Consider the following 72089-nt stretch of genomic DNA (forward strand, 5'->3'; position numbering starts at 1 on the left):
CGGACCATGGCCACCATGGGCTCCCATGCTCACCCCATAGTTGCCAGACTTCTTAACTACAGGGAGCGGAACTTCGTCCTTTGCTCGGCCTGGGAGAGCTGCTCAATTCAATACCAGGGCAATTAAATTTCATTCTACTAGGAATTTACACTAACAGTTCAAGCTGGCGGGCGGGAGTTCTTACTGGCCATGAGACTCCTCCAGATGGCTGAAATGCAATATGCACTCCTCTACCCCCACTAAAGTGCTTACCCCCCCACTAGAGGTAACCTCACTATTTCACAGACAGCAAAGATGCCCTCAAATTTGCCAAACACATCACTGCCGGGAAAGCATCACCTCAAGTGTCCCACCTGCCCCAGCAGGAGACCCAACTCAGGGGGCTCAAGGTGGTGTCAGAGGGATCCAAAAAATTAGCATACACTTCCTCGTGCCACACGGGGGTGCCCTTGTGCTCCAAAGTGACAGGTCTATGAACTGGTGGCCTCGCACACCCTTATGGCTACCTTAGTCACTGACTCGTACAAACTTCACCGGGAGCCCCTGGAAACCACTATGGGTGCCCAATGCCCCATCGGCCACCACCAAATGTCTAACCTGAAACATCAGAGGGCTCAATGATCACAGAAAGACCCGGTTGGCTCATGCTTACGTCAACAGGCACCACATAGACATTTGCCACCTCCAGGAACTTCACTTAACACAGTCTTCAGTGCCGAGACTGCCTGCAGGCTAGTGCGAGGATGCCTATACATCCCTATACTCTAGTTACGCCAGGGGAGTAGCGATATTGCTGCGCAAAGGCTTACAATGGCAATTACGGCGTATTTGATGATAAAGACAATATGTTCTCCTTGCTAGTACACCACACAGTCACCCTGTTATATTAGCCGCCATCTACAGTCCCAACACTGACAGCCCTAATTTTTTCTTTGATGTCTGGAGGTTGATTGGCAGTCTGGGCCTTGGAGCCATCTTCTCGGGAGGAGACCTTAACGTGACACTAGACAACAGACTGGACTGATCGTGCACCTCCAGACACCCCAATTCCAACGCTGTAACACAACTCAACATGCTCATACAGGAGAACTACCTTAACTACATTTGGCAGCTCACATATGCGACTAGCACGGAGGGTGTAACCGCCTTCTGTAATGCGTGGTCACGAATTGACTACTGATTACTATCTTGAGATACCCGAACCTGGGCAACCTCAGTGGAACACCTGCCCCGCATCCCATCAGACCATGATCCTGTCTTAATGGAACTCGCTTTGCCACTCATGTCCTTTAGCTGGCATTTGCCCCCCCAGTGCGCTCCGAGAAGCGGTGTTTCAACAAAGGACCAGTGACTTCCCGTACGACCCAATGGGAGGCCTTCAATGTAATCATTCAGAGTACATATATCGCGGACCAATCGGGCATCCTGAGGGCAATACGCAGCCAACTCACTAGGCTGGAACAGGATCTACGATCCCTAGAGCTAGACTACTACACCTTAAAACGCACTGCCACAATGGCTGCTATTCAGGCAAAACTAACCAAATTTGATGAGGCATGTGCGACAAAATTTCTTAGCCGTGAGGCAACAGCGCATTAGTATGGGGAGGGAGACCACCCGGCACGATGCTAGCTGGCATGCTCTGTAAACCCCGGGCCTCCCCCTATGTGGTGGAGCTCCTGGATGAAAGGCAGGAGAGCCAGTCCACTACGGGGTCCTTGCAAATGATGATCTCCTTCTACTCAAAGCTTTATGAAGCAGCGCCAGTGCATGCTGCGGAGGTGCAGGCTGCGTACCTAGACTCAATACAGTTGCTGTGGCTGGACCAAGCCCACTGGTCATATCTGGACTCTCCATTCACGGTGAAGGAGATTGTGCAAGTCATTCAGAGCCTCCCAAGCAAATAAAGCACCGGGACTGGATAAACTGACCACCTACTTCTATTAAGAATTTGCTCCCATACTATCCCCTAGCTTACTAGAGACGTACGAGGAATCTCTGGAGATTGGGGTACTATCACCATCCCTGTGAGAAGCTGTCATAGTGTCACATCTCAAGCCTTATAAGCCTGGGGACCGATGAGACACCTAACACCGCTTTCCATGATCAACATAGACAATAAAATATTTGTCATACTGCTAGCGAACCACCTCCTCCCCTAAATGCCCACTATAGTGCGAACAGATCAATCTGGATTTATCCCGGGCCAGTCCACCTCGCATAACTTCCACATAATATTCACCCTCATGCACGCTATGGACCCTGAACTTGCTGCCACACGACTGGATGCCACAAAGGCCTTTGTTTCCTTCGAATGGACGTCTTTTTTTCGACTACTTGTGCAACTCTTCCTTAGTCCTTGATCTATCCACCAGATCTAGTTCATCTATTCTTCTTCCGCTTCCAGCCTCTGGCTCGAAGGAATGTTGTCTGAACCTTTTCTGATCCCTCACGGGACACGCTGGCTGCTCACTATTTCTGATCCTATTTGTCATGGCAATGAAGCCCCTTGCAGTCTAGCTACAACAACACCACGCCCATCGCCTTGTTTCATGGCCAGAGGCCTGTTGGTGTCAATGTACGTGAGAGACATGACCTTATACATTCGCAAGCTGCAGGAGAACCTAGCCCCTAGCTATCCACAAGGTCATATGCTTCGGAGAATACTCCAATATCCAAGTAGACTGGGTTAGGTCCACACTTCCCCCCCCCCAGAGACCACACAATTGTTCCCCTCTGATTGCTCGCTGCAATTGGCTTCTGACCTATATTGCTACCTGGCAATATGGCTCAGCCAAGATCCAGAAGAACTTTGGACTGCCAATTGCAGCCATGACGTGGTGTGGCTAGAAGACAGGATCTTGCCTGCCATCATCCATGATGGGGTGGATAGCAATTGCAAAAATAATTATGCTACCTAAGTTCCTATACCTCTTTCTAAACATACCACTCTCACTCACTGCTCAGTTCGTGCAGAAGCTGCAATCGAACTGTGTTGCACTGATATGGGACGGCAGGCAACCCTGGATTCTCTAGGAAATACTCACCCTACCTCTTGATCAGGGGGGACTGGGTGCACCTGATATGGCCCTTTATGCACTTAGCGCCCAGGCTCAATACATTCTCTTCTGGCTCTACCCCACCCAATTTCAACCCACACTATCGAGACAGACCACCCAGCACCCTGCCATTTGGCAACTGTGCTCTATGTTCCCTACAAGCTACAGCAAACTGAGATAGACATGGTGGAGTGCGTGCCCTGGGCGTGGGATGGTATGAGACAGTGCACCTGGCATCCCTGCCTATACGCACCTACTGGACCTATCTGGTGCAAACTGCCTCCAGCTGCCCCTACAACACAAGGGTGGCAGTTCGAGGGAGCATAGGGGCGGTCTCCTAACCCTTGCTGATCTATACACACAGGACCACTTCATAGCCTTGTTTGAGGCCACTGACACGATGCATCCTACAGTGCATGAGAACCTTCTTTACCACCAACTTCAAGCTACCTGCCACGCGATACACAACACGTTCCCTGCCCCTCTTTCTACTTTACAAGCTCTAGAACACAGGACCACTTCATAGCCTTGTTTGAGGCCACTGACACGACGCATCCTACTGTGCATGAGAACCTTCTTTACCACCAACTTCAAGCTACCTGCCACGCGATACACAACACGTTCCCTGCCCCTCTTTCTACTTTACAAGCTCTAGAACACATACTCACGAACCCCTCACCATGCAAACTAATCATTCATCTCCATCCATCACAGATGCTCAATGGTCCTACTACTGCGGCCAGACAGCGACCTTCTCCCCCAACTAAATGAATTCCTTCATGTTTATACTGCATCCCAGTGGAATGCCACCGCATGGACTTTGCGGGGGAAGTGCATTGTATTCGCTGTGCTGTCCCTCAGGCCGCCTCCTTACACCTTGCCAGGGAGTGTCTGTGAGTGGCAGACTTCTGTGTTGGGGTGTTCTCCACCATACATACCATCACTGACCATTCCCCACCACCGACTGCCCTGTTTGGCTTTCCTGGGATATGTCATGGATATTAACCCTGGGCGAAGGACTTCACTACGCCCTTTGCAAAGTAGGCGTAGCAGGCAACACTACGCCCACTCCTTGGGCGTAGCGAAGTTGCCCGCCACCCGCTTCCCTCCCGCCCTCGCGAGAAATGCGCATGCACGGGCGGCCGTGCATGCGCATTGGTTATCAAGACGGCGGCGTGAACGAGCAGAGGGAGCCCCGGGACGCAGCGGACAAGGTAAGTGCCTTTTATTTATTTTTATTTGACCATTTACTGAAATTAGGTAAGTAGGGGAGGGGGGCATGCGGCGCGTAGTGGGGCTACGCGAAGTGCGTAGTTTCTCGCCCACTTTGCGTAGCTTCGCGTAGCCCCACTACGCATACTACGCCCAGGGTTAATGGATATCCCCCATGGAGCAAAAAGAACAATTGATGGACAGAATGCAGAACAATTTCATACATTCACCCCAGCATAGAGATCTGGGCCTAAATCCATCATTTGTTTGCTCCCCTTGCCATTTCAGTTTGAACACAGCCATATGCAAATCCGTCTTGACCCTGCGCCCAATTGGAACAGTCCAGCCTGAGCTGCCAGGCCAGGTCCTCCTTAGCCCCTTGGACTGGAAACAAGCATCCTAGGACCAGTTTTGGGGTTTCACCCCTCATCAGCCAAAATAGCTTGACTCTAGTGGCATGGAGAGCAGTGGACCCAGGTCTGGGCTTACCCGTCCCTCTCGGGGTAACAAAAGCAAAAAAGAACAATTAATGGACAGAATGCAGAAGAATGTCATACATTCACCCCAGTACAAAGCTCTGGGCCTAAATCCATCTTTTTTGCTCCCCATGCCATTCCAGTTTCAACCCAGCCATATGCAAATCAATATTGCCCTGCACCCAATGGGAACAGTCCAGCCGGAACTGCCATGCCAGGTCCTCCCTAGACTGGAAACAAGCATCCTAGGACCAGTTTTAGGGTTTCACCCTCATCAGCCAGGATAGCTTGACTCCAGTGGCATGGAGAGCACGGGACCCACGTCTGGGCATACCCGTCCTACTCGGGGTGACAAAAGCAAAAAAGAACAATTGATGGACAGAATGCTGAACAATGTCATACATTCACCCCAGTACAGAGATCTGGGCCTAAAACCATAGTTTTTTTTCACCCCATGCATTCCAGTTTCAACCCAGCCATATGCAAATCAGTAGTGACCCTGTGCCCAATAGGAACAGTCCAGCCTGAAGTGCCAGGCCAGTACAGGTCCTCCCTGGACTGGAAACAAGCATCCCAGGACCGGTTTTGGGGTTTTGCCCCTCAGCAGCCAGGATAGCTTGACTCCAGTGGCATGCAGAGCACGAGACTCACGTCACTCGGGGTGACAAAAGCAAAAAGAACAAGAACATATCGCCCAGGGAGACCATCAACTCTCTGCCATGCTTCTTCTCCTGGCCAAACAGCAAGTTGCCATGAACTGGGGAAGATGGCCTGCCCCCACCTTAGAGGCAAGGTTGGAGGGCGTGACTTATTGTCAGGAGCAGCTATCAAGCGTTTGAGAGCTCAATTCCACCAAGGTCCCGCCCCAAGGACATCTTGGAACCTCTACTGACCTTCTTACGCCAAAGAGACGTATCCCTTCCACCTGAGGCCGGGAGTCCCTCTCCAGGAGGATACCTCACTTCTTCCCAGGCCCAGGACATGTGGCTAATGGGCCGTGCTTGAACCCGCCCTTTTGCATCCTGTTGTGTGAGTCACAGAGGCTGGGAGACTAGTTGTCATTAAGGGTGGGCAGCGAAGGTTTCCCATCCTGCACTGGTTGTATGTCGTTACAACGGAATGTTTTTTTTCGCATAACCTTTCCCACGAATATTCCTTTACCACGCATAGATTAACAACGATTTTCGCTGTTAATTTATGCATGGTAAGGGCATACTCTTTCTGAAAGGTTTGTGTTGTATATTTATATTTACTTCAATAAGACTACTTGGTGTCTGTAGTCCTTTCTTAGTGTTTCTATCTTCTCAACCTCCCATTGTACCTAAGAGTGTTCTATCTGGTATGTGAAGATTCCAGCCTTGGCAGTTGATGGTCTGGTCAGCTGTGAGGTTTACTGCTCTGCTGTCTTATCTTATACTATCTTAATAAATATATCTTAATAACCTGAAGACGTTTCCTTACAACAGTTATACCCGTCCCCTGTAGCCTTACGTGTCCCCAGCCCCCAAACCTTCGTCTATTTACCCCTGCCCTTAACCCTCAATCTTTTTATTTTTTATTTTTAATTCCCCTTACCTCTTCACGTCGTCGTCTCTTCTCATTCATCTTCATTGATGACGTCCTATGTCGTAAAGACGAAGCTGAAGTTTCTTTCTGTTTCCTCTCTATCGACACCGATTGCCAATTTTCTCCACTTTGCTTCGTCATTTCATTTTCTTTTGGGGGGGGGGAGACCCCCCATTTTATTCTCACTTTTTTTGATTTTGAGGGGGGAGGCCCCCGATGCCCCCCCTTTTTTCCTTTACCACACATGCCTTTACTACTCATCTCATAGTAAAGGTATGCGTGGTAAAGGCTTTCATGGTAACCACGCAGCGTTCTAATGCATGCGTGGTAAAGCCTTTCGTGGAAACGGTTGCGTTGTATTGGCCGTTTCCCCTCCGCACTACGCTTGGAGTGCAGAGTTCAGTAAACAACTCTGTCACGGCAACATAGCGCAGTTTACTGTTACTGGCACTTCTTTGTACTCTATGCAGTGGGCAGGCTTTACTGACTTGGATAATGGATTCCTATCCATCCACATCACTGCTTCACCATAATAAGAACTATGATGTTCAACAGATGGATGTAGATTAGGTTTACCATGTACTCTTTGTTGTCTTTTAATTCCCAAATGTCCAGCCTTATATATAGAGGCCTCATCCCCTGATGTAAGACCCGCCGGGGATTGATGTTGTATGTAGTTCTTGACCATTAGGTGAGTTTGGTTCCCAAGTTTTTGGGAACAACCAGAATGCTGCTAAATTGTTTTTAAATACCTTTATATGCACTTATATCTTCACTGCGCGCTCTGAATACAAGCGTTGGACCGCACAAGAGCATGCCACACGGTCCACCCATTAGTCTCACGCATGCTAGTGCAAACCCACAATCTAGCATGTCACTGTGTGTACACCTGGTCACTATCATTGAGGATAATATCCCACAGCTGTTCATAACCAGCCTCTTTTGCTCCCCACTTCAGGCAAGGAACAGTGCAACAGAGGTACAATGTTCCCACAACTGGTAATGAGCGCAGAATCCTGACATAGGTTTTTTGTTTTTTTGTACCACAGAGGTCCTGATGAATCGCTTGTCAATGTACTAATGCGAGAAACATGTTGACCGATTTTTAAACTCTTTCTAGTCTAGTCTAGAGCAAGGAAAGATTAATTTCCAGTAAGCCCAGGCTAGCTCCGTTTTTAATTGAAGCAAGGGAACGCCAAAATAAAGTAGTCTCAGGTACCCTTTGCTCCATTTTAATTCACAGTTCTGTCTACAACTACCTGGCTCCACACCCGCACTTCACCCATAGGCAGTTGGATAAAAAGATCTCCGCTAAAGAGCCCCTCTTTGAGGTGTGCCCGTTGGGTATTGCACCGCCTACCCAACGAGGAGCACTGCCTATGATGAAGCATGACACCTGCAAAGGTGTGTGAGGCAACCATATCCAACATAATGGATACCCAGTGGTAGGCGTACACACGCTAACCACCACACTTCCTCTTTCTTGTGACCAGCACACTACCTCTTTCCAGGAACAGCCTTGTCCATCTTCTTTGATCAATATTAGTGATAATTAGCAATGACATTTAGCGCCCCCTGGTGAGCAGCTCACAGTTGAGGTTCCGTGAAAATCGTTATGGTGTTTTGGGCATTGCCGAATATGGACGAATGTGGTGTCTATGAACCGTAAATGGCGAGCTCGGTAAGTGTACGCGTTTTCACTACACTACCTGGCTTGGTTCGCCTTATTTACGTGTTTCTACATCTGAACCCGTGGGTTCCATTTTAGATACGGCATCCATTTTGTTCCTTGCCCTCACGTAGTCAGTGAACAGGCAAGTGTCCGCACCATGAACTTTTAGTTCCCAAGACATACGGAAGACGCATATTCCTTTCATGCTCCTTTATGACCGGAGGAATGACACTGCAGAGGCAAATGGCTCAGCTTGAGGGTAATCACGCCGTACCGGCCTATTGTTTCAGCCGTGCATGCGCTAGGATCAAGCTCTTTGATCCTATGATCATGTTTTCAATATTACCCCCACACTCTTTTCTTTAGGTGTGCCTGACTTCCTAGCAGCTGTTCTTGTCCCTTTACTCTTGCTCATTTACAACTCAAGTGGAATGTGCCTAACGATGGGAAGATGTGCTTTTACAGTTGGGGACTGGTAATGTACTGTGATTATGTTCCGGAGTTCTGAAAGCATGAGAGCGACCCTTTTTGAAGTTTATTGTGGGAACTGGGTTGTAACCTTTTGTTCACATGTTGTGCAATGGCAAAATCCTGTATAAAAGAGAGCGACTCACATATGCAAGTTGAAGCAGACTCGTAGAACCTACTCGCTGTTGTACTTCTAGTGACTTTTGCCTCCCTGCAGTAATAAACTCTGATCTTTGACGCCGAAGGAAGCCTCCCGTGTCTCTGTCACTTGTGCGCCGAAACAGGTATCCCACGAAGGTTATAGGTGTTGTTCCCTGGCACCGCTGGGTCTTAATAGCTCAGTCCTTCAGTTGGCGCCCAACGTTGGGCGACATCGGCGGTACCGGTCCAAAGCCTGACGATTGTGAGGAACTTCGTGTGAAATCTCTGAGGAAAAGGTGCACCCCGCTTCATCGATCCTGTTGTCGAAATAAGTGGTCCGAAGATGTTTTCCCGCGAAGATTCCCGCCTCCTGACGGCTGCGACGGACCGATGCCCTGACTGTCGACCTGTTTTTAACGCCCGGCGTAGACCTTCCGTACAAGCGAGACGATAGACGGGCCTTCCTGGTGACGCCATTGAAGTTCTCAGTTAAGTATTTGTGGGTCGCTCCCAGTCCTTAGTTGTTGTCGAGCTTTTTAAGCTTTGTTGTATGCATGGTTCCATTGCATTTGTGGTTCTTAGTTGTTGGTCCTTAGTTGTTATTTGACAATTGCAATTGCCAAAAACCGAGGGTTTTGTTTTTCACGAAGAATTAGTGTTTCGGTAACCCTTGAAGTTTGATACTAGGTTAGTGTGCACGATGCCTAGCCATAGTGGATTTCTTGGTTTTCTTAAATGTTGCAACAAGGATTCCCGGTTGGAGGACTCGTGTCCGATACCTCCAGTTGGAACTCCGATATATGAGCTCTATAGTCGACATGGTGTGGGTCCTATTATTTATAATAAATATTGGGTCCGTTACACGAGAAAAGATGGTGTCCTTAGTTGGCCACCGCATGGAAGTTTTGAACTTGCGATTTTAGATAATCTTGAAGCTAAATTATTTAAAAAGAAAGCTAGGCCAGCTATGTTTGATTCTTTTCGGTTATGGCGTAAAGAGGCCAAGCAGAAAGAAATCAAACAGCTTAAAAAGGATCGAAGAGAAGGTTTCGTTCCGATCATGCAAGTTGTACAACAATGTCAGCGAGATAAAGAAGAGAAAGAAATAGAAGTTTCCACTAGACTACATCACATGAGGATAGACAAATGTTATCCGGTCTTACCAGCTAGTCTTGATAAGAAAGAAGAGGATTCAAAGGAGGATCCCCTGTTAGCGTATTTGATGAAATCGCCACCTCCTTATGCACAGGGTGCTACAGCTCCTGTAGTTCCCCCAGTAGTTCCTCCTGTCGTTCCTCCTGTTGCCCCTCCTGTTGTTACGGCGGCTGCTGGTCAGCCCGTTGTTAATCCTACGTTTGTCCCACCACCTGTTCCTATTCCTACTGCACCTTTGCCTGTACCCCCTCAGCCGCTAGTTTCTGCTGCTTCGACTGTTTCGTCTGTCTCTACTGTTCCTACGTTCACTTCTAATATTGTCGCTCCTGTTCTTTTTCCTACTTCACCTTCTGTTCGTACCCGTATCCCTAATACTGTTGCTACGCTCTATTCACCACTATCTGGATCGATACTGCCGCCCAGCGTTTCTGAAACTTCTCAGAGACGAAGTCAAATCCCTGGTGGAAGGGAGAGAGAGACGTTAGTGACAATGGCACATAGGTGGATAAGACATCCTGTTAATTACCCTCCACGAGTGGTCTTCGACACGTTTTCTCAGTTTAATGAGCCTACACAGAGATTCGTGTTCGAAGAAATGTGTAACTTTTTGAGGGAGAAATGGTATAATGATGATTTAGATACCGTACCGCCCGATATGATTGAACTTCAGAGTCAATTTTCGAATGGTATGATTGTAGGTGGAGATGTACGACGTGCCTTAGAGCGATTGTTAGCCCATAGGTCAACAGTGCCTTCTCGAGTGTCGTTTGATGACGACTATGAGAATTGGAAAGCGGCTCCTGGTCAGTATCCTATGAGAGAAGTTCCGCCAGTATGGATGCCAGGTGATCCTGGTGCTGCCCCTCCGATCCCTCCACATTTCCAAAGAATTTGGATACATCTCCCATGGAAGCGATCAGAAGTCTTACAAGTCAAACAGTCCTTGCCTGATCCACGCAAGAATCCGGCGGGTTACTACAAGGAGTTGTCTCAATTGGTAGATGCGACCATTATGAACCTTGCCGACATCGACATGCTGTTCGGTAATGTTGTACCACAGCCAGTTTGGGCAAAAATTCGTCAGGAAAATCATGCGAATGAGTTAGGCGGTGATTGGGCTACAATAATGGCGGCTGATGGTCGACAAGTTGGTGAGGCTAAGCCTGAGCAGGTAATTTCAGACCTGCCCCAGAGAATAATTACGCTCATGAAAACGCTTATGCCGGCGATGAGAGTAAACTGGGATAAATTATCAGCTTGTAAGCAAAAGAAAGACGAGAGTGTCTCCGATTTCTTCACTAGGTTCGAAGAGGCATTTGTCGATCATAGCGGTCAGGATATGGGCACTGAGGGAGGCCAACGTTTATTTGTCGATAAATTCGTATTAAATTTGTTGCCAGAACTATGCAACAAATTGAAAAATTCAGAAAGTGCATGGGCTGTCTCAACCACTGCACAAATATTAGCAACGGCTCATATTATGAGAATAGGGAGAAAGAAGAAAGTGATCGCGTAGATAAGAATACGAAAGAGCTCAAAACGAAGGTTTTGTTGCAACAAGCGTATCCTCCACGTTCGAATCAAAATGAGTCGCAACAACAATATAGACCACAATCACAGTCCTCCAGAACACAGCCACGTTCTGACTCCTTCGACTATAGACCTACACTTGGGTATAATCAGTGTGCGTATTGTAGAAGGGAGGGTCACATAAAATACGACTGTCCCGCTTTGCGTGACCGTCTTAATGGTGTATCGCCACGAGGAAGCCGTGGTGGTCCTCAGCAGGCATCTCGAGGTAGAGGCCGCGGTACTATTCACAACCAGAATGATCACCCCCAGAATTCACCAGATACGAATAATTGTTTTGACCAGCGAAATGCGGGGTCAGTTAGATCTACACAATATCATGTGGACGATTACTACGTTGAACATGAGACTGTTGCAAACGATCATTACTAGGACAGCCACCGACGAAGAGAGGGAGTAGTATCAGTTCCAGTTGATCAGAGTGGGCCTTACGTCGCAGTAGCTACTTCTGGCGTAGTTGAGCCTTTTCTGTTAGACAATGGTGCGACGAAAAGTTCCATCATGCATTCGAAACTCCCTGGCGCACCTTTGTCTGGCTTAACAAATGTTTCCGTTGGATTCTCTGGCGCCCCTGTTAGCAATCCTGTTTCCAGCCCTTTGCCACTTACGATTGGCCCTCGTGAGCTGGAGGCTCCATTGATTCTATCTACTGGTTGTGGTGAGAATCTTTTGGGCTTGGATTTGTTAAAACGGTTATATGCGACTTTGTATTGCTCCCCTGAAGGACTGGAGCTTACATTAGGTCGGAAAGTAATCTCTCCTATGTACTTGTCGATCGATAAACTCCCACCGGAATTGAGCTCCCTTCCTGCGTCTCTATGGGCCACAGGTCCCAATGACGTGGGTCTCTTGGACATCCCACCTTATATGATCAAGCTGAAACCAAATGTGCGACTGCCACGTATACCACAGTATCGTATCTCCATTGAGGGAGAACGAGCGCTATTAGCGATTGTACACGATCTGATCAAAAAGGATGTCGTTGAAGAAACTCGAGGAAATCTGTGTAATAGTCCTGTACTACCAATTTTAAAACGCACTGATCCATCTAAACCTCCTGTGTACCGTTTCATAATCGATTTGAGAGAGGTGAATAAAATCGTGATTTCACAATTCCCCGTGGTCCCTGATATCACGGCTTTGCTGACCCTGATTCCAGCTTCTGCCTCCCGGTTCACGGTGATCGACCTAAAGAATGCTTTCTTTAGTATCCCGATCGCTGAGGAAAGCAGAGACCTATTCGGATTCTCATTAGGTGGTCGCAGTTTCAGACTAAAACGCGCACCACAAGGCTATTGTGAAAGTCCGTCGATCTATAGCCAGGCACTCAAAAGCCAACTGGATGCATTTGTGTTACCGATGGGTGCGGCTTTGATTCAATACGTTGACGACCTATTAGTGGCAGCTGATACGGAGGCTATTTGCAAAACGGCTACAGTATCACTATTGCGCTACCTACATGACTTACATCACAAGGTGTCACCTTCCAAGCTGCAATATTGTTGCCAAGAAGTAACCTACTTAGGTCACTTATTATCAAAAGAAGGGAGAAGGTTGACCCCAGAGAGAATTGCAGCGATTTCTCGAATGACTGTGCCTAAAACTCAGAGAGATGTACGTGCCTTTCTAGGTATTACGTCATACTGCAGACAATGGATCCCAAATTTTTCACTATTGGCAAAACCATTGTTAGCCCTCACGTGCAAGGATGTTCCGACTCCTTTGCCATGGACTGAAGAGTGTCAGAAAAGTTTCTCTGAATTACGTGATGCGTTGTGTTCGGCTCCTGTGTTAGGTACTCCTGATTACAGTAAGCCGTTTACACTGTACGTTCACGAGAGGGATGGTTGTGCGTTGAGTGTTCTGGCGCAACGATTTGGTGACAAACAGCGCCCATGCGCATATTTTTCTTCGACCTTAGACCCAGTAGCCAGAGCTTTGCCGAGTTGCTTAAGAGCAACAGCGGCAGCCGCGGCGTCCATTCGACAGTCCGCAGGTCTGGTCATGGATAATATGCTTACGGTGATGGTTCCGCATGCAGTTGACACTCTCTTGAACCGAACGAAAACTCAACATTTGACGAGCGCAAGGTTGTCTGGGTATGAGTTGACGTTACTGGCTAGTCACATACGCATCAAACGATGTAGTGTGTTGAACCCAGCAACATTGTTGCCGATCAACATGGAGTCAAGTGGTGAAGCACCACATGACTGTTATCTGAGAACTGAGGAGGAAACAAAGGGTCGTATTGACCTGAAAGATACTCCATTGGTAGATCCCGATGGTACTTTGTATGTGGATGGTTCCTGTTTTAAGTTGCCGAATGGTGATGTGACGACTGCGTATGCTGTAGTGACATTGAGTACGGTTGTAGAAACTGCAAGATTGAGTCAGAATTCGGCTCAGGCTACTGAGCTGATCGCCTTGACAAGAGCGTGTGTGTTGTCCAGAGGAAAACGGGTGAATGTGTTTATCGACAGCCAGTATGCTTTTGGTGTGGCGCACAGTTTTGGGCGATTGTGGAGAGAAAGAGGATTCTTAACGTCGCATGGCACGAAGATTCAGCATGGTCAGCTTGTGAACGACCTTCTAGATGCACTTACATTGCCTAAACAGGTGGCAATAATCAAATGTAGTGCGCATCGGAAAGTGACGGATGATGTTGGTCGTGGTAATGCGTTTGCAGACGAGATTGCTAAGGAGACAGCTAAAGATCTGACAAATCGAATGTATGTTACGAGTTCAGTGAGATGGCCAACGGAGACTAGTATGTGTGAAGACACAGTTGAAAGTGTGAAGGGAATACAGAATGAGGCCACTGAGACGGAAAAGACTAAATGGAAAGAGAGCACGGGGAAGTTGGATGAAAATGGATGTTGGGTTGATTTGTCAGAAAAGCAGAGATGGATGTTACCGGATGCATATGTGCTCGCTGTTGTTACAATGGCTCATGGTCCAGCACACATAAGCGCAAAGGGCATATGCAAGTTGTTGTCTCCTGTATGGAAGAATGATGGTATCACTAAATGTGCAGAGAGAGTGGTTAAGAATTGTATGGTGTGTTTGATGTATAATCCCGGTAAGGGCACTCCCACTCCACCTGGTCATTTTGCCCCTCCTACATGCCCTTTCGAAGTTATCCAGTTGGACTTCATCCATATGGAGAGATGCAACAATTTGAAATATGTTTTGGTTGTAGTATGTGCCTTCTCCAGATGGATTGAGGCTTACCCCCTTAAGGATAATACTGCCCTATCCACAGCAAAAATTCTGCTCAAAGAGTATTTCCCCAGATACGGCATGCCTCGGATTGTATGGTCGGACAACGGAAGTGAGTTTGTGGGAAGTGTGATGAAGAGTGTGTGTCGTGGCTTAGGTATAGTGCAGAAATTTCATAGTGCTAATCATCCTCAGTCAGAGGGTTTGGTGGAAGGATACAATGGCACCCTGAAACTGAAACTTGCTAAAATTCAGGCAACAACTGGTTTATCATGGCCAGATGCTTTGCCTCTAGCTCTTTTATCGACCAGGGCAACTGTGCACTCTCGAGTAGGGCTTAGCCCATATGAGATTGTGTTCGGCCGTCCTGCTAATATTTGGGGAGTCCCGAGACCTAAAGAATTTGATAGAATTGAATATCCCATGCTGATTGATTATCTCCATGATCTGACTGCTAAATTGAGTATGATTCATCAACAGGTCTTTGAGGCTCTGCCGTCACAGACAGAGGGTCCTGGTCATCGGCTGTAACCAGGGGACTGGGTCCTCACCCGTAACTTCGGACGAAAACGAAACCTTGACCCGAGGTTTGTGGGACCCTTCCAGGTGCTACTGGCAACGAGGACGGCGGTTCGGCTGGAGGGACGGAAGCATTGGGTGCATGCCACCCACACCAAGAAAGTCCCGTTTCCTTTGCCGGCGGATACTTGGATAATACAGGGTTTTTCCTCGTCCAAGACCGACGCCCCACAACGCTTTGTCCCGTTCAGCGAAGCTCAGCCCATATCTGACACCCTTGTTGATTCCCCTCAAACAATTTCCTTTCCCTCTACCTTGAAAACTTCAAGTGCTGAACAATTGTCTGAACAATCGAACACTCATTTGCCATCCAATTCACTGTTTGAAGATCAGACACGCCCTGGGAGCAGCCGATACTTTTTTCGCCCACGCACAAAAGACTAATAAAATAATTTTTATTTTTGGATCCCGCAGTAACTCTGAACATTGTGGACATTTCATATGGTGTACCTTTTTCCTTTTTCGTGCAGCCGAGAACCTTATAATAAATTGAATGTTCAATTTATCTAGAACCTATCATCCGGGTTGGCCGTAGGGCCGTGCGGGTACTTTCTTCTGGTTAGCAGTTATCGACACTAGGTCGGTTTCTTTTGTCAATTTCTGGGAACTCCTGGGAATTGATGATCGCTACACAGAACGAAGTGCGTCAAGAACGTCGCGGACGGTCGTTAGAGGATGGAATTTTCTAAGCTGTCGAAAAGAGAGAAAATGCCGGCGCAAGGATCTGCATTAGATAAGGTATTGCGTACAAAATGTTTCTTGCTACAGGTTTTCATGTTGTTCCTAACTGTTTCTATGCTGCTGGTGAGTGGAGTATATTATGGTTTTCAAACATTACTGCCTTCTGCTTTGCCTACCTCTCCTTCTAATGATCTAAAATTCGTCTCTACTGTTTCTCCACATTCTTTCCACATACTGCCCCAACATGAGCAAGTCAGACGTGCGGAATTTCGAAACAATTCTTTTGTACAACTTCTGCACCAGCATCAGATGGTGATAAATACTACAAATTGTTGGGTGTGTGGACTAATGCCACACACCATGGACAGGGGTATCCCGTATTTTGTGCTTCCGTACAGTCCCCAAGGGTCAGCTCGGGCATTCCAAATCATGTTCCATAGTGCACTAGATTCCTACCCCCACCGAGAGCCACGCTCAGCAAGCTCTGGTCCTGGTCCATACCATAAGTCTCTGGCGACGGCGATTGCTGATCTAGATAGAGACATTTTCGATACCTCACTTATCCCAGAGGAGGAAGTGCAGGCCTATAAGTACCTTAGTGAGGCTGAGTATAGTATATCAGTGGGTGATAGGCAGCTTAAAAGCTCATCTCCAATCTGGATTGTACCTCACCTAGGCCACTTGTGTCTGCAAGGTCGTGGCCGAAATCCAAGAGCCCAGCTTGGGAAGAGCGCTTGTGTGGATACTTACGTTCTACCGATGCTCTCTTCCCCTGTCTTCTTAACTGCCAAGGGTACCTATTTTGTATGTTATGATCGAGCATATACGTGGTTACCTCATGATTTCTCGGGTATCTGCTATATTGAAAATCTCTTGCCTCTGACCTTCACTGTTGCCTCAGATTATCACAGAGCCAGAGTTGAGAGAGGTGTTATTAGCAAAGAAGATACTGCCGGTCAAGAAGCAGGAGACTTCTTTAAGGGTTTCCTACCGTTCTGGGGCCCTATGGTTAATAGCAGAAATCTGAGACAGTTAACCCGTGTAGTAGAGTCAACTGCTAACATAACCGCAAGTGCCCTTGGTAATTTGACAGCAGAGCTTCAAGCGGATAGGCTTATGACGTTACAGAACCGTATGGTTCTCGACATTGTTCTAGCAGATAGAGGAGGTGTGTGTAAGGTCATCCATTCGAGCTGCTGCATATTCATACCTGATAACGCTCCAACGGTTTATCAAGCCATCTCCAAGTTGCACAAAATCTCGGAGTCCATACACGTGGACGAGGGAGATTGGACGCTTCTAGGATGGTTTTGGGGCCTGATGTCGACCTGGGGTTGGAAGATTCTGATGATTATAGGGGTTGTTGTGACGTTCCTGTTCACGTGTTGTCTTTGTGTACAGTGTGGTCCTGCCTTATGTGGCCTTTGTGCTACAACGTGTATAAGAAGGCCGACTGTTTCCAGAGAGGCATTGATGGATAGAATAATGTTCCAGCAACACCTGAACGATCTGATGAATATCGAGATCGATCCTGATTTCGACTAGTGCTTGCCTACATGAGGGCAAAAGGAGCGTCTGAGGTTCCGTGAAAATCGTTATGGTGTTTTGGGCATTGCCGAATATGGACGAATGTGGTGTCTATGAACCGTAAATGGCGAGCTCGGTAAGTGTACGCGTTTTCACTACACTACCTGGCTTGGTTCGCCTTATTTACGTGTTTCTACATCTGAACCCGTGGGTTCCATTTTAGATACGGCATCCATTTTGTTCCTTGCCCTCACGTAGTCAGTGAACAGGCAAGTGTCCGCACCATGAACTTTTAGTTCCCAAGACATACGGAAGACGCATATTCCTTTCATGCTCCTTTATGACCGGAGGAATGACACTGCAGAGGCAAATGGCTCAGCTTGAGGGTAATCACGCCGTACCGGCCTATTGTTTCAGCCGTGCATGCGCTGGGATCAAGCTCTTTGATCCTATGATCATGTTTTCAATATTACCCCCACACTCTTTTCTTTAGGTGTGCCTGACTTCCTAGCAGCTGTTCTTGTCCCTTTACTCTTGCTCATTTACAACTCAAGTGGAATGTGCCTAACGATGGGAAGATGTGCTTTTACAGTTGGGGACTGGTAATGTACTGTGATTATGTTCCGGAGTTCTGAAAGCATGAGAGCGACCCTTTTTGAAGTTTATTGTGGGAACTGGGTTGTAACCTTTTGTTCACATGTTGTGCAATGGCAAAATCCTGTATAAAAGAGAGCGACTCACATATGCAAGTTGAAGCAGACTCGTAGAACCTACACGCTGTTGTACTTCTAGTGACTTTTGCCTCCCTGCAGTAATAAACTCTGATCTTTGACGCCGAAGGAAGCCTCCCGTGTCTCTGTCACTTGTGCGCCGAAACAGGTATCCCACGAAGGTTATAGGTGTTGTTCCCTGGCACCGCTGGGTCTTAAATAGCTCAGTCCTTCACAGTACATGTGCTATGTTATTAGGGGCAGGAATTACTCGTAACATTCTTTTTGTGCATGTGTCTGCTCGCTTCAGCCTTGTTTTTACTGTACCCAAGTGCCGGTGCTTGGTGGGGCTTATCTGTTGTGTTGTTTCTTAACTTTGACGTTATTAACAGAAACTCTCGGAATATTCTTCAAAGCACATAACATCACATCACGATGATGAAAATACTTGGCTGTCACCTTCCCCTGCTGTGTTTAGGCGGCTCCCTGCAGTCTGGTTTCCATCAGGCCCCTCTGTCAGTGAGGAGTCTATGCCGCCCTCCACGGCTAGCAGGGGTGTTACTGCTGGATCTGACCTGAAGGACACCCACACACAGGAGCAGTGATTCGGGAAGAGTAAGGGTGCAGGGGCCAAGGCTGGGGACATGGAGCGGTGCCAAAGGCAGCATGCTCGCCACATCGAAGACTGAGAAGAGTCTGACAGGTGAGGTGTCGGACTCCAGAGGAGGGCGCGGGGAGCAGACAGCGGAGAGGTCGGGGTTGCGAAGATGGGAAGCTCACTGAACCCGGGCACCATGAACTCGCCCTTACCTCTGCCCCAGCCCCTGCACGCTCCACGAGCCTAGTGCCCACTCGCACCATGCATTTGGTGGTGGTGAGCCATTTTGGAAGGGAAACATCATTTACAACGCTACTTTTACCACGCAATGCTTTTACATCGCAACTTTTACAACGCAAACCATTACAACGCATTGCGCTGGGGGGCGCTCTAGGATAGGGAATAGATTTAATTTACTATCCAACACCTTCCCTACTATCCACGGGGACTGGAGTTGGAATAGTAAATTAAACTATTCACTATCCAGCACCCCAAAGCGCTATGCGTTGTAAAGGCATGCGTTGTAAAACTTGCGATATAAAAGCATGCGTGGTAAAAGCATGCGTTGTAATGTCATACATCCATTTTGGAAGGCGGTGTCCTGTTCTTGTGCACAAGATAGAAGTGGGGTTGTTTTCTCAGACAATGGAGGTGCACTGCTAGCATTTCTGAAGCTGGTGGCAGGAGACCTAGACACTCAAGAGGGAAAAGAGGAAACGGGTTTCCCTTTAAAAAAGTCAATTAGGTCATTGTGCAGCAGGAGCTCTTCTTGAGCGCTGCCATTTGACAGATGGTTAGGGTGTGACTGCAGTCTCTTTTGCTCAGAGTGTGAGTGGTCCTTTTGGGGAGACCAGCCTTTTCGCTCTCTCTCTTCCAGATCACAGTTAAATGTGGGTGGTGATAGCCAAGAGCAGAATGCTCACACCTCTTTGTGTCTCTGTTGAGGATGTTTCAACCTAGAGATGACCCTTCTCTGAGGAGCATTACACTACACAAACAGCTGAGTATGGAAGACAAACTAGAATGAATACATGAAAGTAGAACCAACTCAACACGGTTTTGAAAGTGCAGACAGTGAATACACATCCCGGGGCATATTTACAAGCCCCTTGCGCCTCTTTTGTGCCGCAGTTGCGTCACTTTTGTGACGCAGAGGCGGTGCAAAAGATGCGCCATGCTGCAGGGTATTTACAACATGACGCATTGGGGGTTGCATCACGTTGTAAAGCCCTGCGCCAGAAGGAGGCGTTCCTGCGTAGGGTGGGGGATCGTTCCGGGGCAGGAACGCTTACTAAAAGTGGCTGAGTGAAATCTACAAGATTTCACTCAGTCACTTTTGAGCCCATGCTGCGTCAAAACCTTGCGCCTGCTTGAAGCAGGCGTAAGGATTGACGCAGCATTGTGAAGATAGGGCCCCCCAGAGCATTGCTGGAGCTGCGTCACGCTTGCGACGCGACTCCAGCAATGCGCCACCTTTACGGCACCGATACCATCATGCATCTGTGCCGTTTTTGCCCCATGGTGCTCCGCATTGTACATGCGGCGCATCCATGGTGGTGGAGCCGTGGCGCACAATAACTGGTGCATCCCTTCTGATATGCAGGGATGCTCCAGTTATTGTCAATCTGCCCCCCCCCACCCCCGTCTGCTTTAGCTGTATAAAAGCAGTAACTGCTGACCCACTTGTTGTTTCAGGTCCAAGTTCTCTTTGACCAAGGAGTGGGTGTTCAGCAGAGTACCAGGGTGACAGCTGTGCAACCAGAGATGCTGTCTGCCCGAGAGCCACCGTTGAAGACATGACGGGACATCACCTGAAGTGTGACCTGGAAGGTAGCGCTGTCTCCCTGCCCTGAAGGGCCTGGAAGCTGACCTGCCTGAGAAGAAGGAAGGCATGAGCCAGTCCTGCAGGAGGTGCTGACTAACAGGCAAGCATGAGGCAGCTGACCCTGAAGCTGTGGATCTGTCCGCCCAGAAGAGACTCACAAAAGAGATGTATATGACATTAATTATATCTATACTGATGAATGCTTATTTATCTATTTATTTATTGTGTAACTTTCTTTTTGGTTGTATTCCTTGTTATGGTATTTTAGTTATTTATATTTCTTCTCTCAAACTAATAAAGATATTAGAACAAAAAAAGAGAGAAACTGTCATGGTGATCCGGAGTATCTCCTCTCCAGCCTGCACGGACCTACACCTTTGCATTTTCCTGAACTGTGCTAGAAGCAGGCTGTACTGCTGTGATTTTGAAGTGGCAGGATTGTGCCCAGAAGAGGTCCTGTGAACATTGAGGGCCGTTAGTGACACCAGAGACTGAAGAGAGCTAGTCCCCAGGTAGCAACACTGCAGCTGCCCCATTCAAGACCGAAACTGGAGATCCGCCGCCCTCACAGCCAGCTTGAGGAAGGACAGGCCAAACGCATTCTGTGGTCTGACTGCAGCCAGCAGAAGACTAAAGGCTCCCATTGTGAGCTTGATATTGAGAATAGAAAACATAGAACCTAAACTTTAAAAGTCAGAGGGGTTGTACTGCACCTGTGCTGCCCCTCGTTGTGCTCTAGCTGTACAAAGAATTAAGTGGAAGGAGAAAATAGAAAGGGGGGCTTAAATCCTGAATACTGTGGCAATGCGACAGTTGATTAGTACCTACGTATTGTACTGTGTAGTATCTCATTTTCTTGTGTATAAAATTTTTTTTTTCTAAAAAGGTAAACATTGGGTTGGACATTCGGTCAGTGCACAAGTGGGAGATTTTTGAGTTCAGTGCTTGATGCACTCCCACGCTACCTCCCAGAGGAGCTTGTGACAGTTCACCATTGCCACCACTGAGAGTCAAAGCCGAAGGGGTTTTAATTGCCCCATTTTGTAGAGCAATAGTAGGATGGCACCCTAAGTCATCAGAGGCAAACAACCCCAACCCCACAGCTGTGGCCCAGAAGCCCCTGGCTGTTCTGGGCCCCCCTGAATGGGGTCTAACAAGCATTGAAAGCAAATGTAGCAACAGAGCAAGTTCTGTCGCAAGGAACAGGTATAGTAGGTAGCAACAGTGCAAGATACTCAGACACAACAGGTACTGTGCAAGTAGCTGGATTGAAAGAAATTCACAAACACACAGATGACATATTTTTACAGATCCTTTGGTAATCATGGCCCGGTAGATTTGCCTTGTTCCTCAGGCAGGCACAGAGCACTGCCAACTTACCAGCCTCAATAGGAGAAACAGGAGGGCTGTGGCCCACACATCTCCCACAACTTACCCGTAGACTTCACATATTGGGCAACTATCAGATCCTGTCAGAGACTGTCAAGAATATAATTAAAAGGGGGTTGGGGGGCCAGGGGAGCGAAGAGGTGTATGGTTAATCGCTTGTGATGTGCCAGCTGTGTTTATGTTGGTTAAAAATGCAAATACAAATATTTTAAAATATACATATATATAATTAATTTCAGTGGATTATTGCGATGCCTTTCCCTGAAGGATACGCACCTTCGAGAAGTGCATGCTGTTATTTAAAGAATCAGTTGTGGCCTACTGGTTAAGAACTTAGACTCTCACCCTGAAGATTAAAGCTCAAGGGTGTTTCAATAATCATGTGTCTCCTCTAATGTCTGGTCTGTTACAAAGAGTTCAAATCTTCAATGAGCATAGTAATATGTGATTTGGGAAGAAATATGGTCTAGAGGATCGAGCTGCGGCCTTAGGAATCTGGAGACCCAGGTTTGAATCCTGGCTTTGCTGCTGACTCAAGATTGCATTTTTCTGAGAATATCACTTAATATGCATATGCGTAAATATATGTAAAATGTATTTGTATAATCCCCACTTGATGCACACAATCTTGTTCATCATTTCCTCACATAATCAGCAGTGCTCTGTTGCTTCTCAGCAATGTTTGTGCTATATACATATATATACATTCATTTAAAAAGGCTTTATTCTTTTTTAGCACATTTTATTAACAATTTACAAATAACATTTGACAGTGGTGAAACAGTCATCTGAACACAACGAGGGAATGCTCCACGCACAGTTTACAGATATTTTGTACATTACCTTACCATCATGATATCATTTATATTTTTTATATATAAAAACACTGTTTTAGTGCAGAATATATAAAAAAGAGTAAGGACCTGATACTCATCAAGTAGGGTTCCTGAAGTTTTTAGCTTTTTCAGCCTGAGTTTTGCTGATTCTCTTATGGGACCTCCAGGCTCTGGACACTTTCACACTGTAAATACATGTGAAAGTGTGCGCGCACTTCCTATCCATGTAGTGGAGTTGCACTGATTCCATGTTCTGAAACACAGACCAATCTGTCATTGCAAACTGGTTGGCACGCACTGGCATCTATTGTGAGTAAACTCATGGGCAGCGTGCCATTGTAGGCCGATGTGACCATGCACCTGCATGTATGGTGCTCGTGATTGCGTGTGCCGCCTACCAACGCAAGGTTGTGGGTGCGCACAGACCCATATATTAGTTAAACCTGTGTCAGTCTGCTGTGTAGACTCGGGCAGGTGCATTTGCACCACTGGTGCTGGGAACTATGTGTCCCTCCTGCAATCGCAGGTCAGTGTGCGTAATTGCGCATGTGCTTCCACGTAGTGAGGAATACCAATGTGTGTTTTCATGACTTATGAGGCATGCTCTTCCCATAGGTTAACATGATAAAGTGGTTGCCATTACTTCAGACTGCAATAGTGGATTTCAATGGAGCAGCCTCATATAAATGAATTTGCAGTGCCAAGCCATTTTCATTGGTAAAGGGAATTTTGGCATAACTCGCTTAGAATTGACACTTATAGAATATGGACAGATTGAAGATAGAATTTGTGACACTTAACCTAAAGGAGCCGGATCATGATCCCAATAAAGAGGAAGACCTGCATTTCATGGCCCCTTGGCAGACAGGCCTACAATTTAGGGGGGACATCTGTGGTTCAAAGGGAAAACCCCTAAACCCCGACCTTCAAACACACATGACAGTATATCTAGGGGTGCCACCCTTCAGCAAGGGGTGAGATACGTTGGGGGGGACGTGTGACCAGAGAACGCGACTGCCTGGTGCACCTTGCCAGAGGAATATGTTGTGCACATGGAGGACAACTGTCCAAATTCAGGGTTGCCTAGGCCACGGACCTGCTGAAGTGTGGCGCCCTGAATTGTGCTCTCCAAGGACCCGACCGCATGACTCCTGTACTCTCAGAGATCTCAGGGACATCAAAGATCTCCAGTGAGGGAACTACATCCTCTACCTGTGACATCTGCAGAGTGGTGCCCTCTCAATGGCTCACCTCGACTACTGAATCTCAACTGGTAGCTTGATGCGAGCGTTGAACTTAGACTTGTGTCTGGAGACCGGATTGTCTAGTGCAGAGCCCCAGAAATCGTACCCACATCTATGACGTGGTTCCTGTACTGAGGGGACCCGAAACTCATAAGCTTCTAATTGGTGGTGAGTGGGTTCACCAGTTGCAGGACCGTGCGTGGCCCGTTTTGGCAATTGTGCCGCATCTCTCTAGTGCAACACGCCGACTGCATGCTCATTGCATGAGGTGTTTGATTCACAGGGCATGACCCTAGGAGGTGGGGGTGTACCTGGAATAGGACCTCATTCTACCTCATGTGGCTCTGTTGAACTTGTGCCTGTGTGCGTGACCAGACTGGTCTGGTGCATCTGTATCATCGTGCACCAGATGTGGTGGCCCCTTTCCAGAAAGGTACGGATTTGCATCACTTTGCTTTGTCTGGCCAGAAATGCCTGGTGCAATCCATCTCAACGTGCAGTAGTCATTGTGCCTCCTTTCCTGGTAGGCGCAGAATTTCATTGTGTTTGAAAATCTGAAGTACCTGGTGTGACTCATAACAACGCACACCAGGTGCTGTACCCGGATTACCAGTGCACAACCCGGATCATTGTGCACCAATCGGAGCACCTCATCCTATTAAAGGCTCCCCTGTGTTACTACCATTGGTCGTTCCCTTGTTTACCCCTATCGTGGCAGACCAACAGCCCTCTCACGCTTGGCCTAAAGACGTCTTGGTGCCAAGTAGTAGCGAGAGAGACTGACTGGATTAAAGAAGCACTTCAGAGGCATTTCGCAAGTGGGTCAAGAGTAGGTCTTTGCGGTGAACTCCACTCTGTTCGTGGAGTTTGTGGAGTTTACTGCACTCCGCGGAGTACGCAGGATTCCAAAAATCTCTGGTGGAGTTTTTTCCTCACTCACTCTTGCCAACATTAAGTTAGCAACCGCGAGTGAGGAAAATCCAATGCAGAACCACCTGCCAGCGACATTTTTCAACGTGGACGATCAAGGATAGTCATGACTGCTCGCGTTGAGAAACCATCCATTTGCATTGAGGATGCTGCCGCTCGAGTAGAAAACCTACTCAAGCGGTAGAAAAAAGCAGCGCTCTCTTGTGCTGAGCATGGTGCAGTTTGTGCTGATTTTCCACCGCAGGACAAACATTCAGTACTAAAAATCAACATGAACGGCGCGACCTAACTCACTCCACCGCTTGCGGAACTCCCCATAGTGCAGCAGAGTTTTTTGTCACTCGAATCCATTCAGGCCTAGTCAAGAGACTGCGTGACTCCTTTGTGTTTTGAGACCTGTGGTTAAACTTATCGAGTGGCTTCTAACCTTTCTCTTCTTTACGTCTACCTCCAAATTAATACTGGTACATGTTCCCACCTGCTTCCCGAGGAGCCAGTCTAAATCTGTCTTCGGTCGCATGTGCCCCAGTGTTCCAGAGGTGGGGTTGGTTATCGTCTGGAGGTATAGGGCAATCAGGGTGAACTAGAGAGTGGAGGGAGGCTTGGGTCACGCAGTCTGCAGGGGTGAAAGATTCACCTCATGGGCACCAGTGGCCCCTCATTAGGGTGCTGAGTACGTATGTGTGTGTAAGAGCATTCTGTAAGGAATGGCTGATACCTGTCCCACAGTGCAATGGTGCGAGGTGAGTGTATGTGAGTGATAGTGTGTGGACCACCTGTGTGTCCCGACACTGGCCGGCGGTACCGGTACCGCATTATACATTGATTGTTGCCAAAAAGCACAATACCTTTTGACATTGGGTTTTACCACCTGGCTAAAAAGTGTTCTATTTTCGGGTATGTGCATAATTTTGATATTGTGCACTGCATAAGGGTGCTCTCTCTCAATTGGGGGGGGGGTCTAGAGTAGAACTTGTCCACAATGTGCGTAATATTGATATCATTACAATACAAGTGTACCTAGTACTGACGGTAACAATTACGAATGTGTTTTATGCCCCAAAGTACATAATGGTCATGTTATAATGATTGAATATTTGTGTTGAATGTAAATGACTGTGTGTGAAGTCTCTTTTGTGCTGGTCAGTGTATTTATAACTAGTAACAATTGTGCTTTTGTTTTTCACATTGCCTCTGTTGTAAGCCTGACTGCTCAGTGCCAATCTCCCCAAGGGTGAGCATGGGTTATACAGTGAGTGTAATCACCTGCCCCTGACCGGAGCTGTAATTCTGCCTGGCGGGGGGCATCCCTTTAGCCAAGCAGAAACTGCTGGTTCCAACAGTGCAGATATGAGCATTATGGTAAGCAAAATGAAGGCAAAACTTCTAAATACTATAAATAGTAGGGCTGGGCTGACCTCGTGAGTTTTACTCCCCGGAATTCCACGGAGTTACCTGAAAACCCTGCCAAATTCCGACGGGTTCCACGAGCAGGCAGAATATTTCTTTGCCAGTCAATTGTCCATGATTTTTTCTCCTGCTCGCCTCCCTTTTCCACCATGTAAATTAGCCCATTGGAGGGGATCACGGACAGGCGCAATCTTTCATTACTAAAGGCGCTGTCTTAATGAGAATCAAACCCTGTTTGAATCAATTACCGTTTAGACCGTCGTACGTTTCCACCACAGGGTGGAGTTTAGCCTTATTCACAGTTCAAAAGCCATGTAACAATAGAGGATGTATCCCCCTTGGTGTAGCACGAGTGAATCAATTTATCTCCCTCCATCCATCCTACTAGGTGTAACAAATCCTGTAATTTAGAAGTACCAAATGCTGTATGAAAAAAGTTATCACTATTACTACACTAATTGGTTCAGGGCCGGACTGGGAACCACAACCAGCCCTTGCAAAGTGGTTAGCCCCCCCCCACTGGGGAGGTGTGGGCGTTCGGAAGGGGGGGGTTGGAGGTGCCGCCGAGCTCTTTGCAGAGCCTGTTTTCGGCCAATTTTGGTACAGGGACGATTTTGCAGCTATGCTGCAAAAACGGCCCCCCGGGGGATTGCCCGGTGCCCCTATGGCCAGTCCGGCCCTGAATTGGTTTCTGTACAGCTGTGGCCTTCAGTAGTAATCACAGTTCCTACGCTGCTGTGTCTGGGTCATGGAGGACCCCGACGATCACACGCTCTTGTTAAGAAGGCCGCTGGCATGGGTTCTGCTGCAGATGGAGTGTAGTCCTTGGAGATAGCCGACCATCCTGAAAACAGCGCATGACACAGAGCTGTAGGGAGCGGCTGCTGCAAGTGGGGAGGAAAAAGAATAAGGCTGTGACCACCACCTCAGTTCTTCATCATAGCAGAAGTCTGCTCCCTGGGTGTTGAGGTAGAGGGCGATCCCCAGAGTGACGCACAGCAGTTCTGCGATCATCTCTGCTCTTTCTGTGCTCTGGGTGACCGGCTGCAGATCCCACAGCCTCTGCTCTGGCGGTGAGAAGCAAATCTAGCCAGTGTGTGAGTTCTGCACCCGCTCCAGATCCCGTCGTCCTCCGTGCCGCAGGGCGGATCTGATACTCAAACCCCCATTCCGCTGACCATGGTGCCACTGCCACCAACACTGTGGGCAGCTGTGCCCTATGGTATATGCAGGCGATTTATCAATTTCAGGCATATGAAGGGCTAAATTAGAGGGTGAATCAGGAGGAATGAACAAAATGAAGGTAACGTGATGACTGATGTGACGACCAAGAGAAGAGGGAGCGTACATTGCCACTGATCTGTGCATGCACCCATTCTGCATTCCTTTAGGAAGACAAGCTGATGACATAGTGCCCTTGAAGCCGGTCACAGTGACGCGCGCAGCCAGAGATACCACTTGGCTGCTAAGGTACTCCCTCTTCTTCCCATTGACTTTCCATTGAAATCAATGGAAACTCCATGACGAGTTACCCTTGTCATTAGCACTGAAGGGGTTAAAGTAGCGGTGAATGTGCTGGTAAGCTCTGCTCCACCAGCAGAGTCCTTGCTGAACTCCGCGCTCCAAGCGGAGTGCCCAAAACTCTGTGAACTCCGTCAGTGGAGCGGAGCTGACTGCCCACCCCTAGTAAATAGTGGAAATAAGATATATCATTATCTTGTATGAAACCAATCTGGTTTCCCTACCCCTTATGTCTATATGAGCATCAAAATCTTACCAAAATAGGAGTTTTTTAAATTGCACACTCTGATATCTGCTCATGGTTTGTAAATTTCCAGTCATTTGCTCCGCCAGTAGCCACAGCCAATTTTCAATTCTGTTTTGTAGCTGGTCTAATGATAACAAGATGACAGGTGAGAAAGTACAGCTTTGTCACAGACTGTTTGTTATAGCTTAGGCCTCTGTGCACACGCTTAGATAAGAGTGACACAGGAGCCGAACAAAAAGTCAGGGTACCAGATATTCACTCCGTTGGGCATTAGTAGAACCTCCCTTCTGAAAACTGAAGTCTTGTTTAGTGGAATAACAAATTAGTAGAATACAGGTTTTTTTCAAAACTATGTAAAAACCAAACATCAAAGAAAAAAATTTAACATTAATTTCTGAAAACCTGCTATTAAAAGAAAACACATTTTGACCCCAGAGCGAATCCTAGTTGAGAGCTTCTTTTTTTATTATTTCATTTTAATAATGTATTTTAACCATTATTATTGCAGAAGTTGCAAAACTTACAAAATAGCTATATGTTCCTTCAATATGGCAGCAGTCTCCATGGCTCATGTAAAACAAAAATAATAAAACCTCCTGCTTCTGTCACTACAACTCTAGGTTCCCTTCAAAGGCATCCCGACAATTGTCTACACAGACACACAAACGCTTGCATACACTCACAGTCTCTCACTCTTCCCCATTACAGTTTACCATCAGTGTCGGTCAGGTATGTATGGAGGGTCTTCCTTATATCTCCTGTTTTTTTTGTGGATCTGTATGCAGTATGCCAAGTTTCTACTTCAAAGAGCAGCATCCTTAGCCAGCTCGGTATCCTGGGCTTGGGCCACCTCATCCATGATACAGCCACACGCCTCTTGAGTCTAGACCAGGAGCAGCAACAATGCGATGAGTTTCCCAACTAGCCCAGGTTTTTTAGCAACTTGCCTAAGTGAAACTACTAGTAAGGAAGGTGTGAGCTGGATCTGAACAATCTGAGCAATTGAGTCATAAACCCAACTTCCCAAATCTCACATGTCAGGGCAATGCTACGCCAAGTAAATAAAGTCGGTATGCAGTTTGGCATACCAATTTTAAAGTCTGTATGCACTTCTTATACACTTTGGACAGTTCCCTAATGCAAAATGATGCCCCCTCCCCTGCAGAATGTGATGAGGAGCCCCTGAGTCTCCCAGATAGTCATGGGTCTTCGCTCAATGTGGGACCCCAAAGGTTCGGGGGTCCCCCTGCACCACAGGTGCTGCAGGGGTCTGCATTATGTCCCTGGTCTGGGTTTGGATATGGCATCAATTTCTGCAGTACAATCGGGGTGTAATATGTGCGTGTAGAGACCTGAAGTATATCAGCTGGAGCCTGTGATACGTAGACAAATACTCCTTCTGGGCGCATGCCCTCAATGGACATGTCTATATCAGCTTCCCATTCAAGACTACCCTCACCCACGTGAACATGTTGTATACCTTAGAGACCCATCGCTTAGTGTCATGAGCAAGGATTAGTGAGTGAGTGAGCGACTGGCATACATTCCAAGCCTTCCATCAGAAAGCAAAAATAGCACCATCTCTAAAAAATGTGAATAGATCAAGAGATGAAGTCTCGACCCCCTCTTAATACTCTTCTGGAGTTAAAATTATCTGCTATTTATAGAAACGCCCCACCCATGCCAGAGGCCTCCTTGCATCTTTCACCACTTTATCTGCTATGGGAGACACGAGGGACTATACTGGAGTGGTATCACAGGCAAATGAAGTCTCACATGCCCAACAAGCTAACCCATCTTGTACCAGACCCCTCGTGTACTTCTCACAGTTTGGATAAGCATAGTTGGTTGTGGTATTCTAGTGGCCATTGCTATCTCCAGCTTGCCTAATTCGAATTCCTCCCCCTCAATTAGCTGTTACAACAGAATATAGCAAAATGGGTCTGAGCTTTCACAGCCGAGGACCTAAAGCACCCCCACCCCTTTTCACAGAGAAAGTCAAAATATCTCATTTCAATCTCGTTAGTATCCATCGGAGCCTGGAGAAGAAGGCCCTGTGGAATGGTTCGGAGAGATTTACAAACAATTACACAAGTACAAGAATTTAGAGAGGACGGTATCTTAATTAAGGCCACTTTATGAAACAAGAAACACCAAGACTGCCTCCCGCTTTGGGTATCCCTGGTGCACCAAGGAGAAGAGAGTGTGTCAAAGATTGGATGCTGCAAGGTGCATCAGTTTCCTTCTTCACTGGAAAGGGTGACTTCTCCCAGTAGCCACGGTGTCACTCTGTGCTTAATATACATACGAAAGGTGTCAAGAGTCTCCTTGAAAGGGCCCAGTTTGGAGGAAACAGCCAAAAAAAGCAGAAACAAATCTCATTGGCAACATTGGTGTTTCCTGATTGTACATGATAAATGCAGTGCAAGTGATGGTGACCCCAAGTCACACTGAACCAGGGTTGAGAAAGAGCCAAGCATAGATCTTCCAGAACAAGGAATTCAGACATGAATCCAGACAGGCATGGCTGGCACAGGTAAGAGTAGTAGGGCTGGGGCTAGTTGACAGACGACGGGATAGGTAAAATATATTTTTTTTAAATACAACCACTTACCTTGTGCTTGCCGCATTGCTGAGTTGGTGATGCGGCGAGTGCAAGGTAAGCGGCTTTATTTATTTTTCCTATTCCGTCATCTGTCGGCTACCCCATCACCCCTCCCCACTCCTCCGCCCGACCTTATTGCCTCACTGCTCTTACCTGTGCCTGCCAAGCCTGAATCCAATAAACAAGAAGAGCAATAGTCTGGAACACAAATAGTGGCAAGTGAGCAATAAACCCAGCAAAAAACGAAGGGAATACATTTGGAGCAACACATGTATCTCTTATCAGTGCCTTTCTATAAATGGTATAAAAGGAAATTAAATTGCTGGAATTAGACTACCTCCATTCAGGATAGGGAACTTCATGAAACAATCTCTGGTAAAAAGTCATCATCTTGACATGGTTATATATAATGTGTGCATTCTACCATCTCTTTATTTTTTTAACTATGTATATTGCTGTCCCGTTCGGGTAGTTTGCACCCAGCAATTCAGGATTACATTGGTATACTATCTCGGAGGCCATGTGAGTAGAATGATGGGCGTTTCACTTGCATTTTGAAAATTGGGATTCCTATGCCTCTGAAAAAAGTTTTTTATTAAAACTGAATGAAATTTTGCTCGCTGTGGATTACTTGGATTACACAGGATTCTTGCTCGTTGTACAGGCTGTGCATCTCAGGTTGTTGCGCCACAGCGCGCCAAGTAGTTTTCTATTAATAAGTGCCTTAAGGGACAAAATTCGGCCTATGAGTACTTTGACTTTCATGTTTTAAATAGTGGTGTGCATTCCACCATCTCTTTTTTCAAATAGATATAAGGCTAGCCACGCCTACATCTTCAGAGATTTGACATCTTGCATGTGTGAGAAAAACGACTCCATGCTTGGCATTCTTCTTTCGCTGTGAACTTCCATGTCCCCACTCCTGCCCTTCAAGGCCAGTGCTCTGCATGAGCAGCAGAGCACCCCTGCAGATGACCACAGATGCAAAAATACTGATGCAGTGAAAGCAGCCAAGAGAGATACATTTCATTCTGCTGAGCACAGGGACTGAGGACACACTACCCTACCATATGCTGAGCGCAGAATCCAGGAACACGCCGCTAATTCTGTTAGGTTCCTGGCACAGATGCAACAGAGAGTATACAAACTATGCAATGACACCCTGCAGGGTATTATGCCGGGTTGTCCTGGGAGGACTAACGTATCCATTAGAGGAGTAAGCCTGATGGCTATGACACAGTCAGGTTTGTAATATCAACATTGAGGAGAGGCGGTGTGACTGACGGAGGTCAGTATCCTTCCCAGGATGATCACCTCTTTGGTGCCAGGGACTAGTTGAACACCCTGTGAAGCGCGGAGGTAGACTGCCAGCAGGTGTGGGACCATGGCATCTGTCATCTCTAAATATGGTTCAATAGGCTGGCACCTTACCATTAGCCAAGCCATCAATGACAACAGACAACAGCTCCATGGGATGGTGCCTATGGATGCCATCAACTCAAGCTAGAGTGAAATCCTCAACATAGTCCACACTATGTCAGGTCTTTGAAACTGCTATGGGCGTGAATAATTTAGTAAAAGAATTGAAAAAACATCCAGACATTCTCTATCAAAGTAATACGGGGTCTTTATTATTCATGGATCGATACAACTGAGATTTGAGCCAAATAAGCGAAGTCAGCATTTTGCCAAGGCGTCCTTCATGTTCTTCTTCCTAGCCCTACGTTTTTTCCACAAGAAGTCTAATTTCCTATGAGCGGTGTCTCTCAGTGAAAAGTGCCAAGCAAAAACTTCGGGGAAGCTAGCTCACCGAAGTGTCCTAGACATAACACGCACAGCTGGTGCCCTAGATCTTCATAGTGAACAATATAAATCAGAATATTCCAAATAATCAAATGATGAAATGCTGAAAAAAAGTTGAAACACTGATGCAGTTATGCAAGATTATTTAATAAGTTGCGTGTAGGCTTGTCGTGTTGTTACAAATGTTACATCTCACTTGTCTGCGATGAAAAAATAGCCTTCTCAACTTGAGAAGGTGTTCATGGTTGAAATACATAACCCAACGCATTTCGGGTGAAAAACACCCTTCATCAGGGGTAACTGAAAATTAAAAAATAGGTTCACCAATTATACATGTAAGAAACCAAGACAGGTTCAAAAGCAGATAACTATTGAATGAGGAAGGACAAAATACTAAATAAAAACTTCACCAGGATCCGATTTACACTCATGGGTATCGGTGCTATAAATCAATTGGTGAATGTTCCAGTCCATTCAGTTGTTAGAGCAAGCGCAGGCCTCCAGAGCCCCTGGAGCGTGAATTGAGGCCGCTCCCTCCAGTCAGGGCACTGCTCTCTTGCTGCATGAGAGCTGCACCCTGGTTGGTCAAGGGAGTTACTGCTTCCAGTTCCGGTGGTAAGAAGAAGCAGAGGACGTTGTGTTAAGGTAAGTTTTTTATTTGTATTTTATTTTGGGCGTGCATGCACATCCGCTCCTCCCGGTAGATGCCAGCCGCCAATGGTTCAGATAGAAGGGGGTACCCCGGCTTGCTTTTAAATGCTTTAACCATGAACAAATGCTTTAACTGCTTCCCACATCATGGAGTACTGAGCCACTGAACCTACAGTGATTTCGAAATAGTCTGTAACAGTTTTCTGGATCTCGCTCTTAAAAAGTGGGTCTATTAATGCGTTAGAAGGAAATCTTCAACATGTATGAGATGGGCTAGTCACGGGCACTGTCAGTAACATAGGGGGGGGGGTACACAGGCAGCCTTGGGGAGATCCAAGCCAGCAGTCTGGGTGGGCTCTAAAAGCACGACCCCAGCCTTTAAAAGATGTAAATCAGGCAACATATGTCTTGAAAAAATATGACAACTTGAAAATGCAAAAAATATATATTCTCCATTTATCAGTGTTTCATTTAACCACATACCTTATATTGCTGAATTGAGTGACATATATTGAAGGTAATATTGTATAAACGCAAAACATTCAATACTCCTATGCCCTGACGTCACTGCCACAAATTGCCCACAATGTTTCCATTTGTCAGGTTCTCTATTTAAATGGCCTATATTGTTATAAAAAACTGAAGCAGGATTATTTTATGCAGACCCTGTACTAAATTATTTCAATGCGCTCTCAAACTGGATGGCTAACCAAATGATGCAAAGTGAAGTAGAGTGCTGGGCTGCGGATCACACAATTTGATCAAGCGGCGAAGCCGGGATTCAAGTCCAGGACTGGATATCGTGCAGTTCTGAGACTGTGGGGTCACATCCTTCTCTCTCTCTCGTTTAATGCCAAAGGTCAGTGCGTTGTGTATAGTTAATGAAAAGTGTCACTATATGGTGTGCAATTACGACATTTAGCAATCCTATAACACTATACCACTAATCCTTTATGGATTCCGGAGTAGCGAGCTACTCGCCAAAAAAAGCGCTTCGATGCCTCGTCAGGGGTAGTAAGCGCTATATAAATACAATTACAATAAAATACAATACACAGCATACATATTCGTAACCACAAGATTTAAATGTGTGTTTTTCTGTTTGTAATGTTTTCAGATACCCTGAAGATTGAACACTGACTGAGCATGTCTGTCTGAAATTATTCTGCAGGAGTAAACTCTGTGGGGCTCTGATACCTCTTCTCTCTTGTTAATAATTTAATTGAGGCAAATGAGGTGTTGAGCCCTCCTAAAATCATTCCTTTAACCTAAGTCTGCCAAGCCAGCACTAACATCAGCATCAAATAGCATCTCCACCCTGCCCTTACGCTGCTGGACGTCTGGCCCGACAGAGTGATTTCAGGAGAGGCTGAAGATTTCATGCCACAAATAATTAATAAAACTAAGATGTCGCAGAGCTCCCACCGAGTTTGCTCCTCAGGCTATAGCGTTTCCAAGGAGACTTAGGTGATCAGTGTGAATTTAAAGGGAGGCCTGCATACTGTTTAAAGTAACTCTCCACTTAAAAATCTGGTGGGGGGATTGTCTCCTGTGTTCCCACACTCCAACATCTAGGGGCTGACAGTTCCTACGCCTGTGTGGGAAATGATCAGGGAGGGGTCGTGGCAGATCGGTCACCTTGGTATATGTAGGCCATGGTGTTATGCACCAATAACTAACAGAAGAATGTGTGTGCTCTTTGTGTGATGCTTGGAGTTTTCACTATCCATATGACTTCACTGATGTAACATTGATGACAGCAGGGGGCGTGGCTAGCCGTCAGTGATGGCGGTCGTGGCTCAATAGAGCTCCGGACCCTCGGGGGGGGGGGGGGGGGGGGGGAGGGAATCTCCTTTCCCATGCCGTCCACACGGCTGCACTTGATCGGGGGTCGTTGATGTGGTGGACTGAGACCCCAGTGGAGGCATGGAGGCTCGTTCGGTGCTGGGGAGTGCCCTGGGAGGCCGGCGCACTTTGAGGCCTACCTGCCCTTCGGCGCTGACGGAAGCCGGGAGCTGCCCTGGAGCGCGGGCCGGCGAGTGGTGCTGAGATCCAGGCCTCTTTGTGGACCGGAAGACATAGGTTCTCTTTGCTGGGTCTCCGCTGCAGCTGTTGCCCCCCCAAGGAGTGGAGATCATCGGCCGGGGGCCGGAAGATCTGCCAGACGGAGTCCGGTTGCCTCGAGGAGTGGCGGCCTGCCGGTGAGCGGCCTGCGAGTGGCGTGAATTAGCGGCGGAACGCTGGGTGGGCGCGCCGTGGCCCGATGAGGCGGGTCGAAAGGCTGCCTTGACTTCTGTGGCCTCCCCCCGTTCAAGTGCTGGCGAGGCCGCCAGGGAAGAGCTTTCAGACACTTTAAGACCCCTGGGCCTGCACTTACTATTGACATTGTAGCGTGGCCGGACTTTGAGGTGGAGCGGGGCCTGCAAGAAGCACGACTACCTGGCTGCCCTGCGTCGCGGGACCCGCCTTGGACCCATCTGCGGCTGGGGACCCCCTATACTGGCTGCTCGACGCCTCCCATGTGCCCCACGGCTCCCTAAGAGGCGAATGCGCCGGGCACCCCATCACCGAGGCGGAGAAGTTTGGGAGTTGCCCACCGGGCCCTGGAGACCTGGACAGTGCTCACAATCAGTGGTGCAGACGAGTTGAGAGAAACCCTGTGAGGAGAGGGGAGAGAGAAGGTGACGACTCATAGTCACTCATGAGGCACAGCACTTGACCACACGGCTGAGGGTGTTACTGTCCACCGGCGCCGTACTCCATAGATCTTCCTGGACCCATAATACACAGGGCCGCCCCATTGGGGCTCACCCGGAGTACGTTGCAGCACCCTTCTGACTGACACCCTTCTGAGACCAACCGCGGGGACGGCCCGCCAAGTGGTCCGGTGGTGACACATCGAACAATGGGTAGGAACCGGGCAAAGACAACAGACGGACAACAAGGAACCAACCCCCCTCCCACCATGTCGGGCCAAGCTAGTCGGCCCCCTCGCCTGCGGTGAACCTGACCGACCACACAGAGGGGACACTGGATAAACTGGACTTTATCCTGCAGGAGATCCGGGACTCCAGGGCGGCAATGGAGCTGCAGATGGGCACGCTCACTACGGGCCTGACACTGCTGAAGGCGGACCATGTCAAACTGGCAGACACGGTTAAGGAACACGGCCAATCCATTGCGGACCTCACCCCTACAGTGACGGAACACTCTTCCTCCCTGCAGCAACTCCAACAACAAGTAACTATGCTCATGGACCGGGTGGAAGATGCGGAGGGCAGAAATCAACGCAATAACATCCGCGTTATTGGACTGCCGGAACGCTGTGAGGGGAGCAGAGTGGCTGACTTCATGGAAACGTGGTTCAGGGAGCATGTGGCACAGGAGGGACTCTCCCCCTACTTCTGCGTGGAAAGGGCACAACGAATACCGATGGGACAACCCAGACCTAGGGCGCCAGCCCCGCCCTTCGATCGTGAATATCCTCAACTATAGAGATCACGATATATTACTGCAGAAGGCTAGAGAAAAGACCCTAAATTCAGTACGAAAACCACTGCATCTCTTAATACCCGGACTATACAGTGTTGGTGCCGAGACAGAGGTCTTCCTACCAGGCGGTAAAGAAGAAGCTACAAACCGCACAACTCAAATACGCCCTCCTGTATCCCTCCCAACTGAAGGTAATGCACAACAAGAAGACTAATTTCTTCGAAAGCCCAGCAGACATGGAGGAATGGATGGAGGTCATGTGCATCGGTTCTAGCCAAACAAGCCACCCGGGAGTTTCCTCGCAGGATTCAGACGCGCTCCCGAAGCGGTCCTCTAGAAGAACTCAGAGCACTAACCGGAGCAAAGGAGGTGCGGGGCCCTCGCAAGAACAGCAATGGCAGGACCAGGAGGGGGCGCGGCGGTGGCCGGTTCCTTCCGCGAAGATTCGCACAAAATTGCTACAGACTCAGAGGAGAGTACTCTACATTCGGATTCCGAACATAGTGTAATTCTCTTCCTCACCATCACACCGAGAGCAGCTGATGACCTGATTGACAATTGAAGGAGGCGGCCAGGTCACGGACACTTGGGACTACTACTGCTGACTCTGCCCTTACAATGGGCACAAACCTGGCACCAGAGAGACTATTGTATCCTTTAACTGGTATAGCTCGATGTGTGAACTGGTACACTCCTATGTAGAGCTGTTGATGTGCGGGGCACTAGTCCTAAGTTCTACTACTGTATTTAAAGCGCTATGTCATATTTAGGAAACGGGCTACCTGCTGGGGGACTCTGTGGTGTTTACTGTCGTAATTGACCATGTTGTTGCTATCGTCCCAACCACCCCAAAGTATACATCCCCCTCGGGAGACAGGGTACCGTTGAGCCATTGGGTCTCAGGCCATTCTAGGACCATGTTCCGATATAAGGTTGGCTACCTTCCTAATGGCGTATGCACCGTTATTTGTTCTGTACCATTTGTACACCATTGTTGGGCCCAGCGCAGTTTAGGCATTGTGCCAAGTTCTGTTAAAACTGTTGGGGAACGGGGACTCCTTGTCAGCTGTACCCTGCTGGCTCCACGTAGAGATGAGCTTCACTCCCACATAGGAACATGACAGGGACTGCTGACACAATAGGGTCATATAACCTGCTCACATGGAACGTACGGGGCCGAGGAGCAATACAGAAAAGACATCACATACATGCATTTCTCTGAAGTAAGACACAGGTGGCATTCCTTCAGGAGTCTCACCTGACTGACTCCGAAACACAGAAAATGCGGAAAAATGGAGAGGAAATATCTACTCCACTAACTATTCCGCCTTCGCTAGGGGGGCAACTATTTGAGTGCGCCATGGGGTTTCATTTGTTGAATGCCGGGTAGATGATCAGGGACAATACATACTAGTGAAGGGCACCCTTGACGGCTCACTGGTGATCCTTGAGTGTATTTATGCCCCTAACTTTGATCAAGACCGTTTCCTGAGTAAGCTGAGTGGGGTCTTGGTGGATTGGGTCGGGATCCCCTGGGTGCGGGGAGGGGATTGGAATGCAGTACTGGACACTGGACTGGACAGATCACGTCCCCCCCTACACGGTACGACCGCTGGCAAGCTAGCGGACCAGTTCACTACATGGGCAAGTGGGTGGACATTCCCAGATGCGTGGCGATGCCTTTACTCGACCCATAGGGAATATTCCTTTTACTCCCCGGTACATAGCCTCAATACCAGAATTGATCGGTTCCTCTGTTCGAGCTCAGTCATCGCAAAGGTCCACAGCTCTACATATCTGGCCAAGACCTTTTCCGACCATAGCCCCCTAGAGCTCACACTTCGCTGGGGCATGGTACCCACTCCAGTGCCTACCTGGAAGCTACACCCACACCTGCTCGAGGACGCACCCTTTCGCACGTCACTATCCCACACCATTACCAATTACCTGGCCGAAAACTGGAATACAGCAACATCTCGCCTGGTCGAATGGGGTGTGTAGAAGGTAGTGGTCAGAGGGGTGACGATCGGACAGTTGGTGGGGGCCAGACAAGAGACACACCAACGGCTGCAGGACATTGAGCGCAGGCTACATGTGCTGGAGAGGGAGGCAGTATTAGATCCTGATGTATGTATGTATTGCAGTCTTATATAGCGCAACACTATCACCCAATTGGTATCCTGGCGCTTTGACAGAACATAACTGGCACACGCTCACAGAGATCACACTACTCTTGGAAATAGCGGGAGGTGTTACAATCCACCCACATAGATCACGCGGAGACTTTAGAGACCTTGCGGACAATAGACTACAAAGCGTTTCTCCAATGTAAACACACAGAGGCGGACAGATCCGGTACACTGCTTGCCCGAATGGTTGGAGAAACACCCGTCCCGACGATCATATCCAGCATCCGCAATCTTGCAGGACACGTAGTCCACACACAAGCTGAAATTAACACCGCCTTCCATGACCACTTAGAGACGCTCTATGCACCCCCTGCCCCAGTGGACAGCTCTTTGATCGCCGACTTCTTCCGAGACCTCCCCTTCCCAGTACTACCGGAGGATGTGCAGAAAGATATAGATGGCCCTATTACCCAGCAGGAAATCCTTACTGCGATTAAAGGTCTAAATCGTAATAAGACGCCTGGTATGGACGGGCTCCCTGTTGAGTTTTGTCTTGCATATGCGGAGTCCTTGGTGCCTGCACTGGAGACCGTCTACAAAACGGCTTTGGAGACGGGCCGTTTGCCTGATTTCACTATGCAGGCGCTGGTCATGTCTATACCCAAGCCGGGACGGGATGGTTTAGAGATGTCAAATTATAGACCCCTCTCTATGTTAGCCACCGAATACAAAATCCTAATTAAGACCCTTGCTAATAGCATGCAACCGCATCTCAATGGGCCTATCCACAGTGATCAGTGCGGCTTCCTCCCGAACCGCAGCACCTCTCTCAACACTAGACGGCTACATGCGGTAATGGCGGCCACCCCGAGAGCTCACCGTCATGCAGGATGCATTGCACTAGACCATAGACAGGCATTCGATTCCTTATCATGGGACTTCATGTTCATGACGTTGCAGCGGTTTGAGTTTCCGGACACATACCTAAAATGGGTCCGCTTATTGTACACGTCTCCCACAGCTAGGGCCCGTACGGCCTGCTATATCTCTGACAAATATAACATTTACCGAGGCACAAGACAGGGGTGCCCTCTGTCTCCCGTGCTGTTTGTGCTGGCATTAGAACCCTTGGCTCTGGCTCTTCGAAGATCGGCAGATCAGCTTGGCATCTGCATCGACGGTATACATCACCTAATATCTATCTATGCAGATGACATACTCCTGTACTTGCGGGACCTAACAGCTGACAACGCCCCTCTCCCGGGTATATTCAGTATTTTTGAACGCTTATCAGGACTGACCATAAATCCGGAGAAATCGACCAGTTATTTTTTCCAAGAAATGCCACACATAACCCCCCTACAATTCGGCACTAACTCCTTACCGGTGACGCCCACCACCTTTAAATGCCTCGGTATTTATGTGTATAGAGCACAAGAGGACCAAATATAGGGCAATATCCAGCGGACAATAACGGGGCTCCGTGCCAGTGTGGGGTTTTGGTCTTCCCTACCCCTATCAGTAATGGGGCGGATCGCCATCTCAAAAATGGTGATGCTGCCTCGTCTATTATACTACTTTGTGAATCTGCCCGTGGTCCTCTCACAATCCATTTTTAATACACTGAACACCATACTGACTAATCTCATCTGGGGCGCAGGTGGGAAACGGATTAGTCTTCGGAAGCTACAGCTGGCGACACAGAGCGGCGGCCTGGGAGTCCCTGACTTCCGAGGTTACTATTATGCTAACCAGCTCCCGTGGCTGTCCTACTGGACTCCAGGGAGAAACTTACACGAGATTGGGTTTACACCGCAGAGGCTGGATCGGGGGGAGCTTCACACCTTGCTCTTGCCAAAGGCCCGGATCCCTTCCGATTGTCCCCCCCTATTGCGGACTGCCCTACTCTGCTAGAGGAGGGCCCTGATTTACACATCCACGGCAACCTCATACACCGCGAATATACCAGTACTAGGCATACCTACACCTCAGGGAAGACTCACACGGACTAGAACACAGGCCTGGATGGACAATAGGATAGAAGAGGTGGGAGATTTTTTCGGTGATGGCACTATGCTTGACCACAACTCTTTTCTGCAGGCCACTGGGACACCACAGCGCCTGTATCTTTTACACACCACTGTAACGCACTACATCAGAACCACTTAGCCCCACTTGGGCCCGACAGAGGCCTGAACCCCACAACACACCCTAGTAAATCTTCTATACTACATGGGACCTGGAGGACATCTGGTGCGCTGTTTATATTCTGGAGTACGGGCGCATGCAGCAATCACACTTACCTCCCTTAGAGCACACTGGGCGGGGGACTCCGATGTGGAAATTACAGAACACGCATGGAAACGTTTACTAGAGCATCCCAAAAAAGTGTCGCATAATGCAAGGCTTAAATTCATACAGGCAATGATACTACATAGATCATACCTTATACCGAAACGGATACACTGTCTGTTCCCGGACACCCCCCACTATTGGGCCCGCTGTAAGGGAGATGAGGTGGACTTTATCCACATGATGTAGTCTTGTCCTCGCCTGAGAGGTTATTGGGGAGGGGTGCGCCTCTCCCTAGCCACAGTGACAGAACCCCCGGTTCCAGATGAGGCCCCAACCTGCCTGGTGGGACTCCGCAGGCGCTCAAAGGTTCAGAAGGTGCGGCTAAAGTTTGTGGACCTCACACTCATTTTGGCGATCAGGGTGCTCACTATGAGATGGAAGTCTCCCAGATGTCCGGCGGTTACGGTCTGGCAGACTGACATGCTTCAATGGGGGAGGGCGGAGGGTTCAGTTCTTCGGAGGGAGGAGGAGAGAGGACTGAGGAAGAAACACATCTCATTAGATTGGGAGGCCATGTTAATTGAGTTGGAAGCACTGGATCTATCTCCTACACAAGCTACCGCATTTCAGTAACATGCAGGGCGCCTGGCCATTCTCTGTCATTAGGCCCATAGAACAGAGACATTGTGATCTTGTCCTGTACTTGGTATCCTTCGGGAGGGTGCCTATATACTGATTCCCTGTAATTATCGTGAAAGCTACAGTAAGACTGACCAGGAGGGGGATAGGGTGGGATGGGAGGGTAGGAGGCGGGATAGGCATGGGTTTTCACTAGTTGAATATAAAATATGCACTACTTTGAAATGCTGCTGAGATCCAGCAGGCCCATTGCTGGCTTGGTAATATTTCCAGTTTGATAATAATAATAATAATAATATCCACATTTGTAAAGCGCACAATCACCCGTTAGGGTCTCTAGGCGCTGGGGGCCGTCGGGAAGATTAAGCAAACTATTGCCCAGAGTCACATGGTGCTGGGCTAATCTGTCGCCGGTGCCGGGGATCGAACCGTGATCCCCAGATTCCGGAGTCAGTCGCCCTGGCCGCGGCGCCACACCTCTTCCTTTGTAAGCCTTTTCTACCATACAGGACACTGAAAACCAAACTGCTATGTACACAGATAATGAGATTGTTAAGATGGGAGAAAAACGAAAAAGACTGTATCAAAATGAATATGTTTTGGATATACGTGTTACATTGCGGTCATCAATAAAGTGTGTTAAAAAAAACATTGATGACAGCACCTCATCTCTCAAGATTGCTAGAGGCACCACTGAGATGGTCACCCTAGAGGTTGCTCCCTAGAGAATGGCAGGAGCAGCAGAAAAAGTGAAACTAACAGTGTTCAGAGCGCACTCTCTTTGCAGATAGACTGTGTTGGAACCTGCACTTTCTGGTTGGCTGAAGGAATGCCCCCAGCCAGGCAGAACCTACCGTTCCTGTCAAGGGCAGGGGATTACACTCACTGTATAACCTGTGCCCTGTGCTCATCTTGGGTAGCTTGGCACTGTACAGTCAGGCTTATCACAGAGACCACGCCAGTCATACTCACAGACACAGATTCAGCGGACCACATTAGGTAGAATGAGGCACTACTACTGGTACACCCCCACCTCTGATGGTTTCACCCTGCAAATCGGACACTGCATGCAATGAGCATGCAGTTGGCGTGATACACAAGAGAGCTGCACCACGATTGACAAAACAGGCCAAGCAGGGTCCCTCAACCGGTGAATCCGCTCACCACCAACTAGACGCATATGAGTGCCAGGGACCCTGCGGTACAGGAACCGCACGCCTTAGATGTGGGCAAGATTTCTGGGGCTCCACCCTAGACAATATGGTCTCCAGGCACAAGTCTTAGTTTCACACTCACACCACACTGCCCGTTGGGATTCAGTAGCCGATGTGGGCATTTGAGAGGGCACCAATCTCCAAATGTCACAGGTAGAAGGTGTAGGTTCCTTGTGGAAGATCGTTGATGTCCCTGAGATCTCCAGGGAAACAGTAGGCCCACAGATGGACCCTTGGAGAGCCCGTTTCAGGACACCACACTTCAGCAGGTCAACAGCCCAGCCAAGCCCCTATTCAGAAAGGGCATGCGATCCCTTTCAATGGCAGCAATCCTCCATGGGCGCAACAGATTCCTCTGGCAGTGTGCACCATGCAGTCTCCGGTCCCGTGTCCCCACAAACGTATCTCACCCTTTGCTGAAGGATGGCACCAGTAGTTATACTGTTGTGTGTCTTTGAAGTTAGGGGTGGTTTAAAGGGTTTCCCTTTGAACCACAGATATCTCCTCTAAAATTAGGGCTTGTCTGCCATGAGGCTACGGAATGTAGGGGTTACTCTTTAGTGGAGAAATGTTCCAGCCCCATGAGGCCAAGTGTCAAAACCTATTCCTTAATCTATCCCATTCGGCCCTCAAAGGGTCTGTCGTTCCACTGGTATGCCCATGGTTTATTGCTGTCACTGGGGAATGCACAGATTAGCTCCCCTGACCATTGGTGTTCATCGGAGACAGGCACCATGACACACAAAACTTTTAGAGGATAGAAATGTCCATATTCTATAAGTGGTATATTTGAGCGAGTTATGCTAAAACCCTCTTTACCACTGGAAAGAGTTTGGCATGGTGAATTAATTGATAGGAAACATCATGAGGCTGCTCCACAGCAATCCACTATTTCAGCCCGAAGTGATGTCAACCACTTTCCAATGTAAACCTATGGGAAGAGCAAGACTCATAGGAAGTGAAAACACACACAGGTATTCCTTACTACCAAGGTACACGTGTGCCAGTGTGCACACAGACCTGCAATGGCAGGTTGGACACATAGTCCCCAGCTCCAGGGGTGCAAGTGCACCCGCCCAAGTCTGCAACGGCAGACTGGACACAGGTTTACTAATACGGGTGTTGCACAGGTCTGCAATGGCAGGTTGCACAGGCAATCACAGGCAGCATAGTTATGGGTGCGCACATACAGTGGCCTGTAATGGCAGGCCTCTCCTAGGTTTATTCACCATAGATACCAGTGCCACACCGGATACATGGGCTTAAGCAAGCACACCACCCTGCTCGGGTCAGCCGGACACGGGTTGACCCCCTTATGGTTGCAGTTGCGCACATCCGGCCTGCTATGGCTGACTGGGCCCCTTGCCACTAGCACCATGGGTGCAAGCGCATGGACAAAGCAGGCCTGACCCTGGGGTTAGAACTCCGGGGATGCAGGCATGCACTAACCGGCCCACGATGGCAAGCCGGGCACCCATCCAAAATGCCATTGGTGCCAGGGTGCATTCTCAAGCCTGCGACGGCAGGCTGGACACGTATTCAAAACAGCACATGGGCCAGTGCACACACCCAGGCCTATAATGACAGGGTGGGTGCATAGTTAATACCCCACAGGTGCAAGTGCACACTCCAAGGTCTGCGTTGGCAGACTGGCCCATGTTTCATAACTCAGTGTCAGGCATTCCACCCTGCCTGCACAGTGAGAACGTGCTCCACGCCCTGTGCCACACCAGAGAATCGGCGACACCATTGCTGTATTCCATGGAAAGAGCCGAACTCCAGGTTAGGGGAAACCCCGCGTGGGGGGTTCCTCACTACCTAGACAGGGAAAATGCATATGTACCTGCCTGGCTTTAAGCCTATCACACTCATGTGCCCGTCAGGGCTACCTTTGGGGGATGTCTTCATGGTATGGGACACTCATGGTTAGCTGAGGCTTAAGTGATAATAACAAATAAAAGGTCCCTCTTGTCTCAATTCTATCCGATATCCAGTCCTTATGGTTGCAATATGTTTCTATTTTGTTTTTGTTTTTATTTTTATAGAAACCACCAATGCTTTTGAAGTTTTAATATAAATGAATGATGGCAGTGGTTACCAAGAGAACAGTCAGCACCTCTGTTGTAGTTTGCACAAGTGTATACCAATACGTAATCTGGCGTGCTCAATGTCAACACTGTGCCATGCACAGTGTCACGCAGTGCAGAGAGAAAACTTCCTCCATACACATCAATTCTAATAATACGAAAACAGAGCACAGCACCACAAAAAGTACCAACTGACTATCAAAAGTCAGTAATGTATTTAATTGCAAAAGTACATCGTGAATAAAATAAGTCCATATGGCAAGAACATGAAAAAGTGTAGATTAATTTTCATAAATGTTGACACGTAGCTGTAGTACATACACAGCCGACATGTGTTTCATCAGTAAACGACTTTCTCAAGGCTTACAAGTTAAATCTAAGTGTTGTAAGGTCCATTAAAACAAACTTTTGGTCCATGATCGAGGTTTCTCAGTAGTGCTTGAATGTCTATACAGGTCTTTCACCGACATCTGTAAAGTGTGAAATCCTATCTCTTAAGTCGGGAGCCAGATTTCACACTTTACGGATGTTGGTGAAAGACCAATAATCTCGCTAGGAGCCCTTGACGCTGGCTTCTAACAGTCTATTTTAACGGGGACCTCCAAGCTCACTTGACCTAGCCAAATTTATATAGATACTCAGAATATTTCTGGGCTACTGTGAATAGGAAGAGGGCGTTTTTGGTGGAATTCCCGGCTTACCGATATTTCTTGAAGGTCTTTGCGCATAGGGACCCGTATAGACATTCAAGCACTACTGAGAAACCTCGATCATGGACCAAAAGTTTGTTTTCATGTTCTTGCCATATGGACTGATTTTATTCACGATGTACTTTTGCAATTAAATACATTACTGACTTTTGATTGTCACTTGGTACTTTTCGTGGTGCTGTGCTCTGTTTTCATGCTTTTTAAGTTTTGTCATGAAGAACGTGGAGTAGACCAACAGTGATCCACTGTAACGCTGTGTCAACTTCTTGATATATATGTTTAAATGTAAAAAATGTTTTAATTCATTTATGCAATTTTAGTCATTTTTTGAAAATATTGAATGTATGGAAGAATATTCCATATGTACAAAGCAATGCCACAGGGGTTGCTAAATCCCCCCTTTGTGACTACAGATATATGTTATGTGTGTTGACATGTTCTTATTAGATTTTATTGGATTATAAAACTAGTGTTTTTAACAAAAAGACAGATGCTTTTGCAATCAACAGGTCTCACTGTATGATTGTTAGAATGAAAGAGTAGTGGTGATCATTTGGTGTATGTTAAAGTGTAGGTAATATCGGATAGAATTGAGATAAGAGGGTCCTTTAATTTGTTATTATTTCTCTAGAACCCTGTCCATTTTGTTTGAAGGGTTGCTCTCTTATTTGTGAGGCGTAAATGATGTCAACCTAGGCAGGAGCTCAATGGCATTCCATAGGCCTTCAATGGCAGGCCAGATACATGGTTGACAGGCTATCCAGTTGTTAGCATACTCAGTGCTACGTGTCACTAGTAGCCAGTGCCTTACCCGCCCCAGATATGAGGTATACCTGTTTACGAGGTGCACGGAGATATGGTACCTAAACCTATCGCATACGCACCCGCTGCCTAATGCGGGTGAAGTGGGCGTGCACACCTTCCCTACTCCAGTACAGTGGGAACGTGCCCAGATTCTTAATGTCATGCGGCAACAGTCGGAAAGAGAGAGTTGGCAAAGACTAGGAGGAAAAAGCAAAATGTTTTGGGGGAAATTTCCCTAAGAGGGGCCATGTCCAACAGACTGTTAGGCCCCTCTGCTCTTTGGAGAGGACCTCGGCATTTCCCTGATAAGCTGTAAGCAACAGTGCAGGGACAGCCAGTCCTGCACCATGTCCTAGATTTAGTTGAGGAACTGGAGTGAATCCCCAGGCTGGAAAGAATACATATCTGCCTGCTGATGTCCTAACCAAAGAGGTCTTGTTGGTGGATGGCCTCCCCAATAACAACCCAGGCTGAAATCAAGGAGTTGAAAACTTGTAATATCTGCTCGTTGAAGCCTTCTTTACGGGTGTCACCTTGGCATTAATGGGTGGGACGCTACCTATATCCCATGTTTTCATAATTTACGTCAGATAGATGAATGGCTAGCAACATACTCTAGAAAATAAAACACAAAGGGGAGGACAAGAACTATTTGTTGGGTTTGGCGGGTGGCTCGTGGGTGGAACACTGGTGGTGGGAAAGAGCTAGAATGTAGGGCTGGAATGTGTGTCTTTGAATGTGGGCAGTTGCTTTTCCTTGGCTGCCCCACTGGTTGTACTGTCGGAAGCTGGAAGTAAAGCTTACCTTAACTGATCCTCCAGCTCCTGTGGTTATTAAAGAAACTCGGGGCATATTAGCAAGAACCTCGTTAAAATTATCGCTGTTTAGCGGCAGGAAACGGCCGCTAAAACAGCGATAATGGGCTTGCTGATATGCGTTATAGAATTCCAATAGAAGCCCAGTTTAGATGTGCAGGACATCTAACCTGGGCTTCTACTAGTGGAGAAGTGTGGCTCACTGGTTAGAGGAGGCATACCTGGAAGCAGAGGTCAGCCGGGACCAGGGTTCAATTCCCGGCTTGGCGGGGTCTTGAGTCCTAAAAAATGTCCATGGACTCGACAATTCTCGCTCCGGTGCCTACTCGATTCACGGGTTCACACTCTGCGACTCTGGACAATAGCTTGCTTAATCTCCACAACGGCCCCTCGCGGCGGGATGCCTGGCTTTCACCTTGCGGATACCCTGCTGGGGTTATCTCACAGGGGAATACCAGGACGGGTTCCCTAAGCAAGCGCTTAGAAACCGCTCGGTGATTTGCGCTATATAAATTCCTGTACATTTACATTTACATTTGCCGCTAAAACTGCGATAATTTTAACAAGGTTCTTGCTAATATGCCCCCTCATCTTTGCATTGGCAATGATTCAGTGAACCTTTCACACATCGCAATCAGCGGGGTAGGGTACTGTTTTCGCACACGGTGAACTTTTTGTGCTGCCTTGACGTGTGTGGCTTCGCGCTGGTGCTTGTTGGGGCACGGTATCACAGGGCTGTGTGAGGGGCAAATAACCTCATTAGGCACTTGTAACCGCGGGACTAGGAATAGGCAAGAGACGAGTCTTTGTTTTGCCGGGGTTTATTATGTCTAATAGAGAATCAGTACAAGTTTTTCTCACAGCTCCTTTTCTGGGAGAACGGCTTCTTTCCTGGCGGGTTTTTCGGAGCACTCCCTCCTCCTTTCTCCGGACGGGGCTCCTCCTCCTGCGGGTCTTCGGAGGCTCCGTTATGTCGGCGCTCGCCGACACCCAAAAGGGAACAGAAGAGAGGCATGTATCAGTATAGAGGAGTGAAGAGTAACAACCCAACACCAAACCAAAAAAAGGGGGGGGGGGTTAAGACACCCCGTGACTATCACTTCTAGGACGTGAGAACTTATACAAAGGGAGGCTTGTGAGTGAGCGGTAGAGAAATCCCATTCATCCCGTGACAAGTTACACTAAGTCAGGCGTCTGCCTTTCGTTTTCCACCACCCCAGGAAACGATTATGCACCTCTGCAAGCCATACCCCTCCTGGTGTACGGCTGGGCGACTCATGGTGTTGGCCTCCTGGCTTGTCGCGTTCTGCCGTCCCGGACGCTCCTCTTCCTCCCGATAACTCCTGAGACCCGACTGCTTCTCGTGCTGTATGCTCGTCTCTTGGGTTCTGGCTCGCCGATCCCTCTGCTTCCGATATTCGTTCCTCGCTGATCCACCACACTCCGCTCTTCCGCTCCTCCTCGTTGCTTCGCCTTCCTCCACTGCGCCACTCCTCTCTGCTTCTCACTGTCCACTCCTCCGGTGTAGTAACACACCTGGTGGTCATCGACGCCGCCCTTTATCGGCGCCCCGGACTCCTCCTCCTCCATTAGCTCCTCGATCCGCTTAAAGGGCCCGTATTCTTCCTCCTCGTCGCAGCTGTACCTCTCCTGACCTGTCCACAACGGTGTGTGCGGGGGCTGTGGAAACAAGAGGGGGGGTCACAAAATGTCAGTTGTCGCCCGGCCTCAGGGCGAATCGCAGGGCCTTGGTTACAGCACTGTACTAGCCCATCTCTCTGCAGCCACTCTTGGATTTTGATGTATTTCACTATTGGAAACTTTAACGGTGTGGATCCCAACACAATTTAATTGGGAGACCATTGCAATCTGGTACAACTCATAGTTAAATTTAGGTGTAGTGATTCACGTACCTTTCTTGTGAATCATGATTATGACTAAAATTGTACTGGTGATGTGCACACACTAATTATGTGGATCTAGGTTCATCTAACTGATCATAATTATATTACATTTTGTACGTGTATTGTGAAGTGTTCTAACGAAAATGCAACAGTCAGTTATGTCCCTGTACCTTTAAGCGTAACCTGGTTTGCCCCTGTGGATTTGGAAGAGTGGAGAGAAAGCTTCGAGACTTACATAGAAGCCATTGAAGGTGATGTGTTTATTCAAAGAAAGACGTTCTCTTTAGTATGACGCTCTTTAGGTATGGAGGGTAGCAAAGTACTAAAGCATTTACCTCCATCACCTGTGTTGGGGGAGGAGGATGATGTTGATGAGTATACGTCAGCAATGAAACATTGGATTTATGTTTCAAGAAGAAAAGAAATGGTATAATGGAACAACACAAATTTTATAGACGGCAGCAGTTGCCAAGAGAATCTATGGAAAATTGTGTAAGTGATCTCAGAATGTTGGCATCCACATGTGATTTTAGACCATTTGAGGAGGAGGTGATTCGAGACCAGGTGGTGGAAAAGTCAAGCAGTAAAAAATTGCAAGAAAAATTGCTAACTGTTGATATTCTCGCCTTGCCTTGGACAAGGCTATAGAATTTGCAAGTAGCATTGAAGCTGCTACCAAGTTTATGAAGCAGATGAGTGTGAATACGCATGTTCATGTATTGCAATCTCAAAAGAAAATAGAATAGTGCCCTCTTTTGAAGAAAGGAAAAAACACTCGAATACTATTGCTGTGGTAGTAAAAACTATTTAGGGAATTCTCATATGTGTCCGCCTACGGATGAATGGCGTGGCAAGCGTACAAAAAGTGGCATTTTAATTAAAGTTTGTAGGGAAAAATGGGATAAAGAAGGGAAAAGGTCTCAAATGGTGAATACGGTGGGTGTCAGTCCTTACCAGAATTGTCAAACTATTTCAGATGAAAGAAGTGTTTTACTCATGGTGGGTGAAAAGGATCAGGATCAAGTTTTGCTGGAAGACAAGGAGGTATCATCGATGAGTGGAAATACCTTTAGGAAACCTCATTATGTGATTGAGGTTAACGGAATTAATATCAGTATCATGGCATCTTTGTTCATGTTGATAAGTATGAATGAATGGAAAAGATTACACAATATACAGTCACAGAAGTCCGCGGAGAAGCAAGTAGCACATGATGGCAAGCCCATTGAATTGGGGGGTGAGTTGAAGCGATAGTGAATTTTAAATGGAATGAGGCAGAAGGCACATTGTACGTAGCAGCAGGAGGTTCGAACTTGCTGGGTTGGTTGGACCGGAGGAATCTGGGCATCATGCTAGATCCGAACAGCCATGAACAAGTTGTGTAATGCAAGCATTTGGTGGGACTGATGTATGAAAAAAATGTGCCTTGAATGAAGCTTTCCAAAAGTGTTTGCCAGTGAATTGGGTAAAATGGAAGTCAGGGGTGAAACCTGTGGTTCACAAGGGTAGGCAAGTTCCTATTGCCATGAGGAAGGAGTTGAGTGAAGAACTTGGTAAATTATGTAAACAGGACATAATAGAATCCATAGAGAGCTCAGAGTGTATTTCTGCAGTAGTATTAGCCAGGAAACTCAATGGTACCTTGAGGAGGTGTATCGACCTGAGAGACTGTAACAAAAGGTTATGGGTCGATAGATATCCTCTGCCCAACATTACCAAAATGCTGACAATGCTCAAGGGGTCTAAAATTTTCACTATGCTCAATATGTAATTTGCATACCATTAGATTGTGTTACATAAGGTCCCACACCATTTGACGTCCTTTGTCACACCTAATGGAACATTTAGGTTCACGGGTATGCCCTTCAAGTTAGCTTCAGCCATGCCTGTGATTCAACGTGTGATTGAGGCCATGTTCAAGGGTGTTGACAAGGTAAAATTCTTCCAGGGTGATATACTGGTCTTTTGGGTGGATCAGGTGGAACATGACAAGTATTTGGCATTGGTTCTAGCTATATTCAAGGATAAAGGGGTCACATTGAAAGCAGGTAAGTGACAATTTGGAGTGGCCAGTATGGATTACCTAGGTCACAGATTATTAGGAAAAGAAGTGAAACCAAAAGCGAGCTTGGTCAAGGCTTTATAGATTTGCTGGCATCCCAGAATAAGGATCAATTGCGATCCTTTTTTGGGATGCTGGAGTTTTACACATGCTTTGTACCAAAGTGGGCAGAAAGGATCAAATGTATGACAGCATTGTTGAAGAAAAATGTCAGATTTGAATGGATGGATCAGGTAAAAAAGGAATTTTGTGTGATAAAGGATGAAGTGGCAGATGCCATTCCACTTAAACCGTTTGACACACATGATCCTAGTATAGTGGCGACGGATACAAGTCAATACGGGTTGGGTGCTGTGTTGATGCAGTCGATAAATACCAAGGATGAAGTGGTGACATTTGCATCATGTGCATTAAGAGGAGCTGAAGCAACAGTCTGCCATTGAACGTAAAACCTTATTGTGTTGGTGGTGTGTGAATTATTTTAGAAGTTATCTGTAGGGTGTGTAATTCATATTGCATATGGACCACAAACCATTGGTCAGTCTGTTTTCCACTCGAGAAGCCTGTAAAGCAACTCCCAGGATTGCCAATTGCCATTACAGGGCACCAGAATTTCAATTCAAGTTGGAATATATACCAGGGAGAAAAATATTTTTGCTGACTGCTTGTCGCGGCTGTCTATAGTGGTTGGTGAGGACGATGATAAAAATGATAATTTTTGTGTGGTGGTGTGTACCATGATGGGTGAGAAAGAATGTATAAAGAGAAGAGGAATAGAAAGAAGCAGGATAAAGTGTTACAAGTATTAGTTTCATGGCTAGATAAAGGATGGCCGTAGGAGAAGGTAGATGACGCTCTTAAAACGGAAAACGAAATTTTTGAGAAGTTGAGTGTGTCAGAGGGTCTTTTGAGATGGGCTAATTTATTAGTGGTGCCTCAAGGTAGGTAAGGGAAAGTATTGAAGTTGACTCATGAGGGACTGGTAGGGATGAGAGCTGTGAGATGGAGAATTAGGGGCATGTTTTGGTGTCCTGGATTGGACATGGAGGTGGACCATTGGGTGATAGAATGTGTTGCTTGTGCTGTGAGTGACAAGTCACAGGTGACAGTGACAAGTCCAGTCGAGATGGTGATGGTGCCAGAGAGACTGTGCGTCAAGTTGGGCATGAACATAATTGCACCCATGAACATATTGAAAGAGAGCAACAGAAATAGCACGGTGTTTGTAGACTATTATTCTCATTGGCCAGCGATAAAGGTTGTATGGTCAGTCAACACGGGGGGAGTGGTGAAATTTGTATGTAAATTGTTCATGTGTGAGGGAGCCCTGTCAGAGTTAGTTTACCGACAATGGCATGCAGTTCACCTCAGATGACATCCTCACCCTTCTCGACCATGGACACACCGCCGCCCTGATCCTGCTCGACCACTGCTGCGTTCGACACCATCTCCCACCGCACACTCACCACCAGACTCCACGACGCCGGCATACAAGGAACCACCCTCGACTGGATCCACTCACCAGCAGAACGCAAAGAATCAGACTACCACCTTTTCTCTCCGAACCCATGGAAATCAACTGCGGAGTGCCCAAAGGATCATCGCTCAGCCCCATGCTCTTCAAAATCTACATGGCCCCCCTCGCAGCCATTGTCAGACAGAATGGACTCAGTATAGTATCCTACGCCGAATACACCTAGCTCATCCTCTCCCTCACCAAGGATCCTATCACCACCAGACTCAACTTCCAGGAAGGTATAAAGGACGTAGCATCCTGAATAAGCAGAAACTGCCTGAAGCTCAACTCAGAGAAGATTGATGTCCTCGTCCTCGGACCCTCCCCCTCGGCATGGGACAACACCTGGTGGCCTACAGCCCTCGGCAGTCCCCCCACACCCAAGAACCACGCCCGAAACCTCAACATCATACTCGACTCCTCCCTCTCCATGACACAACAGGTCAACGCTGTTGATTCCAGCTGCTTCACCACCCTCGTAATCCTCCGAAAGACCTTCAAGTGGATCCCCCCAAATCAAGGAAGGCCGTCACCCACGCACTCATAACCAGCAGACTGGACTACAGAAACACCCTCTATGCCGGGATCAACAAGTCTCTGCTCCGCAAACTCCAGAATGTTCTCAAAATTTTGCCCAAACACATGAAATCAAATTGCGTGAATTCTGCACACTCCTAATGGCAATGACGTGCTGGTCAACAAAAAGAGAATTTACATGTTGGCTAGCAAGGGCAGAAGCAAAACTAAGGGAGGGCACTGTGGGAGCTGGAATTCATCAGGGATGGTCCAGCAGCCAGTTGGTTACGTTCTGTTGAGGTGGTGTCTGAAAAGGTGGACTTTCAGCTCCTTGTGGCAGTGAAGGGGGATGCAGCCTGGCAGATCTGGATCAGGTTGGTGTTCTGATACTGCAAGGATAGGAAGAGAATGCCTCACATCTCACCTTCCTGCTGCATTTCCTGATTGGTGGACTGGCGTTGGTGCTGCAGCACCCCATACATACGCTACAGGAGCCAGGAGGGTTGGGTACAGAAATGACGACCATGTTCAACGTGAAGCAGGTCTTCAATGTGCTGCAGAAAGGCAGTGAGAGTTTCCTGATAGTCAGTGTGATCCTGTTATACGTGTGCATAGTGCTGCATGGTAGGTACTTCAGTGAACTCAGGTGCACCCTGTGCTTAATTGGAGACAGTGGTTGTAGGTGAGGCCCACCGCCACTAATTTCTGGGGACTGGCACAAATTTTTCCTCATCAGATTTAGACCCAGAGCAAGAGGGAGAAAAACACAAAAGGCGGAAAACAGTGATAAAGAAAAAAGTACAGATGGAAAAAGAATGCAAAAGGATGAGATAAGTGGATAAGGAGTGTCTGGTGGTGGATGGAAGAGGCCCTATGATGGAATCAAATCGATGCACTTTTACTATTCACCACCCTGATTCGATAGTGTTGGCTTCTGAGGAAGCCTGTCAGCTCCGGTACTTATTATTTTGCAAATTAAGCACTGTCCAGGCTTGGAGGAGTACCGGACAGCAAAGTGTCGTCGCCTAGTAACAGGAAAAGACCAGAGCCTGGACGGGGGTTCTAAAATCTGCTTCCAGCTTGAAGTGCTTGACTCTGCGTGGCAGGGTTTGTTAATGCATGGTTGTCTTTGTTTTGTGTGTCATGTGATCCCTAAAGAACCCACATCTTGTTGCTGTTGATAATTCCAGAAGTAAATGAAGTCAGAAAGGCAGTCTTGCACTGGTTGGTATTTATATTCAACACGTTTACAATATGGCTGTGGCCTCAGAGGGACAGCAGTTTTGAGTTATACTTACACCTGTATTTATTTAAAAACGTCCTAGTGGCCCACGTCTTCCAACTGCAAGGTTAATACAACTATTGATTTAGGGGACTCATCCCACCACCACTATTGGGGAAACATTGTTCACAACGCACGTGTTACAACGCGTGTCATCATCCGAATGTTTTACAATGTTAAATCCATTACAACGCATAGCATTACATCGCATAATCCATTACAACGCATGGCATTACATCGCATAATCTATTACAACGCATTCCCCAAAGCAACGCCCCGGCGGAGTTAGAATAGTAATTGTGTTGTAATGGATTATGCGTTGTAATGACATGCGTTGTAACAACATGCATTGTAATGGATTTTGCAATGTAAAAAATGTGTTGTAATGACACGCGTTGTAACGCATGCGTTGTAAAGTGTCATATTCTCACTATAGATCACAGAAGAAGGGGCAGGGTGTTGGTAGGTGATGCAGCTAGGAATCTACAGGTCGATGTTAGAAAATTACAATTACAAATCAAGCCAAACAAAACAAATATTGACAAAGTCAAACCTTTTGTATGCTTAAATATTTTACCAAGGTTTACTAATACCCCTATCACCCAGAGGCCCTCGATGGCCATTGGGAGCATAAATTTCCCTAAAACATAAAGGTGCAGCAGAGGTTAAATCAGCAGCGGTCCCAGCTTCCCTCACAAACATGTAACAGGTTGAGAACAGGCTGCAAGAGTGCATGATTCCTCTCTCACACAGAACAGAGGCATATACTGGGAGAGCAAATGGAATATAAGGAGTAGGGGAAGAGCTTTACAACATAATGCATAGTTCTGAAGAGCTCTTCTCGTCTGACTCTTGCTGCCTCGTTTGTAATACTGCTACAGCCTTGAGAAGCGACATCTGGAGAGTGTTGTATCTAGTTCCAGAGTTCTTACCTGGAGCGTTGTGCACAGTTCTCAGAGCCACGTCTAGATTTTTGTGTCCACCTCTGTACGCCACATGTGTGGGACTGCGCCAAGCCTGAAGAGGCTATCTGGAGTATGGAGTCAAGGGCCTGAAGTCTTATCCAGAGAGAGGAATGGATGGATGGATGGATGGACAGACAGACGGACGGACGGGACGGGACATTGGGTGGGATGATGGGATTGGATAGATAGATAGATATATAGATAGATACTTGCTGTGTAGGTGATGGAGGTGAGGGTGGATAGATGGATGACTAGCAATAGCAGTAGGGGTACCAGGGAAGCTAGGGGAGAGCACGGGCAGCGTGAATCACTTTGATCCATCGATCAGTGATACTTGGAAGAGGAAGGACACAGAGAAGCAGAGGCACCGGATGCACAGGGCACAGTTCCGAGTTGGGAGGGAGGGAAGAAGGTGGTCAGTATGACCTGAATGAACAACATGGAAATTATAGGATGGAATGGCAGGGGCTGGAAAGGACAGCAACTCTCAGTTATAAAGAACAAACAGAAGTGTTGAGCGTTAAGGGACAACCAGGCCTGGTGTGCGGATTGCGCAGACAGCTGACAGAGCGTCACAGAAGAAGCCATCACTCGCAGACTACCCCTCAGACACACCAGTAATGCAAGGCTCTCTGGGGACAATGTGGCCCATTTCAAAATGGTGGTGCATTTATTTACAAGCAAAGAAATCTCCCTTGCTTTTACCATGGGGTGCAGTGACGCAATGTACCTACATGTATTGCTTATTTTGCTTTGCTTGGTAAAGAAGGTTGTTCCAATACATTTCTGTTGTGGTGCCAAGTATGCCAAAGGATAACGAAGGAGTAATAATAACAAAGCAAGCATTGGCAAAGTCAACAGGTATTGGGCAGGCCGACCTATTGGCTTTGTCAGTGCTTCTTGCTGAATACAAGCTTGTGGTTATGCCAAGATACATGCACATGCATGGCTGGTAATCTTGAAATCGTTTTTTTTGTATTCAACAAAATTGATTTCAAGAAGGCCTGTTATTCACATGCATGTGTTGTAATGACTGTGGCCATTTTTAGGTAGAGCCTACTAGACAGCACATGATGCCTGGTTGCAAAAGACCTACTGTCAGCTTACCAAGAATTTACAGTGGGCTTAAGGCCCACCCAGTGCTTACCATTTTATTGCCATTCTCATTTGATTGCTTCTTAGTCGAAGGCTTGCCTTATCCATTTTGTGTTTGTCCCGACCCAGGAGCATAACCGCCTTACTTGTGTCCTTCCCCTGCTCGGTTTTGTAATTTCCTGACATGTGCCGGGCGCTAGGACCACCACCCCCTTTTGTACCGCTTTGTTTGCCATAAGTTGGCAGACGTTGAGCCCCTTGCTCACTTTGCCACTGGGTCAGACTGATTTGCATATGGCCATGTCTGAACTGGGGTGGCAGAGTGGGATAAAGAATGGTGATGGATTAAACCCAGATCTGTTGACTGGGTGTGAGTGTTTGATTGGTTCAGATGCTCAGTCCATCACCACCCCCTTTTGTACCGCTTTGTTCGCCATAAGTTGGCAGGGTATGCTCAGACGTTGAGTCCCTTGCTCACTTTGCCACTGGATTCAAGCAAGCCTGGCTGAAGACGGCTGGAATGCCAGAAACCGGTCCTAGGAAGCTTGATTCCGGTCCAGGGAAGGCATGGCTTGGCAGTTCGGGCTGGACTGTTCCCATGAGGCACAGGGTCAGACTGATTTGCATATGGCCATGTCTGAACTGGGGTGGCAGAGTGGGCTAAAGAATGGTGATGGATTTAACCCAGATCTGTAGACTGGGTGTGAGTGTTTGATTGGTTCAGATGCTCCGTCCACCACCACCCCCTTTTGGGGCGCTAGGACCAGCACATGTAGTTAGAAAGTGGGAGGGGAGCCCAGGAAGGAAGAGGAGTGAGGGGCGTGGGGAAATAGGGGCAGTGTAGAGTAGGCACGATAGAAGTTAGAAGCAGGAAAATAAAGCTCTGTAAATTACCTCATGGTGTCCGCGTTGTTCATGCCAGGGCAACGACACTACAACTGGAGACGAGGGCGGAGAATTCCTGTGTGCTGCATGCCTGCACTCCGGCGTGTGCTCCGCCGTCACGGTGCCGCGCTGTGTTGCGAACCGGGTGCCCACCCCGGTCGCGCTGTGTCCGCCGAGTTCGGCGTCTGCTCTGCTGCCCCGGAGCTGTGATATGTGCCTTCGCGCGATGGGAGCCCACCCCAGCTACGCGTGTCTTGTGGAGCGAGTTGCGGCCCACCACGGGTGCGTGAGAGTGAGGAAGTTCGCGCTGCCATGGAGGAGCACCAGGAGCCCACTCCGGTGCATCTGTGTAGCTGCGGAGGATCGCGGCTGTCTCCCCATGTCTGCCGCCCGCGTATGACTGCAGTGCCAGGTCTGGAATGGCCCACTGCCGGTCTATGGCAGATGTTGCCTCTGTGCTTGCCTGGAACTCGAAATCTCACTGAAAACGAGATCTCTCCAGCAGCCATCTTTGAATCAGGCGCCTCGACCAATCCCCTGCGAGTTAGGCCCGGTGGCCATTTTGAAGTCAGGCATTTCACTAAGAAAAGTCAACAAGCATTGGCAAAATATAAGAAAAGTCAGCAAGCATTGGCAAAATACATGGGGAAGTAGCAAAACAATGCCTAATTGTCTCAGAAGTACATATCTGGGGCTGTCAACTCGCCTGGCTGTCTGCACCTGAAGGCTGCACCTGCAAATAAACATTGTTAAGTTCCCTACCTGCAGTGCACTGCCGTGTGCAGGTGTTTTCTTTCTCTCGGCTGGAGTTCAGCTGGTAACTGCAGTGTCTTGCGATGTCTGGATCGCCAACGTCTCGTCAGAATCATGCCTCAGCCAGCGCCTCCACCACGCAGGAGTCACCCACATCTACAGGGCACATGGGTGGACTCCGACTTGGTCTACTTGGGGTCTCCTTTTTACTCCCACCGGAGCCTCTGGTGCTCATTTCGGGAGGATGTATGGGTCTTCGCTGGCAAGAATGGCTAGAAGATTTCTAAGACTTCATGAAAGGGTCTCACGTGACCGAGGAGGAACAACGACTGATTGCATTACGTAACCTAATTGGAAAGGACGTTGGTCAGATTATAAAGGAGCTCCCAGCTGACGCTGCCTCATCTTATGTCAATGTGCGGGATGCATTAAACAGGAAATTTCTTCACAAATGAAATATTGACTATGAAAGATACACATTTAATCTAGCTGCTCAAGAAAAAGATGACCCCATGAACGCCTTCATCACGCGACTGAGGCGTTTTTTCCCGCTCCTGTGATTTTGACTAATTTTCAACGGAAGACGCCCTTCGTCTGAGAATCACAGAAGGATGTCAATCTGAGTCACTACGCAGACGCCTATTAAAGAAAAGATACTCCCTGGATGAGATAGAAGAAATGACGCAAGTACATGATCAGGCAGAAGAACATGCCAAGAAGATGGAAGCTGGAAGAGGTGAAAAACGAGAACAAGCATTTTGGATCCAATCACGCAACAATAACAAGTCATTCCCTGCAAAACAGCGATCATCCAGATCCAAAGTCTCTTCTCACCACGCAAACCGCCGCCGCCGCAACTCAAGCCGCTCAGACAAAAGACAAGAAAGTCAACTCATATGTTATCGCTACGGGTACGACTTCCCTCACACAGAGACCTGCCCCGCAGTGGGTCAAAAATGCAGGAAGTGTGGCCGTGAGAACCACTTCGAGAATGTATGCGGAGCTTCTAGGAAAGACACTCGCAGAGACAATTACAGACAATCTAAGCAGTCTAACACTCGCCACCATGCCAAAGCAGTGTGGGACTATAGAGATTCCTCAACCGGCTCGTCGCGGTCCAGCCGCCACTTTCGCGAGACGTATCGATCTCGAAGGTCACAGTCCAGTGAGTCAAGGTCGCTGTCACCGGTATCCCAAGATAGTGATGAGTACGTATGCATGGTTGCAGATCCGGACCGGCTAAAGAAATACCCGCGACTAGATCTGAAAATGACACTCACTGCGCCAAATTTGTCCTGGATAGCGGAGCATCTCTTAACTATATTTCAGTTGCAGAATACAAGACGATGAAAACACCACCAAAACTACATAAAGCCAACATACGGGTGTACACATGGATGTCAAAGAAACCCCTTCCATGTCTGGGTTATTTTCCAACCAACCTCACATACAAAGATAGAACTATTCCAGCTCACATTCACGTCATTGATGGTCCTGAAGCAGACTGTCTCCTTAGTTTGCCCACAGCAGAAAGGCTTCGACTAGTAGATATTTTATACAAAGTTGATGATGAACCAGACATTGTGCACAAATTTCTAAAACTATTCACAGGGCTCGGGAAACTGGCTCACTGCAAAGTTCGATTACACATCAACGAACGAGTAACTCCGGTTGCACAACATTACAGGAAAATTCCATTTTACCTTCAACAGGCTGTAGAAGAGGAATTTCAAGACCTTCTCCAGGCCGACATCTTTGAGAGGACGTCAAGACCCACTCCCTGGGTCTCTCTGGTGGTCGTTGTACCCAAGAAAGGTTCGACTAACAAAGTGCGCCTCTGTGTGGACATGAGAGCACCCAACACCGCCATTGAGAGAGAAAGACACCCGGGACCTCATATCAGTGATATGATTGCGTCACTCAATGGGGCGCAAATATTTTCCAAATTAGATCTCAACAAAGGATGTCACCAACTGGAACTCCATGAAGTGTCGAGGTACATCACCACGTTTTCGACCCATCAAGGTTTGTTCAGATAGAAGAGACTCAGCTTTGGGGTTTCCTCGGCCACCGAAATCTTTCAAGAGGCAGTTCGAAAAGTGATTCATCATGTTCCCAACACTCTAAATTACAGCGATGACATCTTAGTTTATGGAGCCACCATGCACGAACATGACACTGCGCTCGATCGAGTCTGCCACGCCCTATTGGCGGCCAACCTCACACTAAACAAGGTAAAGTGTGAATTTCATAAATCTACGTTGAAATTCATCGGACACATTTTCTCAGGCGCCGGAATGAAGCCTGACCCAGAAAAGATTGCCGCACTAAATGACACACCGAGGCCTCGAGATGCGGGAAATATGCGGTCCTTTCTGGGCATGGCAAGCTATTGTTCACGCTACATTAAAGACTACGCCACTCTTAGCTACCCCCTGAGGAAGCTGACCAAGCAAGGCCACCCATTTCAATGGACCACAAGATGCGATCACGCTTTCCAAGCAATTAAAGGGACAGTTGAATCTGCTAACAACCTGGCCTACTTCAATCCAAAAAGAAAGACTGAAATTACAGTGGGTGCGAGTCCTGTTGGACTGGGAGCTATACTAGCTCAGTACGACCACGACAGTGACCAACGGTATATTGTTGCGTATGCCAGTCGAAGCCTCACGGACACAGAGCAAGCATATTTCCAACCGGAAAAGGAAAGCCTGGCGGTCGTCTGGGCCTGTGAACACTTCCACATCTTCATATATGGGAAACACTTCACGCTGATAACAGATCACCAGGCGTTGATAACAATTTTTGGAAACCCCGAGCCAAGATGCCACCCAGAATAGAGCGCTGGGGTATTCGCCTTCAAGAATACACCTACACAATCATTCACAAACCGGGAAAGGCTGCTAATCCGGCGGACTACATGTCCCGACATCCCAAGGCAACATGTGAATCCAACCCATCTCTAGCTGAGGAATACATTCACTTTGTCGTGGCTCAAGCCAGACCACCGGCAGTCCCCATGGAAGCCATTCGTGAAGCCACAAATAATTATACCACTCTACAACGCGTCAAACATCTCATCCAGACGAACAACTGGAGACAATTGGACGAACTCCGACCGAGCGAACAGAGTAACGAGCATGAACTGTCGTCCTTCAGACATGTGAAGGATGAGCTGTCCTTCACCTCAGAGGGTCTTATACTGAGGGACAAAAGGATCGTCATCCCGAAGCAACTGCGCCAAGGAGTCATTATTTTAGCGCACGAAGGACATAGAGGCATTGTAGGCACGAAGAGAGCCTTGCGGGAACGGGTCTGGTTCCCCATGTTGGATCAGATGGCGGAACTAACACTGAAGGATTGCGCACAGTGTCAGCTAGTAAGTCGAGAAAACTCACTGGCTCCACTCCAAATGTCTGAACTGCCGGAGCGCGTCTGGCAACATGTCGCAATGGACTTCTTTGGGCCACTACAATCGGGCAAGTATGTCCTGGTCATAATGGACGAATACTCTTGTTTCCCAATTGCACACCTCACAACGTCAACTAGAGGTTCCACGATTATACCTATACTTGATGAGGTCTTTGCAGCATGGGGCATACCCAAGGTAGTGAAAACGGATAATGGGCCCCCATTTAATGGACAAGACTTTGCTGAGTTTGCCAAACATGTCAATTTCAGACACCGGAAAATCACTCCCCTGTGGCCCCAGGCCAATGGAATGGTCGAAAGGCTTATGGCCACGTTAAAGAAGACCATTCAGCAGGCTGAGCAGTCAAAGCGTGATGTGCAAGTGGCTCTAAATTAGGTACTACGGGCCTATCGGACCACCCCACACAGTACTACTAGTAAATGTCCGGCAACTCTTAACGTTGGGCCGCACTGTACGCACCCGGATACCCGTGTGGGAAGATGCAGCGAGTGATAGGTCCCCGGATTCTGAGCGTGAAGATCTAGTAGCCACAGACAAACGGAAAAAGGAAAAGATGAAGGAATATGCCGACCGACAGAGGAAAGCTGTACAACCCTCCATTCATGAAGGAGATTGGGTGTTCGTGCGACAGGAACAACAAAGAAAGGCAGACTGCTAGTGACGAAGCAGAAAGGGACCATGATTACAGCTGAAGCAGAAAACAAAAGGGTCACTAGGAATGTGACGCATTTTCAGAAATGCACACCCAGTGTCCGGGAATCATTGACGGCACCCCACAGAATAGAGCCAGGAGATGCACCCGAGTCAACCAGTGGACTTCGATCTCCCACAGCTCTTGAGGCCAGAGAGCAGGCATCCCAAGAGATCCCTCTCCATCCGCAATGAACACTTCGAAGACCAGCTCGACTAATTGAAAAACTGTAACTATGATACTTGCTTTACTATTAACTTAGCACACTTGGACATGTTAAACAGTTACATTTATTAAGGAAGGGGGAGATGTAATATCCTGACATGTGCCGGGCGCTAGGACCAGCACATGTAGTTAGAAAGTGGGAGGTGAGCCCGGAAGGAAGAGGAGGAGTGAGGGACGTGGGGAAATAGGGGCAGTGTAGAGTAGGGACGATAGAAGTAAGAAGCAGGAAAATAAAGCTCTGTAAATTACCTCGTGGTGTCCGCGTTGTTCATGCCAGGGCAACGACACTACAGGTTTTAGGGAATTACTTTTTTTCTTTTTGTTCAAACACTCTATTAGATTTCATATGTGCTCCACCTGTCACCCTTGTATGCTTCTCTTACACTATGCTCTGAAATGCTCTCTATTTTCTGTGTGTTTCTCCCCCCGCACTCCATGCTGCTCTCTATTGCCTGTGTATTTCTCTCCTCCTCTGTGCTCTGTGTTGCTCTCACCTGTGTGCTTCTCCTTTTGCACCCTTGTTGCTCTCTCACTCATGTGTTTGTTTCCCACCTTCCTTGTTACTCTCCTCCCTTGTGTGCTTCTTTTCCCCTTTTCCGTTTATCCCCACCTGGTAAACCTGCTCCTCCATTGTCCCCCGCCCTCCAATGTGGACCAATTTTTTTTTTTTAATTAGCTTTTCTTTGGCGGGCCAGGCAGCAAAGTGCTGCTTGGCCTTCCGCTTTAAAAGTGCTTTCATGCAACTTTATTTTCACATTATTTCATAAAATGGCACCGTCATACAATGCTTGCGTCATGACGCATGTCCATGCCTACCAAACACTCACCCCCAGTCAATTGATCTGGGTTTAATCCATCACCATTCTTTAGCCCACTCAGCCACCCCATTTCAGACATGGCTATATGCAAATCAGTCTGACCCTGTGCCTCATGGGAACAGTCCAGCCCGAACTGCCAAGCCATGTCTTCCATGGACCGGAAACAAGCATCCTGGGACCGGTTTCGGATTCATAATCCTCATCAGCCAGGCTATCTTGAATCCAGTGGCCAAGTGAGCAAGGGACTCACGTCTGAGCATACCCTGCCACACTTAGGGCGAACAAAGCGATACAAAAGGGGATGATGGACGGAGCGTTTGAGCAAATCAAACACTCACCCCCAGTCAATTGATCTGGGTTTAATCCATCACCATTCTTTAGCCCACTCAGCCACCCCATTTCAGACATGGCTATATGCAAATCAGTCTGACCCTGTGCCTCATGGGAACAGTCCAGCCCGAACTGCCAAGCCATGTCTTCCATGGACCGGAAACAAGCATCCTGGGACCGGTTTCGGATTCATAATCCTCATCAGCCAGGCTATCTTGAATCCAGTGGCCAAGTGAGCAAGGGACTCACGTATGAGCATACCCTGCCACACTTAGGGCGAACAAAGCGATACAAAAGGGGATGATGGACGGAGCGTTTGAGCAAATCAAACACTCACCCCCAGTCAATTGATCTGGGTTTAATCCATCACCATTCTTTAGCCCACTCAGCCACCCCATTTCAGACATGGCTATATGCAAATCAGTCTGACCCTGTGCCTCATGGGAACAGTCCAGCCCGAACTGCCAAGCCATGTCTTCCATGGACCGGAAACAAGCATCCTGGGACCGGTTTCGGATTCATAATCCTCATCAGCCAGGCTATCTTGAATCCAGTGGCCAAGTGAGCAAGGGACTCACGTCTGAGCATACCCTGCCACACTTAGGGCGAACAAAGCGATACAAAAGGGGATGATGGACGGAGCGTTTGAGCAAATCAAACACTCACCCCCAGTCAATTGATCTGGGTTTAATCCATCACCATTCTTTAGCCCACTCAGCCACCCCATTTCAGACATGGCTATATGCAAATCAGTCGGACCCTGTGCCTCATGGGAACAGTCCAGCCCGAACTGCCAAGCCATGTCTTCCATGGACCGGAAACAAGCATCCTGGGACCGGTTTCGGATTCATAATCCTCATCAGCCAGGCTATCTTGAATCCAGTGGCCAAGTGAGCAAGGGACTCACGTCTGAGCATACCCTGCCACACTTAGGGCGAACAAAGCGATACAAAAGGGGATGATGGACGGAGCGTTTGAGCAAATCAAACACTCACCCCCAGTCAATTGATCTGGGTTTAATCCATCACCATTCTTTAGCCCACTCAGCCACCCCATTTCAGACATGGCTATATGCAAATCAGTCTGACCCTGTGCCTCATGGGAACAGTCCAGCCCGAACTGCCAAGCCATGTCTTCCATGGACCGGAAACAAGCATCCTGGGACCGGTTTCGGATTCATAATCCTCATCAGCCAGGCTATCTTGAATCCAGTGGCCAAGTGAGCAAGGGACTCACGTCTGAGCATACCCTGCCACACTTAGGGCGAACAAAGCGATACAAAAGGGGATGATGGACGGAGCGTTTGAGCAAATCAAACACTCACCCCCAGTCAATTGATCTGGGTTTAATCCATCACCATTCTTTAGCCCACTCAGCCACCCCATTTCAGACATGGCTATATGCAAATCAGTGAACAGTCCAGCCCGAACTGCCAAGCCATGTCTTCCATGGACCGGAAACAATCATCCTGGGACCGGTTTCGGATTCATAATCCTCATCAGCCAGGCTATCTTGAATCCAGTGGCCAAGTGAGCAAGGGACTCACGTCTGAGCATACCCTGCCACACTTAGGGTGAACAAAGCGATACAAAAGGGGATGATGGACGGAGCGTTTGAGCAAATCAAACACTCACCCCCAGTCAATTGATCTGGGTTTAATCCATCACCATTCTTTAGCCCACTCAGCCACCCCATTTCAGACATGGCTATATGCAAATCAGTCTGACCCTGTGCCTCATGGGAACAGTCCAGCCCGAACTGCCAAGCCATGTCTTCCATGGACCGTGCCTACAAACTGACACAGCTGCCTCATTTCGTCTTTGTTTTTTCCTTTTCCTCATATGTGTGGCATTGCCATTTTTGCCGATACTGCACAGCATGAACAAAAAGCATTAGCAGAAAGAATAGGTCTTAAAGGTGAGATCTTTGCCTTTGGCAATGCGTAATAACGTACTGTTCTAACATGGTAAATGGCCACATTAAAATGGTAAATTAAAATTAAAATATATTTTTAAAAACGAAAGGGCATATTATCAAGGACGGGCGTTAGAATTATCGACGCTTTAGCGGCAGAAAACTGCCGCTGAAGCAGCGATAATGGGCTTATCGCCGCTGTAGCAGTCGTTTTCTGCCGCTAAAGCGGCGATAATTTTAACGCCCGTCCTTGATAATATGCCCCGAAGTGCATGCGAAGCACGACGAAAATGAATGGGAGTGACACAGAAGCACATGGCAGCTTCTGGGACCTTCTTAAAAAAAAAGAAAGTTATGCTCAACAAAGGAAGGGGCCAAAGAGCAATGAGGAGTGTGAGAGGAAGAATGAGGAGAGCGCATGGGAGGCAGCAAAACAGGGCGAGAAAGCAAGGAAGCATTTATTTATTTATTTAAAAAGTTTTATATAGTGCGAACTAGACCCATGAGGGTATCAGAACGCTTTAGAGTTAAGCGATAGAAAGGAGGCCTATAAATCAGACAACAGGGTGGTCAGAAGTACAGGGGGAGAAAAACTTTAGGCCGGCATGTACTCGGAAACAGTGCTGAAATAAATCAAAAAAGAGTGTCCTCGTGTACGTAGTGGAAGGATTCACCTCTTATCCAACCAGAAGGCTGTGAGACCAAAATGCTGCTGGGCAAGACAAACACAAGAACAGAGAGGAAAGCCATTGAATCAAAATGCCGCTGAGCTGGACGAACACAAGAACAGAGAGGAAAGCCATTGAATCAAAATGCTCCTGGGCAGGACAAACACAAGCCATTAAATCAGGAGCACTACTATTGAGATAGAAAAGAAAGCCATCCAATCATTCGGTAGTAAGAGGCTGATCCAAAGTCCACTGAGTATTCATTCCCTTCTTTGCCCCATTCATTGCATTACTACGGATAACCCCAAGCAGCATGTCTTCTTGCCAATTCAATCACTTAAGAAAACACACCTCAAATCATGAATAATGCATTCATTACTTTCATCTTTAGTACATGACCTATCCAAATTGAAAAAACTAGCAAACAAAAATTAATGCGCAATAACATTCGACAACAAACTAGTGTGACAAATCATTTAAGATCCCTGAGCCACATCAATTCTGTAACATGCAATAAATGTAAAGGGAAATGCCAGGTTGTAGCCTTACATGTGCCCGTAACTGAGGCACCACCCCAAGCGGCCCAACAGGTTGCCATCCTGTAACTAGACCATGCCTAAATAGAACCTGCAACATCAAGTCCAGATGGTACAGAGAAGGAGCTTAGAGTTGCAGAGAAAAATTTGTATCCTCATTTTGAAGCACTAAAATGGATAAAATGTCAATCACACATTCAGCAGATGTATGAAGGTAGGTGTTTACAGCTCTCTCTCAAGTAACTGTGAAACCTCCTCCTGTTCTCCTCCTGGTCAAGACAAAGAACAGAGCGAATCGCCTCCTGTTCTCTGTGAAATGCAGTCGACATTTTGGTGTAAACCACAGGACCAGTAGTAGAACCCAATGTGTGTCAAACATCCTCAGGCATGGGGGAAGGCAGAGAGGAGATCCAATTTCTCCCAATCGGGGCGGCATGGGAGTGGCCACTAAAAAGAAGTGACAAACACTTTCTGAAATTGTCCAAAAATGCAACAATGGATGAGCTTGTAGAGTTTTCTAAACAAGAGGAAAGTCCCATGCAGGAAATAAAATTTAAATTTTCAGTCTAAAAATAAAGATAATTCTTAATAAGGAGCATGTCCATTTAGTTGTCATCTGTCTTTCTGAAGCTTTGCTCATAGATGTGGAATTATTGGAATCAGATGAAGCCAAACAGCTTGACCGCCATGGGCTCAGAAAAGCATATCTTCCTAGAGCTGACAGATCAGTATTTTCACAGGGTGCCCAGTGGCGCTCCTCCGCCAAGGCAGAGGAGCGTCGCACACACTGCTTTTAAGCAGTGTCACTAAAGGAAAAATTAAATAATAATAACTCTAAGTTATTATCATTTTACTTTTTCCTTGTTGCAGCAGCTTTGCGGGCGGAGCAGGGCGGGCTGCTCTGCTGATAGAGTAGGGGAAGGGAGGAGTGGTTTGCACTCCTTAAAGTGTGCATGAATGTTTGGCCGGCCCTGGAAGCGGGGAAGAGGACCGAGAGGAGGCAACGGCGGGCGGCAGACAGGTAAGTGTGGATTTACATATTTTTTATTTCATTCCCTCCTCCTTCCCGCCACCCTACCACCTTCAAATACCAGCCGCCACTGAGGGTTTCCACACTGCCAAGAAGTAGGGCCCCACTGTAAAATATGCTGAACTCATCCTGGTGCAATTTTCATACACCTGGACTCATTCAGCAGCACCAGTACGTTGTCTGCTTTCGATCCGCAACAACTTGAAAGCTCTCTTATCTCAGTCTCCAGCTGGTCCCATAGCAAATGCCGAATTTGAGGGATCATCAGACCTCCTTTTGTTCGAGTCTCCTGGCTAGGAGCAGACTGGAGCCTCACACCTAGTTGCAAATACAGTGGAATGGAAACAAAGGTACACATCGTATAAGCACTCATACATACTTAAGGAAGGCATGCTTTTTATTTTTTTCTGTCCCTGTATAGGAGATGCATGCATGCCAAGTCTGGTGGCTTAGTAAACTGATGTGCCCACTCTAGGGGCATGTGTTTGACCTCATGGTCACAGGTTCAAATCCTGGCGGGTCCTTTCAGTCTTTTGTACTTCTGAGGTCGATACAATGAGTACTTTTGAGTTGGATAACAATAAACATCTATTATTCAGTGCAAAGATACTCTTCTGGGTGAACGTTCACTTTACACAAATATGCATGTTATGCTTTACAATTACACAGGTTACTTTAAGAAGGTCAGATGTGTTGGTCTTTCCCAGTTTTTACATATAGTGCTTACTACCCCTGACGAGGTGTTGAAATAATTTATATATCACAATGTTTTCTTTTATAGCACACTACTCATCCTAATGCAGGGTGTGAGAGCGCTTTACATCACACATACACATTAGATATATAATGAATCATATACGTTTGTAAAAAAATGTTTAGGATATGGTATATAAGTCATTGAGTGTACAAGGTGTGGAAGTCCCATATCATCCTTCATAGCCACTGTGTTATATTCAAAGGATTACAATATAACTGCAAGTGACATAAGGATCTGTGTGTTCAAAGCAGTAACCCACTTACCTATCTACGTAAAATAATCATTTGCTTGGTACATGATGAGTGAGTTGCAGGTGACACGTTAACTCTGTATACTACTTTGAGTCAAACTTCAAAAATGGGGCTAGACAAAACAGATTTTTCCAGCAAGTGCATTGACCTCCAGAGTAATTTTACCATTATTATTCACTCAGATTTACTGAGAACGCATGGATCTCTGCAGCAGGTGCCATAATCTCATAAAATATTTTAAAATATAGGCTTTGCAACTACTTAAACAGAACACATTTACTAACAGCTTTCTCCTTGTTGACAATTTCTCTGTGGCAGACTTTAAAAAATATAAATGTTGAGGCCCAGATTTTGTGCCGGGCTGCGTCACTTTTCTGGTACAACCCTGATGCAAAATCTATTTTGGGATTTACAGTGCCACACAAATCCCGTTTGTGTGGCTTTGATAAAAGAAACGAGCCCAAGACAGCTGCTTGCCCTGCCTAGTTTTACCTTACATCAGGTAGGCATTACATGAGTGGTACTTGGGTGTTCCCCTGCATACACCCATGTATTTTGACACAAACCCATATTTACAAAGACCTGTAAACATAGATTTGCACCAAATTTGTGAGTTTATCTGAGGTTAGCGTAACTAGGAGAAACATCTTTATTTCTCCTTGTTATTTCCTCTTTGCTTGTATGCTGCATTTTGCAGCACACATACAAAGAGGAAATAGCCTCATAGGGGAGTTTTTGTGTGGCTTTGCAAAAAAAAGAACACAAAGAGAAAAAAACTAACGCAAAGCAGTGCATTGGCGTTCCTGTACATCCACCCATGTATTATGTGTACAAACAATATACACAGTGGCTTTGTAAAAAAAAAATCACAAAAAATAACCTAATGCAAGGCAGTGCTTTGCGCTGCCTTATGTTACTGTGCTCCAGGTAGTATCACATGGGTGGTGCATTGGCGTTCCCGCACATGAACCGGTTTGTGTAAAAATAACATACAAAATCTTCTTAAGGCAGTCACTCTAGCTTTCCTTGGACCAGCTCTCGAGTTCCACTACCCTGTAGAAGGATCAAGGTTATTCCCTATTTATGTGAGATGACTTTCCAGCTAGGCACCGCTAGTGAGTTCAAGTCTCAGAAGTTCCATGATGGCTTTGAAAAAGTCAAATTGCCTCGGCGTTGTAACTTGTCAGTCAGAGCAAACCCAGCATTGGTAGCCCAGTATTCAGTGTTTCCTGCTCTTGCTGGAGAGGAGGATCGGAGGGCCTGGCATGCTCCTGTGACCCAGCAGTGAGAAAAAGACTGGATGCTACGGTATAGGCGGCATGTGTTCACACACTGGTAAGCCTCCCTGAATCTGGCGACAAAAGCACCAAAACAAATTGACAGACGGAATGCTGAACAAATCAAACATTCCCCCTAGTCACAGATCTGGGTTTAATCCATCATTTTTTTGCTCACCTCGTCACCTGAGTGTGGACCCAGCCATATGCAAATCAGTCGTGACCCTGCTCCCCATGGGAACAGTCCAGCCCAAACTGCCAGGCAAGGTTCTCCCCGGACCAGAAATTAGCATTCTGAGATCAGTTTCGGAGTAACACCCCTCATCAGTGGCACAGTGAGCACAGGACCCACATCTGAGAATACCCTTACCACTTAGGGCAACAAAAGGCAAAAAAAACATTGATGGACAGAATGCTGAACAAATCGAACATTCACCCCAGTGACAGATCTGGGTTTAATCTAACCCTGGGCGGTGAACTCCGCTCCGCTCGCGGAGTTTGCGTTACGCAGAGCTCGCGGAGTTCTGAAAAACTCTGCTTCGCGCAGCTGAGTTTTTTCCTCGCTCACATTCACCAACGTCAAGTTGCCGAGCGCGAGCGAGGAAAATCCACCTCCAGGCGAGGTTTTTCCTCGTTCGTGATCGTCAACATCAAGTTGGCGAGCGCGAGCATGGAAAATAAACCTCCCGTGAGATTTCCCAAAGTGGAGGGGTCAGGTTTCTCATTGTGAGTGGTCATATATGCTCGCGACCGCTCATGTTAGGCAGCTGCCCGTTCGTGTTGAGAAAGCTACCGCTCGAGTAAAAATCTACTCAAACGGCAGAAAAGGAAAGCTTGCACTGTGAATGGTGCCGTTCACAATGATTGCACAGGGCGGACAAGCATCCGGCACTGTGCAATCACCGCAATCAGAATTTTTCTATCACACTTGCGGAGCTCCACGTAGCACGGCTGAGTTTTTTCCCACTTCGCTGAGTTTCACTTAGCGCAACTCGGCGAACTCCGCCCAGGGTTAGTTTAATCCATTGTTTTTTTGCTCACCATGCCACCCTAGTTTGGATCCAGTCGTATGCAAATCAGTCTTGACGTTGCTCCCTATGGGAACAGTCCAGCCCAAACTCCCAGGCTAGTTCCTCCCTGGACTGGAAAAAAGCATCCTGGGACCAGTTCGAGGGTATCACCCCTCAACAGCCATGCTAGCTTGAATCCAGTGGCACAGTGAGCACAGAACCCATGTCTGTGCATTCCCTTCTCACTTAGGGCGGCAAAAGAAAAAAGAACATTTGATTCACGTGGGTCCCATGCTCGCAATTCCATTGGAGCCAAGCTAGCTTGGCTGATATGGGGCAATACCCCAAAACCAGTCCCAGGATGCTTGCTTCCGGTCTATGGAGGACCTGGCCTTGCAGTTCGGGCTGGACTGTTTCCACATGGAGCAGGGTCAAGACTGATTTGCATATGGCTGGGTCCAAACTAGAATGGCATGGTGAGCAAAAAAACAATGGATTTAGGCGAAGATCTCTGTACAGGGGGTGAATGTTTGACTTTGTTCAGCATTCCGTCCATCAATTGTTCTTTTTCATTCGTCACCCTAACTGGAACAGGTATGCCCAGATGTGGGTCCCATGCATTCCATGCAAGTTAAGCTTGCATGACTGATGAGGGCTAATACCCCGAAACCGGACCCAGGATGCTTGTTGCCCGTCCATGGAGAACCTGGCCTGAAATTTCAGTGTGGACTTTTCCCATAGGGGCAGGGTCAAGGCTGACTTGCATATGGCCGGGTCGGGTCCAAACTGGAATGGCATGGTGAGCACAAAAATGATGTATCTCTGTACCGGGGTGAATGTTTTACATTGTTCAGCATTCCATCCATTAATTG

Source organism: Lissotriton helveticus, chromosome 3_1, assembly GCF_964261635.1.
Source record: "Lissotriton helveticus chromosome 3_1, aLisHel1.1, whole genome shotgun sequence".
Taxonomy (NCBI): domain Eukaryota; kingdom Metazoa; phylum Chordata; class Amphibia; order Caudata; family Salamandridae; genus Lissotriton; species Lissotriton helveticus.